We start from the raw sequence: 72,089 nt of genomic DNA, 5'->3' as shown, positions 1-72,089 counted from the left end.
ACAGTTGCCCATTTTCATTATTGTCATAGAGTCGGCCGCCACCAGAGCACCCTCTTGTGGCCTGAGGTTTCTCTGCAGGCCCACTGCTGTCAATCTTCCTTCTTTTCAGGGCTCCCCAACTAAATTCAACACAGATCAGTTTCTCGGGGCCTTCATCTCTGCCCTCCGGATAGGGTGACCAGATGTCCCGATTTTATAGGGACAGTCCCGATTTTTGGGTCTTTTTCTTATACAGGCTCCTATTACCCTCCCACCCCCGTCCTGATTTTTCACATTTGCTGTCTGGTCACCCTACCTCAGGAGTGTCTCCTCCAAACTACTGCCAGGCTTCCTGTCTCTGGCAATCCCTCCCTTTCTCTGCAGTTCCTCCCAATCTCTGAGCTCCACTCATCACTTCCACTTCCTGCTACTATTTACAGGGAGACTTGGGTGTGCCTCTTTGGTAACCAGGGTTGGCTGGGTCAAGGGCTTTGGCCATAAAAGGTACAATTACAGGTACTGTTACAATTATCATCACTGAAAACATACTTAAAAAACAGAAAACGTTTTAAATTGTACAGTGCTAGGTACGGCTTTCCCCTGAGTAGTGACACACACAGGGCATATCTGCTGATATCTGTCCTCAGCAAAGTTACAATGGCATGGTCACACATACTATATATTCTTATTTGTTGTAAAGATGTGGATGGCTAGAAACTTATCTCTGGCTCTACTATCCTATGTAAAACAACTTTGCCTAATACACTATGAGGAGAGAACAAGACAGCCATCTAGAGGGCAAGCAAAGGAAATTATCATCCTCCCTAAATCACAAGTGATCCCACTAGGACAGTGGCCCTCAAGTTACATCTCACTTAAAACCTACTTGCTTACAAAATCTGACATAAAAATACAAAAATGTCACAGCACACTATTACTGAAAACTTGTTTACTTTTTCATTTTTACCATCTAATTATAAAATAAATCAATTGGAATATAAAATATTGTACTTACATTTCAGTCTATAGTATATAGAACAGCATAAAGTTATTGTCTGCATGAAATTTTAGTTTCATACTGACTTCGCTAGTGCTTTTTAGGTAGCCTGTTGTAAAACTAGGCAAATATCTAGATGAGTTGATGTACCCCCGGAAGACCTCTCAGTACCCCCAAGGGTATGTGTACCCTGATTGAGAACCACAGCAATAGGAGCCCAATTCACAACTGAAAAAGATTAACAAGACTAAGCAGAAACAGCATTCATGTGCTAATCCCATTTGAAAGATTTTAAGAGGAATCCTACAAGTCTTTTTTTTCCCTTTTTAATAGAAGTTAAGGTAAACAACTTTCAAGCTGCCAGTATCTTTCTATTTCATTTTACAAACCTTATCTGCTATGTTTAAATAAATTGTTTGATACCTCTCAGTATACGTATTAAAAGTCGAACTACAAAGTAATTGCAGAAAACCTAGTTTGAAATATTTAGACCTATAATTGTACACATTATAAAATACCATGGAAGAAAAAATAAAGATCCAACAAAAAGAAATATGAGGGAATTCACTCAGCTTTGGTGTCCATTTTTAAAAGTATGTAAGAGAATAGAAAATTTAAAGAATATCATCATCATTAGCTATACAAATAATTGAAGTAATTTCTAAATGATCTTGACAGATTCCCTAAATAAACATTTAACATTAAGACTTTTGCACATTATTAAACACTTTTTAAAACAACTCAAACATTTTAAACAAGCTTAAATAGTATACAAAAGTGAGTAGATGCTCCACAATCAATGGCTCTAGGAATTATCATAAAAATACTGAACATTTTTAATTAGATGCTTTACTATCTTTTTTTGGATTCCCCTCAGCACTTCTGCACCAACCCCAGTAAGAGGACTACTTAGTAGTACATGACTCTTCTAAAATAATCTGCAGCAAAACCTTGCCATTAATCCATCCCAGTGATACATCTCAAAATATTGGGGCCCACATGTCTAAGGGTTCACGCCTTGGAAGACAGTGTCAGTAACCAAATAATAATTTCATTAGGTCATAGCGAGGTGTGTAAAACAGTTCTTTGTAGCATTCAACCATCAAGAAAATATTAAATCAGATTTACACAAAAGCTTGCAAACCTATGCATAGTTTAAAAACAAGCAGATTACTGGGAAGGAGGATTGTACATTAACATTTTAAAGATTTATTTGCATTTAGTTAGTAATGTATAAGGATAGTAAGAAAAAACAGATTATATATAATGAACATAAGGAAGAATTTTTCAGCTTTCACTCACAGGTCGTTTATTGTAAAAAGAAGCAACTGGATCCCTGGATGATCACCTCAGCAGAGAGGTTACAGGCTTAATAGGCTAAGTGCTGAAACCCCAGGTCACTGCAGAGCTGAAATGAAGCACAGCGCTGGTGGCAGTGGCAGGTGTATGGGAATCTTCACAGCTGCTTTCTATGTTTACCTATCCAGTCTACCAGACTGTTAATTTGGCACCCTTCAAACAGGATTAAATCAACTGAATTTCTTTTATTTAAATGAGAAGATTCTTCTCTCATTTACTGGTAAATTGTAGAAAACAGATTGTTCAGGAAATGGTTTCTTTGGGTAATATTTAAATACAAGATAAACTGTCATCAAAAAGGAAAAAAACCTAAAAAATACCTACTTAACCCTATATAATTACCTGCTCAAGTGCCAAAAACCTTAAATTTCTAGAACAGTGTTATGCTCACATGGACAATTATAATGGGTTTAACACTGTTTGAGCCAAAGTGCTGTGGCTCTCTCTGAGAGAGAGAATGTTTTAACAGATAGTCTCCAAAGGAGGCAGCCAAACTGAATACAGTAAAAAACAGCTTCATAAAGGCTCCAACAGACACACATCCATGTAATGGACGACACTTTCCAAACAAAAAACAAATTATAAAAAAGAAACTGTGATTCAGTGGTGTAAAGTGAAATGATAGGCATCTGACAGAAAAGGATATTAGAGTAATACTTTACACACACAATAAAAAACCTCACTTATGTGCGCATTATGTATGTGTATGTAAGATTTTAACCTGTTAGTCATTAAACAGAGCAAACTGCGTTATGCTTCTCAGTTAATTAATGCTCCTTTAGATCTTATTTTAATAAATACCTGTAATGCCTTTTTAAAAATACGGAACATAAAAGGTACCTTTCAAGTTACTTTCCAAGGTAACCTTTTGCTTGTCCAGAGTTTGTGACCTATGGTTCCCCTTCGCCTAGCACATTTGGGGCTCATTTTAAGTTCATTTCATGTACACTAATCACATTTGTTACACTTGACAGTAGTTTACTAAAAAATGTATAGTCCCATGGATTAAAATTATATTTATAATTCTTAGTTTTTAATACACACTATACAAATATTTAGTTTACATTTGAAATAAATTATTGATAGAATGATCTAATTTCCCTATCAAAACTGAAAAAAGCAAACTACAGAACAGCTGGTGAACTCTGATATGGCATTTCTTTGAATGGGACACCTCAAAAACAAATCATATATATAGAGAGAGACCTGTGCAACCATAATGCCAATCTTTCTTTGCAAATACAATTTTTAAAAGACAATAAAAATCTTAAAAACCCATTGTATTAATCACTGCTTTATATAGTAAGTTATGTTTGTCAAATGCATAACTTGCATTTAGTTTCTCACTGATGTTATTGCATGAGAATCTAAACTTTCATTCAATAATAAGTGGGGGTGGAGTGGGGTGCGCGATTTCTAGCCCTCATGGTAGTAGAGAAAATCTTGAAAACACGGTGTGGGTGTATTCTAAAGGCTATGAAACTAAAAGACAAATTAAAAGAGCACCTCATTTATATATTTATTTTAATATGATTTTTAGGACCTAACTCACGACCTTTGAACAGTTGGTTTTGGCAGTGCTGACATTACTGCTGCTGAAGTGTCACCCATGCTTTGTTAACATATGGTACATATATGTCCTCATAATTTTTAGAGAGTACATTTTACCTTAAAAACAGTTAATGAACAATGCACTAATTCCAGACATTCAGACAGGAGATTAAATTTTATAAAACAACGATGCACTTAAATCATCACCCAAAATGCTAATCAAACCCAACCCTTTTATGAAATTCACAGTAGTATGGCTAACTCTTACCTGTTAACGTCATGCACTTTCACCTCCTGGGCAAACCAGGAAATGCAAACATATAAGCTGATCTACTGTGAGAGTGGCTCTTTTGAAGAATTTCTGGTACATTCAGAACAAGAAAGTTCACGTGAATCAAAGGGATGCAGGGAAGCACCATCTAATTTCTTGTGCATTTATATAAGCCAAAATGTTCTAAACTATTTAAGTTCACCCATCCCCAGTATTAATCTACCAATCGGTATTGAAAAGAAAATACTTAGATCAAAAGAAAATTTTAACATACAATCAGTAAATTACAATCCAACACAATTTTCACATGAAGTTTTCCCTGCTCATAGAAAACAGTTGAATTTAATCAAAAGTATATCAAAATCCTATACTGTATTGCATAATCCAATCCATAAACACATGGTCATTAACAGAAGATTAAATAAGTCATAACAAAACACACCTTTGCAGAGATATGAAATTAAAAAAGAACACCAATTTTGTTTGTCTCCCCCTATAAAAACACTTTCACTCATTGTTCTGGATCTATGTGATCTATGTGAATTTTTTTAGTTCTCTTATTTTTATTTTTTTTAAAACCTTACCCTTTCCAAAAAGAAGTACATCACTGTATTCAGGAAATTAAGAGCTACAATTAAGAGCTATAACTTGCAAGACAGCATCAGCTATTTTTCAGATTCTACATTTGGACTGAAATGAACATGTTGCATGTTCATTCAAAATCACATTTTAGTTTATTTTTATTAAGTTAGTTACATGTTTCTAGGAAAACTTCATGCCTATATATTAAAGTTCAATTTTAATATTATACACTTTGACAAGGGGTCTTATACATTCTAGAAGCTACCTGACTCAAGGGAAAGGTGAGAAAAAGGCATACAAAATAAGGGACTCAATTCTATTCTCAATTTCTCCAAAAGCCAATTAAAACAAGAAACTTAAGAGGAATATATAATAAGGTCATTGTTCTATTATTTGTTTATTAACTCACAGCTGGAAGTGGTAGTTTTATGTTGGTAAAACTAATACTTTTAAAAACTAATTCAAAATGTGTCACATTTAGATAAGGGGAATGTTCCAACCTACTATACTGACAAATGAAGATTTTAAAGGACAAAACCCTTCAGGCCTTACTCAGTCTGAACTCTCAGACATGTCAGCAGGAGCCTTGACTCGGTAAGAACTGAAGGTTCAGACCCATAATTAGGAACAAAGCAGTCTGTGGTATCAGTAACACAAATATGTTGGTCATCCGTTCCCAGTTCTCTAGTACTGGCACTGGTGCACAACAAAATACAGCACAAGAAGAGACATAACTACAAGGAGAGTGAGCTTCCCAGTCACAGTAGTCTAAAAGACCAACTGTGGCTTTAGTTCCTCTAGACAGCTCATTAGTAATATGATGCATAAACCATAAAGTAGCTCATAGGGGTAGGAGCTATGACTTGTGCAATTTATGCATGCAAGTGACCACTGTCACATTTCTTGCTGCTGAGGTCCAGAATTACAGTCCTAGTAATGAGTAGCTATTTCTAGACACATCAGAGAACTGGACAGTTTTAGGGGATAGTGGCCTTTGGGACGGGAACACTGTGTAAAATTTTCTGCTCATGCCCCCAGATCAATTGCTGGCATTATGGAAGCTTAGTGTAAGGTTATTGAAATTGCTGCTTTCAAGCAGATGTTACAGACCAATAAATAAAATGAGGAGATGGAAGAAAAAAAAATTATTAGTCCCACAGAGTATGGAGAGAACTTCTCTAGAGTCTGATATCAGATTTAGAACTTGCTTGACCTGCCAAGACCAGAAACATTCACAAGTTTTTTCTTGTTCCCAGCAAGTTTCCCGTTTTTTGCTCTCACTTTCTCTTCACCTACTATCTTTTCAGACAGCTAAAAGTTCTAAAAATAGTGAGAACATTGTGACTACTGCAAACTCTGTGTTTTGAGCTTACTGCAAGTACCCAGCCCATTTCTTATTTTTAAAGGTGTAAGGTCAAATATATATGCAAACTCTCTTACTTCTCATGCTATTTCCATAACACTGACAAAAGAATTTATAAAAACAAATTTCTATTATATAGTCCAGAATAAAAGAATAATGTACAGAAGATTGTATTCATTCTGAAGTAAGTATTTCCCTTAATTTCTGGATTCCTGTATGAAGCTAAAGCATGCTTCCTGCCTTGCCTTTGTTTCATTTCAGAGAGCTGAAACATATAGGATCTGCTTACTGATACTAGTAAGATATGATTGTTGCACTAAGCCCAGAAATGCTTTTTAAAAGCTTCTTTTCACTGATCTTCTAATGATGACCTCTTCCTTAAATTTGTGATGGTTTCAACTGGCTTTTCGATCTTCTCTGTAGCTATAAAAGGCAAAACACCTCCTCCTAACCCCATTAGGATGAAAGCTGAGGATTTTATTATTCATTTTTAATAGGAAGAAGCTAAAACTCCCTTAAGAAGTGTAAAAGGTAGGTTCTTGATATATCAGATACTGAGAGGTTGCTACAAAGTCACGCCTTTCATAGGCAGTCTGATAAAGAGCATACTTTGTAAGAGAAAGAGAGAGGTTGTCTTTTTTTCCCTCGTTTTTAAACAAAAAATAATTAAATTTCAATTTGATAGGCCTAGTTTTATTCACTCTTATTAGTCTGCTGGACAGTATTTAAACAGAGGATGTACCATCAACCTAAAACACAGCAAAGTGTTCAGGCCAAGACATTGTCTCATGATAACTATCTATTAAACAGTAACATCACACTACATAAAGGTAACTAACTATAACATATCCCTCCAGCATTCTGTAGTTCATAATTGCAAGAAAACCTCTGCTGCAGAGAGTGTCATTGTCCAAAAGACATTAAAATCAATATTAGTATCAAACACCATCTGGCAAAGGAGACTGCAAACTGGAGCAAAAACTAACTGAAAACCTGGTCTGCATAGTGGCTGACTGGCAATAAAAGGAGATTTCAAGAAATGCTGCCCTGTAGCTGTTATGGAAGAGGGCGATGGTCTGAAATGCTGAAGCACAGCATTGTCTGAATCCTTTTTTTCCTCAGCCAGGGGTTGCATCCCTCAGGGGAGTCATGAAAGGCATAAGGCACTGAAACTTAAAAATTTATTACAATCTGAAGCAGAAAAAAAAACTCAGTCCCCCACACACCCTTACCCTTCAAGTATTTTCTGTTATCTTCTTGAAATGCACACAAACAAATTATATAAAAGTATCATTATCATTTGATTCACTTTTTAGTAAGGGTGAGTGAACATTTTTGACTTTGAATAATGGATCACCAACCTGAAAATGTTGAGAAATACTGGCCTAGAGTCAAAGTCACAAGCAGATATGGACAAAGCATTAGAGTAGCTTAATCTCTTCATGTGCGAAAGAAAAAAACAACAGACAAGAAAAAATCCAAGTCTAACTCTACTGACTATTGTTAAATGGCAATTCCATTAACTTAAGTATACATAGGCCAATTACAATTTTATCAAAGAAAACATATAGATTAACAACACCATTGCTATATAGTTACAAAAATGTGTGCCTACATTTAGCTCCATACATTCATACTAGGCACATAACTAAGCGGCCTAGTTTTCATAAGCCCCGAGTACCCAGTAGCTCCCATTAACTGCAGTGATCAGTCAGGGGAGGTGCTTGAGCCAGAGACCTTCGCTGTAAGGAAGAGGTTTTTGGAAGGCCATTCTCCAAGAAGGCTCTATGAGTCTGAAACCCACTTCTCCCCTTGGTTCACCGTAGCCTATAATCCAGTCACGTTATCTGGTTATGTCCCAGGCATTTGAGAAGGGGATGATCTGTAGGAGCCATGGGGCAGAGAGGAAACAAGCAGTCATTGTTATATGGGATAGAGTTGGGAAACTGCCAATGTCAATTGTTGTTTGCAGTGTTGTTATAGCCATGCTGGTCCCAGGTTATTAGAGAGACAAGGTGGGTGAGGTAATATCTTTTATTGGATCAACTTCTGTAGGTGAAAGAGACAAGCTTTCAAGCTCCTTCTCCAGATGAGCTTCAAAAGAGCTCTGTGTAACTTGAAAGCTTGTCTCTGTCATCAGCAGAAGTTGATTCACCCAACACAGTCAACCTGTGGAACTCCTTGCCAGAGGATGTTGTGAAGGCCAAGACTATAACAAGGTTCAAAAAAGAACTAGATAAGTTCATGGAGGATACATCCATCAATGGCTATTAGCTGGGATGGGCAGGGATGGTGTCCCTAGCCTCTGTTTGCCAGAAGCTGGGAATGGGCAACAAAGGATGGATCAATTGATGATTACCTGTTCTGTTCATTCCCTCTGGGACACCTGGCATTGGCCACTGTCGGAAGGCAGGATACTGGGCTAGATTGACCTTTGGTCTGTTCTTATGATTCAACTTCACTCACTTTGTCTCTCTAATGTCAATTGTTGTAACACTGCCCAGCATGCAGGATAGGCCCGTTAATGGAATTACAGTAGAACCTCAGAGTTACGAACTGACCAGTCAACCACACACCTCATTTGGAACCAGAAGTACACAATCAGGCAGCAGCAGAGACAACAAAAAAATAAAAAAGTACAAATACAGTACACTGCTGTGTTAAACGTAAACTACTACAAAAATAAAGGGAAAGCTGCATTTTTCTTCTGCATAATAAGTTTCAAAAGTGTATTAAGTCAATTTTCAGTTGTAAAATTTTGAAAGAACAACCATAACGTTTTGTTCAGAGATACAAACAACCTCCATTCCCAAGGTGTTTGAGGTTCTACTGTATATTGTTTATAAATCTGAAAGAACATATTTAAAAAAGTATCAGTGGCTAGAAGATGGTCAGCAACATCACGAGATTAGGTGGCCTGATACCACGGTGATGGGTACCAAGGAAGAAGAGAGATCAGACAGAGTATAGCTGAGATTTTCTCTTTTCACTTAGAATTTTTCCATTACGTGGAACTCTCACAACAGTAAGTTGTCAGGCTCCACAGCAGCTTTCACCAAGCATCACAAACAAGTGAAAAAGAATTTCAAAATGACTGAGTCATACTGTACTCCAAATTCAGCCACTAAGTGCTGGAAATTCCAAGTGTCAAAAGAGCAGTTTCCCTGTATTCACCCACCCTCCATCATGGCATGTGCTCACGAATATCCAGCAGATAAATATTTTCTGACTGCTACTCAGAAATATTTAGCTCAGTGAACACAGACAATCTTCATGCTATCTGGGATGCATCCAGAATTAGAAAATAGCCTTTTCTTCCGCATATTTGTACACTACATTGTAGGAAGTATTTCGTAATTTGTTGTGTCACTAAACATCGGGCTATATTTCATTTGTTCTACTTATTTAATACAGCTGACATTTTCATTCTGAGATCAATATGGTCATAACTATGTTGAAAATTATGGTGTAAATTATAAACTATAGTAACTTTATTTACTTTTTTTTTTAAAAGTACCATAAAAATTATTCTCAGGCAGGACCTAATCAATGTTATAGACTAAAAATATGCCACTCTGCATGAAGCTATAAAAAGATTAATGTACTTTTTTTTGGCAAGAAATTAGTAGCTTAATGAAGTGGATAAAAATGCTGTCACAATTTTTATTGGCTCTAAATTGCGTAGTAGTGGAGGTACAGTAAGTGCCTAACACATAATGGCATAATGAGTCATGACTGGAGCTGGAAGGCTAATTTGCCCTTAACTGACACAAAACCAGGGAATTAACATCACAGTAGTTTCAAGCCAATATAAGATGCATTATTTAATTTCACAGCAGGTTTTAAACAGAACTGTTAAATGTAGGAATATTGATCTATTCTTCTGTGAAATTATGGAATTGGGATTTTTTTAATGTACATCTTAAATTCTTGCTGGTGCAATGACATTTCTTTTCACAGCATCATGTGTTACAAGTGTATTCAACACGCCAAGTTTGGATATGAACAGTCCCTGTGCATCAGTCATTATTCAGACATAAGAGGGTTTGCTCAAAAACAAAAAACAAACTAATGCTAAATTTATGAAGTGAATACTATCAAATATCCGTGAGTCTGTTATAAACAACTTCACGCCAAAGACTATCATTTGAAAGATACCATATGTGAACAAAAGCACACTTATGAGCAAAAAAGTGATAACTTTCAAAATAAGAAACATCTTGTCGAACAATTGATGAGAGAAGGAAAAACGGACAACAAAGGAGCTGAACTTCCAAGTAATAAAGCAGCAAATGACATTTGGTTATATAAACTCTGTCTCAGGCCTCACTAATGTTTCTTATTTAAAACTTCCTTATTCACAAAATCTACTTCCTAACTGAATCTGGGTCTATGAATATTAAAGCAAGGGTATCTGGATTCTGGATTCATATGTCTATCACAGAGCTCTCTTCTGTTTTACAATGGCTGCATCATTATAAAATTGCTATTTATAAAGGTGTACAACTGGAGAGAGAGATACAATAGCTGACACCATATATACATGGATAGTACGGGTTTCATTCAGGACTTATCTGCTACACCAAGTTAAGAACCATTATTTGAGTTTAAATCTGGCTTAAGTCACAAGTAAAATTAGCAGTTTTTTTCATCCTAGCACATAGTGGACATTTGTCCACACATAAAATAACCAAATAGTGCAGCATGAGTGGCAATGAAACTCAGGAGTAGTCAAAAACTGGAATGAAAAAGAGTTAAACAAGTCCAGACTGAGGTGTGTTAAACATAACTGTGGTTGTGGGGGGAAAGAGCTTGACAGATTTACCTTATTCTAGGCAGTATTACAACTTCTATACTTTAAAGAGCATAAAATTCACTCATTTAAAATACTACATATGCATTTTGTACCCTTAGAGAGCCTGATCCTGTAAACACTTGTGCACAGAAGTAACTTTATTCTTGCAAGTAGTCCATGCACTTACTTGTGTCTTTGTTTATGGCCCAGTTATCTCACACTCCTTTGCAGTAAGATGTTCGTTGAATCACTTACAAGGATTCTGACCAAAAAAAAAAAAAAAAAAACCACCACCCACAAAAACACACAAAAACCAGTAACAGAAGCCTAAATAAAATGGTCCAGAATAACTTACAGAATTATAGATATAACATTGTTAATGGGGAAAAACCTTTCCGAATACAAATTGTATAGCATAGATCAACTGTCCGTTTCTAATGTGCCCATCATCAAGCTGTCTGGGTTCTCTGCCCCCACTGACATTCTCTCTCATTCACAGTTTGTATTCAGTTCAAATCGCAATAGTGCACCTGCTGTTTATAGAATTTTTTCTTCACTGGTAGCCTTAGAAAAATTTGTTCCCGTTTAAAAGTTATGCGGATACTTGTAGTTGCAGAACAAGGGTGATGAGACATGTTCAGCACAAGGAACTGTATTGGGATCTCTAGGCCATCTAAATGCTTTGTGTCTCCTTTTATAATGCAGAGTAGAAAAGCCTAACACGATGGATACTAAGAAGGAAACTTTCCTTAGGCAGAACTCTATATTAGGGCTGCCAAGCGATTAAAAGGGTCAATCACACAATTAATCGTTCTGTTAAACAATAGAATATCATTTATTTAATTTTTTTGGATGTTTTCTACATTTTCAAATATATTGATTTCAGTTACAACACAGAATACAAAGTGTACAGTGCTCACTTTATGTTTTTTATTACAAATATTTGCACTGTAAAAATAAATAGTATTTTTCAATTCACTTTGCACTACAGTACTTGTATTATCTCTTTATCATGAAAGTTGAACTTACAAATGTAGACTTATGTACAAAAAAATAACTGCACTCAAAAATAAAACATCGTAAAACCTTAGAGGCTACAAGTCCACTCAGTCCTATTTCTTATTCAGTCAATTGCTCAGACAAAACAAGTTTATTTACATTTAATGGAGATAATGCTGCCTGCTTCTTGTTTACAATGTCACCTGAAAATGAGAACAGGGGTTCACATGGCACTGTTGTAGCCAGCGTCACAAGATATTTACGTGCCAGATGCGATAAAGATTCATATGTCCCTTCATGCTTTGCCCACCATGGTGTCCCTAGCCTCTGTTTGTCAGAGGGTGGAGATGGATGGCAGGAGAGAGATCACTTGAAAAATCATGGAGCAGGTCCTCAAGGAATAAATTCTGAAGCACTTAGAGGAGAGGAAAGTGATCAGGAACAGTCAGCATGGATTCACCAAGGGGAAGTCGTGCCTGACTAACCTAATTGCCTTCTATGATGAGATAACTGGCTCTGTGGATGAAGGGAAAGCAGTGGATGTGTTATTCCTTGACTTTAGCAAAGCTTTTGATACCGTCTCCCACAGTATTCTTGCCGCCAAGTTAAAGAAGTATGGGCTGGATGAATGGACTGTAAGGTGGAGAGAAAGCTGGCTAGATCGTCGGGCTCAACGGGTAGTGATCAATGGCTCCATGTCTAGTTGGCAGCCGGTTTCAAGCGGAGTGCCCCAAGGGTCAGTCTTGGGCCGGTTTTGTTTAATATCTTCCTTAAATGATCTGGAGGATGGTGTGGACTGCACTCTCAGCAAGTTTGCAGATGACACTAAACTGCGAGGCGTGGTAGATACACTGGAGGGTAGGGATCAGATACAAAGGGACCTAGACAAATTAGAGGATTGGGCCAAAAAAAACCTGATGAGGTTCAACAAGGACAAGTGCAGAGTCCTGCACTTAGGACGGAAGAATCCTATGCACTGCTACAAACTAGGGACCAAATGGGTAGGTAGCAATTCTGCAGAAAAGGACCTAGGGGTCACAGTGGACGAGAAGCTGGATATGAGTCAACAGTGTGCCCTTGTTGCCAAGAAGGCTAACGGCATTTTGGGCTGTATAAGTAGGGGCATTGCCAGCAGATCGAGGAACGTGATCATTCCCCTTTATTCGACATTGGTGAGGCCTCATCTGGAGTACTGTTCCAGTTTTGAGCCCCACACTACAAGAAGGATGTGAAAAAATTGGAAAGAGTCCAGCAGAGGGCAACAAAAATGATTAGGGGTCTGGAGCACATGACTTATGAGGAGAGGGTGAGGGAACTATGATTGTTTAGTTTCCGGAAGAGACGAATGAGGGGGGATTTGATAGCTGCTTTCAACTACCTGAAGGGGGATTCCAAAGAGGATGGAGCTCGGCTGTTCTCAGTGGTGGCAGATGACAGAACAAGGAGCAATGGTCTCAAGTTGCAGTGGGGGAGGTCTAGGTTGGATATTAGGAAACACTATTTCACTAGCAGGGTGGTGAAGCACTGAAATGCGTTACCTAGGGAGGTGGTGGAATCTCCTTCCTTGAAGGCCCGGCTTGACAAAGCCCTGGCTGGGATGATTTAGTTGGGAATTGGTCCTGCGTTGAGCAGGGGGTTGGACTAGACGACCTCCTGAGGTCCCTTCCAACCCTGATATTCTATGATTCTATGATTACTTGTTAGGTTCACTCCCTCTGGGGCACCTGGCATTGGCCACTGTCGGTAGAGAGGATACTGGGCTGGATGGACCTTTGGTCTGACCCAGTCTGGCTGTTCTTTTGTTCTTATTCCAGAAGGCATGTTTCCGTGCTGATGACGGGTTCTGCTCAATAACATCCAAAGTAGTGCGCACTGATGCATGTTCATTTTCATCATCTGAGTCAGGTGACACCAACAAAAGGTTGATTTTCTTTTTTGGTGGTTCGGGTTCTGTAGTTTCCGCATCGGACTGGTGCTCTCTTAAGACTTCTGAAAACATGCTCCGCACCTCATCCCGCTCAGATTTTGGAAGGCACTTCAGATTCTTAAACCTTGGGTCGAGTGCTGTAGCTATCTTTAGAAATCTCATTCATACCTTCTTTGCATTTTGTCAAATCCGTAGTGAAAGTGGTGTTAAATCGAACAACATGTGCTGGGTCGTCATCCAAAACTGCCATAACAAGAAATATATGGCAGAATGCGCATAAAACAGAGTGGGAGACATACAATTTTCCCCCAAGGAGTTCAACCACAAATTTAATTAATGCATTATTTTTTAATGAGTGTCATCGGCATGGAAGCACGTCCTCTGGAATGGTGGCCAAAGCATATGAATGTTTAAAATACCTGGCATGTAAATACCTAGCAATGCCAGCTACAACAGTGCCATGCAAACATCTATTCTCATTTTCAGGTGACATTGTCAATAAGAAGCGGGCAGCATTAGCTCTCGTAAATGTAAACAAACTTGTTGATCTTAGTCATTGTCTGAACAAGAAGTAGGACTGAGTGGACTTGTAGGCTCTAAAGTTTTACATTGTTTTGTTTTTGAGTACGTAATGAAAAAATCTACATTTGTAAATTGCACTTTTAGGATAGAGATTGCACTACAGTACTTGTATGAGGTGAATTGAAAAATACTATTTCTTTTGTTTATCATTTTTACAGTGCAAATATTTGTAATAAAAAATAATATAATGTGAGCACTATACACTTTGTATTCTGTGTTGTAAATTGAAATAAAATATTTGAAAATGCAGAAAAACATCCCAAATATTTAATAAATTTAAATTGGTATTCTATTGTTTAACAGTGCGATTAAAACTGCGATTAATCGTGATTAATTTTTTTGTTAATCACAAGTTATCTGTGATTAATCAACAGATCTACTTTATATACACGTGCTTGCGATCGTCTCTGACAAAGTCGTCATCTGTAGCAATGTAAGTTGCTATAAGTGATCAAGTGCCATTTCCTCCTTGCCAAATCATGTGAAAGCAAATAATAAAAAGTACCTACTAATTTCCCAATACTATACATCAAAAATTCTTAACCCTTAGAGTGATTTTTCTCCTACCTGAGAGATGACCAACTCTGAAGAGTTTTATGGAAGCCAGTAAGTGGTATGGGCTGAAGATCATGGAAGACTTCTGGCAAAATGGGAGTCAGGCTGGGTAAAGATGCACTCCAATGCCTTCTCAGCTTCCATAAAACCCACCTCTTTCTCTAATCTCCCAAAATGACCCCACACTCCCACCGCCTTTTCTTGCTACCAGATTAGAATCCTCAGGGTGAAAACTTGCCAGAAGGGGGGAAGGGGGGAGGAGAAGTGAGGTGTGCTGGGATTCAGGCCAGTGAACGAGGAGGTACTGGAATGGAAAATAACATCAAGGTGGCAGGGCTAGTGGAGAGCAGCAATAAGCAATTGGGCCAGGGTAGGGAATGAGCAGTAACCAATAACGGTAGAGAAAGGTCCTGGAAATAATTTTATTCAGCTGCACTGTTCTAAGTATCAACATATGCACCGAGAAAAACTTACAGACACTGCTGAGCTGATCTTTTGGTACATCGGCTTAGTGTGCAGATGGCACTGAGAAAATCAACTTGATGCAGAAAGCGGAGGAGGACAACTTGAAAAAAAAAATTACTGGAAAACTCAGACATACTACAATTGTGCCATCTAGTGAGAGAACAAGGAACAGCAAGAATAACTCCTCAAATCAAAGCAAGTAATAGTGTACAACATCAACTGGAAGCAGTTAGAAAACTTAAGACAAATATTTCCCATCATGGACAAAGACTGGGATTATAAAAGGTTGTATCTGTGATTTTTAAGAATTTGATGGACGGTCTGGATTATGGAGGGAATGGAAAGTTATATAATCAGTATATAAATATCTATATCTACATCTATATATCAATATATAAATCAAAATAAGAACAAGGTCCCTTTGACTTATTATAGAACCAAAGCACAAATTATTTGAAGAGTAGTCATCTATGCCTTTCTGCAGACACACTTAAAGAGATGGGTGGACGGTGAAACAGTGCATTTTTAAAAAATAAGATGAGACAAGAACATGCATTCCAATAAGAGGACTTTGACAGATGTTTAGACTATGAAATACTCAGACTGACAGGACCTTTTCAACAGACAACTTTGTAAAGCCAATGAGGTCTTAAGCTCAGAACAGGAGGCTAGAACTCCTGAGTTTTAATCCCAGCTCTCACACTGACTAGATGTATGCTTTTAGCAAATCAACTTCTCTGATTCAGTTTCCTTACAAGGGTGAGGGTCCAAACAAGGGTTGGGGTGAAGGCACGGATAGTGAGATACCACATATCTGTCAGGGTGTTGAGAGGATTAAATATTTGTATAGTGCTTTGAGCTTGCCAAGTGTGATGTAAGTGATTAGAAATTAGTAAAATAAACACATATGTGATGGCTGCTACTGTCAAAACTTATGTGTAAATAGTGCATTTTAGAATTAAGTACTGCAGAAATGGATTAGGATGAATGGCAGCAGTTCTGGCCACCAGATGGCCAAAGCATTTGCTAGAATGCTTTTTTATTTTTATTTTTTATTTTTTTTCAATTCTGTATATTAGATTAAAAAAAAATCACAAAATCAGTGCTACAGTAGTAATGACCAATAAATATGTGGGCAACCAACAAGCATCAGTCAGAATATACAGGCAGTAAACATATCAGCTATTTTATTTCAGCAGCAATAATCATTTAATGCAAGTGCACACAGTATTTAGCGCCGAGACACAAATACATGACAGATAAGTATATTTGCTCTTTAGACTCCACATAAGGAAAAAGCAAACTGCTGTTTTTTCTAGTTCTTAGTGTTCTTGTTGCAGGTTCCTTTCAGCTTCCTTAGTGAATGCAGGCCCCAAGCACACTCATTTAATTCTCTCTATTAAGTCCTCTCAGTTATGTTTGCTTATAATTTACTGCCAAGAAACATCAATAATTCAGAGTTATGGTTACCTAACACTGTCTTGTGCCATTCCATAATATGGAGGGTGGCTGACTTTAACTCTCTGAACATCAGGAAATATAATTGTAATTTTGTGTCTCCCACACCCCTTACAACCTCAACTCAACCTCAGCCTTTGAGCAATGCCCAAACCCATGCCTGTCAGATATCACAAGACCATAACTTTCCTAGACTCTTTGTAATATTGGCTGCACTTGAGGTAAAACTTCCTAAAGAAGCCCCTACAGAAAGCAGGGTGACTGAAGTAATATGCACACCAAATATTCTCAGAAATCTGCCAATGGCAGGACTTTAACTCATACTGTTTGGTGGTGCTCAGGTTTGCAGTTTATTGCTTGGTTCTCTAAACCACAGAGTGACTCTGGTAGGGTCTGAATTTCTCTACACCATAAGGTGCTACAACATACCAGACCTGAGAGAGCATATGCACAAAGTGCACATGCACAAATCACTCTGACATGCATCCTAGATGAGTGCCAATTTACAGAGCTGGACAGACCCTCTAATAGCTTCTCTGATGTGAAACTGGATGCTGGGCACTAGCAGAGATCAACGCTAATCAAGTAATCTCAGTTTAGTGTAGATCAGTGCCATAATTTGAGCCACAAGTCTGTGCAACCCCCCACCCCAAAATAAAAATAAAAAAATGATACATTTTACTGACAGGTCCTTCTGTGTCCGGAACCCCTTGACTAAATGCTAACCCCGCCTGGGATCCTGAGGAGGCACACCAATTTACAAGGCATGTGAATTTAAATTAAAGCACTATGAAAAATGTTCTGCTCGGTGTTAATTAGAGTTGCTAGCCCTCCTCCATACTTCTGCGACTTCTCTGATATTCCTATACAAGCAGGGCTGCTCCTACAATTTCTGATGGAGTGTAAGAATTTACAGGTATCTTGGAGGAGCCCCACCTCTATAGACTCTACCACTTTTGTCCAAGAACACCTCAGACCTTCCACCTACATTAAAAAGCCTCCACCCCATGAACTTTTCTTAAGACCGGCATCTCTCTCATTCTTGTGTATTGCTACCAACCTCACAGCTGCATTCACTTCAGCCTAAGAAGTATCCAGACTGAAATATGGAGCCATGTTGGTGTTCCCTCCCTTTTTCCCAGCCTTTCAATATATTTTTTTCACCCCTGCTCACACACCTCAAGCGTACTTTCTTTTACTCCATCCAGCCCCTTTTTGTACTATACACCCTGGTCATCCTGGCTTCAAGCCCAGCTGCTCCTGAAGCCTCACCCTCTCCTCTGCCCTAGTAAATGCAAAGCAACAGTGACAACTCACCTTAGAAGCCTGTTTTCATCTTCCGGTCTGGGCAGGCCAGCAAATCTCTTACTGTCTCTTTCCCACCACTTCCAGCAGGGATGCCTCCTGCCTTCAATCAGTGGGAATCCCCAGGTTAGTGACCTGTCAAGATTAGGGCTGCTCCGTCCAGGCATGAAGCTGCCTAGGCCCTGAACAGAGGGACCCTGGGCCTATTCCCCACACCCAAGGAGGAGAGGCTGGAAGGCCCTTCCCCCGCCCACAGGGAGCCCCCTCTCGGGAGGCCTCAGGACAGGCGGAGGAGGGAGTCTGGGTCTCCTGGCTACGTGACAGACAGACGCGGGTGCCGGGGTGGCTTGGCAAGCAGCTCCCCTCACCTGGTCTGCCTGGGAGCCAGCCCAGGAAACAGAGCAGGGAGGGGGAAGGTCAAGCCAAGGGACACTTGGTCAATGGCAGAGCAGACTCCCTTCCCCTCTGGCGGTGGGGAGGAGGTACTACAAGCTTCCTAGTCCTGATGCCAAAAGCATGGGGATCACACCAGTGTCTGATGCTTGGCATCTCTCCAAGAAGAGCACAAAACGGAGGCACCTTTACATGGCTCAGGGTTATCCAGAGTGCTAAAACACTCAGTGAATTAAAACCCTCTGGCCTTGTCTGTGTTGCAGCTTCCCTCACTGGTTACACCACTGCAGAGGCTCACAATTCGCCTGGTGCACAAACCCCTTAGGGCTGCTTTGCTTGCAAAACATAGCTCACAGTGTTACTTCCCATGGTGGGTCAAGGGAATGAAGCAGCAGCTCCCTTGGTCTCCTTCCTCACTAACAATTCAGGGTGTCAGACTTCTTGTGGGTTAGAATGGCAGTTCCTAAGCACAGCAGGCTGTTTGTTATCTTGCAGAAAGAGATATGGGAGCTGGAATACAGAAAGCCAATGAACAGGGCTGTTGGAGCGAGGGAGGCCCAAAAACCTGCAAACCAAGATGTGAAATAAGTTGGCTTAATTTACACTTTGATTGGAGAAGTCCACTGCCTGTTTGTAATGTTACAGAAATTGTTGAAGTTTGTATTGCACATTAGTAAAGTGGATAGAAACCATGGAGGAAGGGAAGGATGTGGTACTCTCATAACCAGCCTCTTGCACTAATAGTTCAGGTATGCAGAGTTGGGAGACTAGGTTGATCAGCAAGGAGAGCCTAGAATGACCTCAAACAGCTGACAGGACCCACTGTATTAAACAAATTCGCTCAAGTCAATTTAGAAATGTTATCTGGTTTAACACTGTTAGAAAGAAAATAAACACACTAATGTGAACACTGTAATGGAGGTCTCATGGAAATTAGAGCTGGAGTGTAATCTTATGGATAAGGCACTGGAGTGGGACTCAGGAGATATAGATTAAATTCCCACCTGTCAGAGACTGCCTGTTGACCTTAAGCACGTCACTTCACCTCTGTACACCCCAGTTCCCCATTTACAAAATGGAGAAAAGTATTTTTCTTTCTACCACCCTTTTTCTCTTTTATCTATTAATCCTGTACAGTCTTTGTGGCAGGCACTGTCTCTTACTATTTCTATATGGCACATATCACATTAGGGACTTTAGACACTAAAGAAAGTTATTAATTCTCAACAGTGGCCTGAATTTTTTTTTTTTTTTTTGTATTTATTTTTGACAGCTCCTCCACCTCTCTCTCCACCCAAGCATTAGATTGAGTCTCAGAGGTTTTTAAAGGTGTCTTACACTGGCATCTCCTCCTTCTGTCTACCTGCCTTTTCCTCCCTCATACTCCTCCAGCTGTCCTATCTTCTCCATTTTCCTATTTCCTCTGCTACCCTGTGACTCAATTTAATCCACCTTGCAACAAATTATACACTAGCTCCTCCTAGTTAGTCATTAGAAACCACATGATCTCAAAACCTCTAAAAGCAGGGCTTGAAAGTCAGGAGAAAGGTACCTACCATTAAATACAAAGCAATTAATCACAACAGCAGCATCATTCCACAAACCCAAGGCATCTGTCCCCAGGTAGTCTGACTGCTCCATTTTCTCTCTCCCGCCACCCCCTGTTGAACTTTAGTAATTCTTCCCCCTGCAAGAATCTACAAATCCTGTTACCCTGCAGGTTTCAGAGTAGCAGCCGCGTTAGTCTGTATCCGCAAAAAGAACAGGAGTACTTGTGGCACCTTAGAGACTAACAAATTTATTAGAGCATAAGCTTTTGTGGGCTGCTTATGCTCTAATAAATTTGTTAGTCTCTAAGGTGCCACAAGTATTCTTGTTCTTTTTGCCCTGCAATTTCCCTATATGGCATCTGTCAAGGAACTACGATTAAAAAGACAAAACAAAACATGAAATACAATCCTGGCTTCAGTTTTCTTCCTGTCTCTCCCCCTTCATGGCTGTTTAGGTATTTCAGTCCACCTTTTTTGTATTCTTTCTCACTTTTTTTTTGATTGGAGCAACATCCCAATCCCCTTGTTTTCTGTCATTGTTCCTCCTCAGTGCTGTTGCTTCCCCACCCTTTGTTCTGCAAGATTTCTCACTGCAGCAAGCCAGTGACGGGGAAAGATGTTGGTTCCCAGAATGGGGGAAATGGAAACCTTTTATTCCTTCACATTGGGGAAGATACTGTCCATGCAGGCAGAACAGCAGACTACTGCTAAAGAAACTGCAGTTCCAGAAGAAAGCAGGGTAGCCACTTGCTCAGAAGCAATTTTATTAAACCTGTAGAGTTGCTGGACTTGTAGAGTGAGGCTGGGCCTAAGGAAAATACATTCATGGAGTATCTGACAGCAGCAAGAGAACTTTTGGAGCAGCTGAGATTGGCACAGGCATAAGCTTTTTGTATATTTTAGCAGGAGAGGGGTAATTTTATTTTCTTTGATACATTTATTATGCCAAACTACATTTCACCATCTTGGCTAATTAAATACCTGAGTAAATTCAAGAGCTCAATTACAATTCTTACAGCCTAAGGAAAGGGGGACAGGACGAGAGAATTCTGTGGCTCTATGTGCAATTTGAGATGTTTTAGTCTTATTAACTCTTTGAGTAAGAGTAAACAAACTGATTTAAGCAACACCTATGTACTGATAAACATGTTTTAGAAAGGTTTTGTCAATTCTTTTCTTCATTAGTTAATATTAACTCAGAAGTTCAGCACACACAACAGCTCACTCTACTTTATATTCCATCCCTAATTAAGATACAAGTAATTAAGAACATCCTCTTGCACATAATTCTGTAGGAAACAGTCCTTAACGGTGGAAGCTGCATTTTAGAAATAAAGTATTTCACACTGTTTACTGGGAAAAGCACTAAAGCACCCTTTCTTCTTTATTAGGTCCAGTTCCTTCTGACAGTTAACTTTTTTAGTGGAAGCAGTGTTTACCCTCTGACAAAGGAGAGTGCTAGTGATAAAGTGAGAGATAACGAACTTATTTGTGCAGCAAGGTGGAGAGATCAAAGGAGAGAGGTGAAAAACATCTCTCTGATTGCACTGTTGAGAGACCAGCAAACACCCTGGAATGATGTCAGGTACCATGCTCCGTTGTTGGTTAAGTGGGCTGCTAAGTCTGACCGTATGTACACACCACAGTAATACAGATGAAGGATTATGTTGTAGTGCTCTGCTGCCCGTCAAACCACTTACACATTATTCTTCGGAGTCAACTGCACCCCCACCCAGGCAACTGCAATTCTTTTGTCAACATGCACCCAATATGAGTTTGGCTGTTTAGAAGCTTACTAATGAGCCTGACCTAAAGCCCAGTGACTCCCTCCGTCCCTGATTCGAATGGGCTTTGAAACAGATCCCTTTATAAAAAGGCATGCTGGGTGCAACATCCCTGAAGTCATGAGACAAGGTAAACTTCATATGCCAGATAAACACTCACTGGAGTAAATGCATTTACTTATACACATTTTAAACAGTTCAGGGAAAAGGGGTTCTCTCCTCTTGATAATTTGCAGAAATCATTCAAGTATATAGAACTTCATATATACACATTTTACAGTGGGCAGTTGTATGTTCAAAAGTCACTGGACCAGTTGAGTACACAAGCATTGGGGGAAAGAATTGAAGGGAACAGGGAGAGGGCTTACCACTCATTACATGACAGATAAAGTTACACACTATGGAAGTCTGAAGTTATCAATAAATTAAATTAACAATTCACATATGCTGGTTTTCATACTGTGGAAACTGTTGTAAAGATCAAGGAGACACTCAGTATTTAAGTAGGTCTGAGGCAAAAACAGTATCATAAGCTGTTTATTCTGGAGGGGGTGTCAATACAGGAAATGCTCAAACTGGCACTCTCGTGGTCATTTGTGTCAATGTCACTGGAAATCAATTTTCCATTCCTACATAGATTGTGCTTATCGCCCCATCCTCTAATTTAGAAACGGGATGAACTGTAGAAAATCTACAGACTCCTGACATCAAAAGGTAAAAGATTTAGGTCTCGCCCCCCTGGAAAGTAGCTTTGACCAGTATAAAAATGTTACCCTAAGTGTTAGATATTATGCTAGACATTTATAAATGTATAGTTATTTATTTAATTGCTCTCATCACTGGGACTGAGTAATCAATTCAAGGTTGAGTATGTTTTAGTTTAAGTCTCTTTGGATAAAAGTACAGTGATGGTTCTTGCTTTTCTTTTCAAATATGGTGAAAAAATGATGCTATCTGAAAGCTAGGAAGGTAACTTGTCTAGGACAAAGCTACAGCTCAGTCTTAACTGGACCGGAACACATGAGAGCAGACAAACCTTGGCCTTACCTCCATTTACCAAGATAAGGAATTTTCTGGGATCTTCTGAAGAGCAATGCAAGTATATCAAAGGAATTTTATGGAATGTTTAGGTTTTACTGAAGTTATAGGCCACAGATCTTTACAAAAGCAAAAAGCATGAATTTAAGATGTTTCTACATAGTGTCCACACCACCAACTTCTTTGAAAGGCAAAAGGTTCAACTTAAAGAAAACTGGATATTTTACAGAAAACTAAAAATGAAGATGAGCAACTCACTGCAGTATTCCACATTACACTCAAGCATTTGTAAGCTCCACCAAAGGGGACATTTCTCCCATTTATATTATATCCAGGCTCTTAAAATAGGACTTTGAACAGGAAAAGCCACCATGGTCAGCTGGTTTTCAGTTGACAATTCTAACTCCACTGAACTTCAAAATGTTTTACAGTAGTTTCAGTAGTCCAACATCAGTTAACAGGCTGCTCTTCCAAAGTTAGTGTTGCTCTTCTCTTGTGGAAGACACACACCCACACCCACACCCACACACACCCCAGACTAAGACAGTATTCTTATCCTGTTCTACAAAGTTAAACTTTGGAGTGAAGAGCTGGTAAAAGTTGGTCCAACCAGTTTTTAATCTTCATCTAGACTGCATTTCTAGGTGTGCCATTGTGAGTCACTGCTTTCACGTTTGGGGTGGTTGCTTGATTGCAAGTTCTATGGGAGACAACACCTACTTCAAAGACTTCATGAATAGCTTTGCGAAAACAATGGAAGTTGTAGTCTATCAAACCTGTGGGGGGCAAGGGGGGAAAAAAAAAAAAAGGTTCTTCAGTTCAGTATCTCAAATACCCAATGAAACTTAAATTAGCATAAAGTAATTGTTTAATTTATTAAGAGATTTCTGAGCAGTGAAAGACTTTGTAGAAATCAAAGGAGTCAAAGGTAAGTTATTGTGCAGAATATTTAAATAGTGCCAATATTTATTTACACTGTTTCACTTTTTAGTATGTGAAGGCATCTGTTAGGAAAGTATAATAAAATATGCCAAAACAGTAGATCATGATTGAGTCAAGAATCGACCTAAGAATCCTTCAAAGACCTGTTTAAAGCCACTGTCACTTGTAAAGCAGTCTTCCTCACCTATGTTACATCTGTTTGGTCACTACTTCAGCATTACTATGGGGGGGGGGGGGGAGGGAAGTGTTAGCAGTGATTTTTTTATCGACTGCTAATAAAAAGATCTTATATGCCACAATTTACAGGCAGCCGCAGAGGTGGGATAAAATGAAGATGAACAGTGTAGGAAAAGGAATCATGTAAAATTAAATATGGCCAAAAACAATAGTAAAAGTAGAACCTCAGTTACAAAACAGACCAGTCAACCACACACTTCATTTGGAGCTGGAACTATGCAGTCAGGCATCAGCAGAGACCAAAAAAAATAAAGTGAGTTTAAAAAAAAAAAAAAAAAGGATTTGACAAGTAAGGAAACTGTTTCTGTGCTTGTTTCGTTTAAATTAGGAAGTTAAAAAGCAACATTTTTCTTCTGCATAGTAAAGTTTAAAAGCTGTATTAAGTCAATGTTCAGTTGTAAATGTCTGAAAGAACCACCATGTTTTGTTCAGAATACCAAACATTTCAGAGTTACGAACATCCATTCCTGAGGTGTTCGTAACTGAGGTTCTATGGTACACTACAATTCCATCCCTAATACTGCTTTTGAACTCCAATTCAGTAAATGATGTTGTGAAAACTGTTTAAATCTAAGTGCAGATCAAAAGGCCCAAATTGGAGTAAGAACAAAGAACCTCTAAACTTTGTAATTATTTTCTAGCATAAATACCCTTACACTTTGAGTGAACAGTAGCTCCTCCTATTGCTGTTTTTCCTCTGATGTAGTTGTTACAGAGGCAAATTACTCAGCCAAAGTTAGGCTATTCAGCCCTTGTATTAGTGGGAGGAGAGATCAGAATTAAAACTGTTTAATTTATTTCCACATACTGCAGAGAGAATGAGCTGTCTTTACACTCATCTCTTTTGGAAGAAAAAAAAAAGTTAACTCAAAGATTGCAAGGCACAAAGACATCCAAGGTTTATCTTATCTGAAGGAAGGTAATGGTCAAGTTGAAAATCATTTTTAATTAGACCTTCAGTTGCTTCATAAATCAACATAAGATCTTTTAAGTGACAAAATGCTTTTTCCTATATTAAAAAAAGAAAAAGAAAAGCTTTTTTCAGTCAAAGTGCTTACCTTTGCGCTCAAAGCTTTCTTCTCTAAGAATGCAAACAAGTGCCAGAAACTTTGTCACTTCCTTTAAATATAGGACAGTTGTATTATTGAGTTTGATAATCGCCATAGACTCTTTATCATAAGCACTTCCACTGCCATCTTCCTTTAAACTACAATAATGAAACAAACAACAAACCATTCAATATACACTGACAATTTAGATAGCTTTTCAGAAAAAGAACACTTTGTGAATGCTCTACCCCACATGGCTTTATATGAGAATGAGACATGAAAGGGGGAGAAACTCAGCAGCAAATACATTTAGCAAACCCTGATATTCTTATCTCAAACCAGACATGGGCACAAAGTTTCCTTAAGGTCAAATCAGCAACATTGAATCATACCTCCAATCAACATCCAGTTAAGAGCAGGTTTGAAGCTAAGCATTTCATTTTACCTTTGTATTAGGGACATAGGGTGGTCATGTCTCCATAGTTAAGGTTGCCATTCAGATCCATCAGCTACCTGTAACTTTGGCTAGAACTAGTTTGGTATCAAAATTGCTAGTTTCACTTAGTCAAAGAAAATTGGTCAGAATGCAAGTTCAAACATTAAAATATTGAATTTTGTCTCATTGGCTCTTCTCAATCAAAGGCTGCTTGTTACTACCCTTTAAACATACTCATTAGTTAAATCTTATACACAGGCTACATTTGAAGAAGTTGTGTTGTAATTAAATAATAATTGACATATATAAGTGTGTGGTGACTACAGAAGAAAAGTACAGAGAGGAGAGGTTAAGTTTTAAGACCCTGTGTGGACATGCAGCATTATTTCACTGTCTCACCCTGATAATTAAACCAGATGGGACTCAGAATCAACACAAGAGAAAGGGCTAAAACATCCCTGCTTCTAGCTTTCTTGTCTCAGAGCCAAGAAGTCTCAGAGAAAAGTCCTATGAAGAAACTGAGAGGAAATTTAGGCAAGGATATATGGAGAACTTTTCACAAGTACAGCCCTGCCTCACGACTGCTTCTTACATTTAACCCATAAAATAAATGCATCTCATGAAGGTGTGAATAAAGGAGCTTGGCCAAGACTACTTGAAGTGTGGTATTGGAGACAGTACAGGACCCCACCTGGTCTGTTAGAATTCCCCTCCCACCCCCAGCTTATGACATAGGGTCCTTCTACAGTCAAAAGAGCTTCCTTTAGCTCAAGTAGTAGAGGCCTGTGCTTTGAACTGAAATGCCAGGGTTTTAACCCTGTATTTACAGAGGATTAAGGTTTGTTAATTTGTAGGAATGAATTCACTGCAGAACAGCACTCAAATGTGTTCCCCCCCCCCCCCCCCAATACAAGAAAAGACTGTGGGGTTACAGATAATTAAAGGTTACACTCATGGAACTACTCATTAGCAGCCATCACTACAGAGTTGCAACTACAATTCTGTGATAAAGTTCTAATTTAACATCTACTAATTTATCCCTGGAAAAAAGTATTTTCAGCCATAAAATTGCATATTTGTAACACACTGTATACAGTTAGATCTTCTAAAAAATCAAGAGTATAGGCCAACTTAAACTATTAGTGGCTTTGCCATCACAACCTACTTATTTGGTATAGCAAAGCACACTTTAAAGAGTCTTCTGAATATCAGGCCATGTAGCACTGAGCACATCAACTTCACTAGAAACTGCTGGGTGTTGGAAACTCAGAACTCCTGAAAACCAGACCACTTATTTGGGAGTCTATATCTAGACTTACAAAATTAATGTTAGATCCTTGTTTCTGGAACTCTTGTGCCTATATTATGGAAAGAGACAGTTAAGGAAGGAAGATCAAGATATTCAAGTATTTAGCTACCTTAAAATGGCAATTTAATTAGTTAAAGGAGCTGAAATGGAGAAGGTGTAACGTGTTGATACATTAGAATTATAATGAACCGTGGATGTCAATTTAAAGGCACGTGATTAAGAAAGCTGCAGTTAAGTAAGTTTTAGTTGTGTGTACTTTTACCCCTTAGTGTTTAGCAACAGCATGTATGTACTCCAAAATATACTTCATTTGCTCTTTTCTCTGTTGAAAGTATTTAGAGCAGCGGTGTCCTCCACCTAGCCCACTCGCTGCATCTATATGTGGCCTTGCATGACAAATTCGGGTTCTACAATATCTCACTTTTAATTTAAAAGCAGGGAAGTCTCTTGTCAAAGAAACACCTGTGTCAAATTTAGGATGTTAACTCATGCAACACTGTCCTCCTGGTTGTGTAATAACTAAGAAAGTGAACACCCCTGTCCAACAGTTAGTCTTGTGTATTAACTTTTAAGTCTATTGAAAACATAAAAAGCCAAGAACGAACTATTTAACTGCTTCACTGTTCAGTGGATGGAACAGGTAGGGAGTAGGAATCTGGAGTTGTGGCATAGAAGGAAATCCAAAGGGTGGGGAGAAGAGAGCGAGGAACAGGAGAGAGGATGTAGAAGAAAGAAAAGAGGGGCAGAAACAGTGGTCCTATTTGTGAGCCCATTTCCCCATAATGGATGCTGAATGTAATAAGGTACTGAAAGAAATACTATATTCTACTCGATCTACATAAAACTTCACATTGATATCGGAGGAAGATCCATCAAGGATTGACAATGTTATTTATACCTCACCCCTTGGGTCATAATTAAGAATGGAATTCAGCCTTCTCCATGAGTTTGACTCTCCTTTGAGTGAGAGGGTATTTCCAAGCAGATATCAATACAGACTAAAAAGACATCCTTTCCGTAATTGCATTAGGGCCATATTCTGGTTGTGAGTCAAGAGAAGCTGAAGCACACACTGCAGCAGTATATGTTCCACCTCTGGAGGAAAGAATGAACCTTCTTATTGCTCTAGCAACCACTCTGAGGCAGTGCGACAGCCATTAGATACCACTTAGATGGGGAGCTTAGACTAGGCTGCAGAGGAAACAGTGTTCAGTCTGCCTCCATCGGAAAGGTGTTAACCAAGGCGGAGCCTGGCCTGCTCAAAAAGTAACTTCCCCCAGGCAGTCAGAACATTTTGAATCAGTGTAGTTTCATTGCATTGAAAATTAATGCTCATTAGGAAAGTGCATAAGAACAGGGGTGGATGGTATTGAATTTGTAGGCCTTTGTACAGCACTCACAAACATTAATGGATTTACACTCAACACCACTGAGGCAAAAATGTATTATTCACATTTTAAGGCAGAAGCTGGGGCTTAGAGAAGTTAAGGTCAGAGAGGTCTGTTGCAGACCGAAAAATCTCATCTGCACAACCCAGTCCTGTTGCTGAACCAGAATACCATCTTTCCTCTTTAAATGGACCAGAGAAGCAGCTCTATAGTCCACCTCAGCCTCTAGCTAAGGGGGCGGACATGTTTACATGAAGCTTGCAGCTCTCATCTGCCATTTTATAGAGCTTATCTTAAGCCAACTCTCTAAAAGGATTTGTCACTTACCCATATATACAAGACACATCAATCACTACATCGATCATGTCACAGCACAGCTCATATGACTGCATGTCCACAGGGGAACTGTCTGTCGCAATGTAGATTTTGCTGACTACATCAAAGAGAAAGGCTTTTTCAATGCCTGAATTCTTCAAAAAGAAAGAATTGGAGATGCATGCTGAGTCATCAGAACATCTAAATTTTAAGAAGTCTTATGTAGAATTCATATTTTCACATTAAGAGCATAAAAACAAACAGAATTTCAATTACTCAAAAGGACCAAAATGGGATTAAGGTTTGAACAGTTTCCATAGTCTCCAGAGATTCTGTACAGGACGCTGCATCAGCCTGGAAACCTGTTAGCAAAATGCAGCTAGATAACTGAATTATCAATGTTGCAGTTTAGCTAATAATTCATTCATCATTAAATTTTCTATTTGCCATAAAAGGCCATTATATAAGCTACCGAAAAAATTTAGAAGCCAACATTTTAAAACCCCCACGACCGATCAGTTCATGAGTTTTTACGGTTAATGAAGACTAAATTTCACTACAATTTCCCCAAGGAAATAATTGGCAATTACTTCTCTACCTTCTATAGAATTTTTCCTCTTAGCTGCACATGTGCATTTGACAATAAACTAGCCCTAGCCACTAAATTAATTCAGTAATGAAAGGTGAAGGACACGTATTACTATGAACAAATTATATGCAGCGGAGTTGTGGCGTGTCAGTCCCAGGGTATGAGAGAGACAAGGTGAGAGGTAATCTTATTGGACCAACTTCTGTTGGTGAAAGACAAGCTTTTCTCTGTAGGTAGCAATCACACCATAAGTAGCCCAAATGATGTAGGGAATGGACATTCTGATGGGAAAGAGGGCAATTAAAATCAGCTACCATATTTGTGATTGCATGAAGAGTATCAGATATTATAGAAGCTAACAACATCAGAGGACGCTGAAGCGATCACATGTCCTTAACAGTCACTTCTTTGAGAATATTCTGACTGGATGACCTAGGGTGCATGTACGCATACTGAAAGTCCACCAAATGCCTACCACTGACAGTAAACAGGTTCAAATGAGTGCAATATAGATTTCAGTCAGAATCTCTATTTATGAACCAAAATAAGTGTTTATTGTAGCCTTTCCCCAGGTGGTTTGTATACTTCGTCTTCCCAATTTGGGCCCGTATCCAGGACCTCTCTGAAAATTATTCACTGGCCACTTCCTTATTAAGTTTATACTCCATGTTCTATTCTTCAATGTGTTACACAGCTCCGTTCCAACCTACACTTCCATTTTTATCCCTTTATCTGACTAGGTTCCTACAGAGTCATATCAACAGGATATCCAAGCACTTCCTTGTCTCCTGCTATACAGGATGAATAAGTGAGCACACACCCTTCACTCATTTCCTTATCAGAAGGGCTTTTTTCAAGTTGCACCTATGATAACAACGATCTCTTAATGTTTGCCATACACAGTCCTCCTCATCCAAACCCTTCTGTCATCTTTCAACTGTACTATAATGCTTCCTCTCACCAGAGGATATTTTCAGGAAATTAAAAATCAATTTCAGTGTAAACAGAAAACAGCAACACTACCTCTAGCAAGTAAAAATAACAGGAGTACTTGTGGCACCTTAGAGACTAACAAATTTATTAGAGCATAAGCTTTCGTGGACTACAGCCCACTTCTTCGGATGCATCCACGAAAGCTTATGCTCTAATAAATTTGTGAGTCTCTAAGGTACCACAAGTACTCCTGTTCTTTTTACGGATACAGACTAACACGGCTGGTACTCTGAAACTCTAGCAAGTAATGCTCTCAATGAGCAGTTTTCCCTTCCTGACACTGTGCAATTATCTGTAATTGACTAAAACCAGGTCTATACTGTAAACTTTCACCAGCATAGTTATGTCAGTGAGGAGTATAATGAGATGCGATTTATGACTAACATAGCTGTGCCAGTAAAAACCCATAGTGTAGATGCAGTTATACCATCACTGTGCTTTTGCTGGTACAGCTTATTTCACTGGCAAGGGTGCAAGAGGAGCCTGGAATATTCTAAATCCGCAAAAAGCACAGTTTTGCCAGTATAAATTATTTTTAAATATATGCTGTAATGTATTTTTAAATTAAGTTTAGTAACTAAAAAGTAATATTGCACTTACTGATATAAAGATATTTAGTAGGTTTTCCAAGGTTGGCAGTTGTGGAATGAGTTTTTGTACAACCTTACTGAAGGCTTCAAATATTGAATGGTCATAGATACTGGTCAAATAAAAGCTGTGGGTTTAAAAACAAAAAAATCCAATCAGAAAAGTTAAGTGTAAATCGGTGCTGCAATAAATTGTCAAAGTTAAAAATCCTAACATTTGAACTCTATTGTTTTATTCAAGTTCTACTGGTACAACACCACTCTGCTGCTACAGAAATCAGAAGGCATTTACAGAGTTGTTGGAGTAAGCATAGGATAATCTCCCATGAAAGCGAGAGAGAGAGAGAGACAGACAAAGAAGTTTGGGCATGGTTTTCACAGTACCTTTTGCTAGCAGTACCACAACCTCTGGCAGAGAGCTATTAAAAATGTATTAAAAGGCCCAGGCCATTCCCTTTCAGAGATTTAAATTTTATAAAACTTCCTGTTTTCTGCCGCTTCCACTTCAGTCATGTCTACACTGAGTGGTGTTAGAACCAGTGGCAATTTTTTTAAGATTTCCCCAGAGTAGAGATGGGGAAAGAAATAGACATTGACCCCAATGTACTCTCAGGCAGAACAATTTAAACAATTAAATATCAATAAGCAAATGACAGCCCATCAACCATGGCTAGTTAGCGCTGACCATGAGTAAAGAAGAAAGAAAAAGTGAGTTACACAGACACTAAAAAATGCTTTAATACTTGATGGAGCCAAACTTGCAATGTGCAATACAATATCAATTTAAATTAGCATGGAATTGCAAACAAAATAAAGCCAGGATCATGTATCACAAGTTATATTTTCTTTTTTGACAACTCATTTAATTTTAATTAATGCTTAGTTCTATACTAGTGAATGTTCTATGGTATATTTTGATAAGACTGAAGAAGTTTTTGTAATCTTAGTATCAAAGTGTGGACGAGACCTCATTAAAGTCCCTCGTATTAAATCTGACGAGAAATTAAAGAAAAAAAGTCACCAGTTTCATGTATACAGTTGTGAGGTTGCTAGAAATTTTGACATGTAACACTCACCTAAGATGAAGTTTTTCAAGCCCAGCATCTGCAAGATCATCATTGGCTCTCTGATGAATATCCCTTTGAGTTTCTATTTTATGGTCATCTGACAGACCATCAACTTTATGAATAAAAACCTCAAAGTTCATTTCTGGATTGACTTTGTAGGCTTTAGAAACTGTAATGTGGAGTCTTGTTAAAGCTTCCATGTAGTCATCCTGTATATCAGTGTAGACAGGGGTTAATGTCACACCTGTCAGCCAATTAACTGATCTTTCTTCGCTATCCCCCTTCTATTCCACTCTTTGCACACGTATAAACAATAGTGAAATGAAAACAAATTTTATTTCCACCTTTGAATAGAAGTGTGGTAGAAACAAGGAGGTTTGGAAAAACAGAAATCCAGGTAGTAAGTTCTAAATCCTGTCCTGCCACCTTTAAAGAGGATTAGATCTCATTCACAACATAAATGCACTCACTTAAAAACCAACATACCAACCAACCAGGGATATAAACCCTACTCCTGGGGTAATTCTGCGCCACTGTGCATGAGCACAATTTTATGTCCCCTGCAGATTTCTTTGCTTCCCCATAGAAAAGTGACTTTCTGATGGGGAAGCAAAGGGAAGCCACAAGAGCGGTTATGCAACCCTCCACATTAGTATGTTTCGGGGGTCCAGGGCAGCCAGCAGAGAGGTAAATCACTGTGAGGCAGATGGCGGGAAGACCTGGCTGGTGGCTCCTACCCTGTGCCGGGCTCAGCTGCTAGTCCCAGCTGGATTGGGGAGGATGGGACTTCCTCTTCCCCTGCACAGCATCTGGGGCCATGTCAGACCCACCCCCAGATTTCTCCCTCAGCTGCAAGAATCTCTGCAAACCTCTTCCCCTCTGCTCCCACCCCCATGAGCCCTACTCTCCCTGCACCTGGACCAACCCAACAAGCCACCTGCAGCTCGATCTCCACCCCATTGAACCCTATTTCCCCAGCATCTGGACCCCCCCACACCTGAGTCCCCCATACCCAGACACCCCGCCCCTGCTGAGCCCCAGCCACCTTCACCCAGACCCCCCTGCAGTCTCATTACTGTTGCACCCAGAACCCTCCAACAAACCCCTGTGCAGCCAGATCCCACCCCTGCACTTGGGGATCCCCCACTGAGCCACCCACACCCAGATTGCCCCACACAGAACCCTCTCAACCCACACCTGTATCCCCCCTTCGCTAGGATTCTGCCTTGCTAAGCCTGCCTGCCTACACCTGGCAAGGAAGAGCAGGGTTCTGGGGTGTTTCTGGGGCAGGCCCAGACCTTGTGCTTTGCCAGGGTTGGGTGCAGCCTCTCTGCTGAGTCCATGTCCCAGGGGGCAGCTGCACTGTGATCTCCCATCTGTGAAGCTAGTGGCCTGTGCTCCCCAATGCCATGCTGGAGTCTCCACATTTATTTGACTAATAAAATTTGCAGAACTTTACAGAATTTTAAAATATTGTGCACAGAATTTTTAATTTTTTAAACACAGAATGCCCCCAGAAGTAAAACGCTCAAAGGTGTCAGCCAAACACTAAGAACTAAGACAGAGGATACTGGACTATATGGACTCTCTGGTTTGATCTAGTACAACAATTCCTATATCCATTAAAACGGCTAAGCTATGATACTGGCCCCTTACGTTTCAAAGTAAGCTCAGGTTAAAAAAAAAGTGATTGGTTCTAGCCAGTGTTAGATTTTAATTTATAAGAAAGGTTTTTAAACAGTCACCAGTCGCCTCCACCTCAAATAGCAAGAAAACGCTCCACCGTTATTAGCTATTTATATCTACCTGTGCATCAATTACATATATCAGTGCCCCTGTGCCTCTGAAAATCATCTCATAATCAAATGTTGGGTCAAAAAAGTCCATTTGTCCAGGAAAGTCCCATATCTGGAAATTCACGAAGGAACTGTTGGATATGTCATCTTTGTAAATCTTGTTGGTACTCTCCAAAAACAGGGTCTCATTGGGAGACATTTTATGAAACACCACCTGTTAAAGGGAAAGTGAAGACTAATTGGCTTTTGAAGATTTGACAAAAATCATCAAGTTAAGAATACTGCCTTTTTCCTCTCAGAATGAACAGAAAAAGTACTAATGACCAGAGGATAAAGTCAAGCAGTCAGTATGCTACTTGCCAGTGAAATACAAATCTCGGAATGGAAGGAAAGCTTTAAAAAACACACATAGCCAGCTTTTATTTTATCTGATGAAGGAAACCAACCTAAAGTTAAGTAGCACTAAATAGTTTTTCAATTATGTGGATTTTACAAGTCTGAATTATCCCATCCCCCACTCAGCAAAAGACAAGTTGCTTCTTTTCCCATTGTATTAGTGTAATACAGTGCCCAGAGGTCATCTGTGTACTACCACAATAACTGGGAAGCTATAACCAGTCTTGTGGTTGTAGCCATGTAGTAATACAAGTGTTTGGTTCCCTAAGTGTTCACACTTTTCATTTCAGTGGGATAATTAAAACTTGGGCACCTTAACTAAGGTGTTACTACCACTCCAGGATGAACTTTACTAAGTCAGAAACAACCTGTTCTAAAGCTGCGATAAAAGTTAAGAACATTTTAACAGATTTCCCAGTTTGAGAGATCTCCCCCACCCACCCCCAAAAAAATCACAAGAACTGTAGTTAGTCTAACTGAAATAGGGTTAGGACAATAACACTACAACAAATCATTTGCTTTTCTTACTGACAAATTTGAGAACTGCTGGCCCCATTCCCTTCAAGAATAAGTCTAGAATAAACATCTGAAAGAGAAGGGGGCAATTTTCAAGTTGCAGTTAGTGAAAAAATAATATTTTTATTATTATTAAAGAACAGTGACAGCACTAGTAGTAATTATTTAAGCTATGGTAATCCCCAAAGACCCCCCCCAACTGGGATTGGAGTCCCAAATATAGTTAGTGCTGTATGAACTGAAAAGAAACATTCCCTGCCCCAAGATAGCATACAGTTAAAGATACCAGCTATAGTAGCACAAATTATATGCCACAACTACATGTTCAACCCCACAAGTCATTTATAACTGAACAATTAAGTGCCTTAATAGTTAAGTATAGGAAAAAGAATATAGATTTATATAGCACCTTTCGCAAGAGTCAAGATTTTTTGAACGAGCTTCACCCACCTCCAAAAATGAGCCATCTCTGGGGCAGAATACAGCAACCACTGTTACAGAACCAATACCACAACACAATAGCTTCAGGACAAGTTAAGAACAGCATGTTTAATTGCTACACAGCGAAATTTAGGTGGGTACAAGTAATTACTCAAGTTAAGATTTTAGATCATTGGGATTAAAGCCTGCTCTTTCAAAAAGACCCAGGAGAATCTTAAATTCCAAGAGCAGACAGGGCCAACCTTCAGCCTTGAAAGGTAGGCCTTTTATCAGCATGATGCCCCATGCAGGCAATGTAAGGGTGTTGGTTCAGTGCTGACCCAGAGACCTGCTTCTGGAATGGAACAGACATCTAAAAAAGAAAAGCTGGTACCACAGAAGTACTATCACATACTAGAATAGGGAACTTTCAGTCAGAAGACCTGAATTTTATTCCTACTACTGACTTGACATGTGACACTAGACAAGCCACCTAAACTCCAGCTCATTTTACCCAATACCGGTATAACAGTAGTTATCCAAATATTCAAAGTGTGGCAAGAATTTTGAAAAAATGTACATAGTCACAAAGAGTGGAAAGTTACATAAATCTATCACAAGATTTCTGCAATCTTGGGCCAATCTCTCTCAAAACAGATATTTTTGTGAGATTTCAAGACAGAATATGAAAACAGGCCCCTTTCAGTTTAAAATAGAGTCCAGAACTAGAAAATTTAAAGTTACAATTCCAAGATAGGAACTCAGGGACGTGGCAAAATTTGCAGAAAGCAAGGCCTGGTCTACATTACAGAATTAGGTCAATGTAAGGCAGTTTACATCAACCTAACTCTAAGCGTCTACACTACAACATTACTCCTGCCAACAGAAGTTGCCTATGACACCAACTTAAAAACTGCATCTTCATGACAGGATTAGTGCTTAGGTTGAGGTAGTTAAGGCAAACGAGTGTTTGTGTAGACACTGCATTACTTACATTGCCTGTTGGCTGTCAGCTCATGGCTGGAGGAGCCTCCCTGCCCTGAACTGTCAGCCCCCCACATTACCCCACTTAAATCAGTGCAAACACTGCTTGTAAGGATGCACACCACTGGCAGAAGCAGGGTAGTATGGCCATAAAAAACCCACAGGTTTCAGAGTAGCAGCCGCGCTAGTCTTTATCCGCAAAAAGAACAGGAGTACTTGTGGCACCCTTAGAGGCTGAAATTTATTTGAGCATAAGCTTTCTTGGGCTACAGCCCACTTCATCCGATGCATAGAATGGAACATACAGTAAGGAGATCTATATACACACACACACACACACACACACACACACACAAAAAGGTGCGAGTTGCCCAAGAGGCTAATTAAGAGATAAAAAAACTTTTGTAGTGATAATCACAATAGCCCATTTCAGACAGTTTGACAAGAAGGTGTGAGGACACTTAACATGGGGAAATAGAGTCAATGTGTGTAATGGCTCAGCCATTCCCAGTTTCTACTCAAGCCTAAATTAATGGTATCTAGCTTGCATATTAATTCAAGTTAAGCAGTTTCTTGGAGTCTGTTTCTGAAGCTTATCTGTTGCGAAATTGCCACCTTTAAGTCTGTTACTGAGTGACCAGAGAGGTTGAAGTGTTCTCCTACTGGTTTTTGAACATTACAATTCCTGATGTCAGGCTTGTGTCCATTTATTCTTTTGCGTAGAGACTGTCCAGTTTGGCCAATGTACATGGCAGAGGGGCACTGCTGGCACATGATGGCATATATCACATTGGTAGATGTGCAGGTGAACGAGCCTCTGATGGTATGGCTGATGTGATTAGGTCCTATGATGGTGTCACTTGAACAGATATGTGGACAGCGTTGGCATCAGGCTTTGTTGCAAGGACAGGTTCCTGGGTTAGTGTTTTCGTTGTGTGGTGTGTGGTTGCTGGTGAGTATTTGCTTCAGGTTGGGGGGCTGTCTGTAAGCAAGGACAGGTCTGTCTCCCAAGATCTGTGAGAGTGAGGGATCATCTTTCAGGATAGGTTGTAGATCTTTGATGATGCGCTGGAGAGGTTTTAGTTGGGGGCTGAAGGTGACAGCTAGTGGCGTTCTGTTATTTTCTTTGTTGGGCCGGTCCTGTAGTAGGTGACTTCTGGGTACTCTTCTAGCTCTGTCAATCTGTTTTTTCACTTCAGCAGGTGGGTACTGTAGTTTTAAAAACGCTTGATAGAGATCTTGTAGGTGCTGGTCTCTGTCTGAGGGATTGGAGCAAATGCGGTTGTATCTTAGAGCTTGGCTGTAGACAATGGATCGTGTGGTGTGTCCTGGATGGAAGCTGGAGGCATGTAGGTAAGTATAGCGGTCAGTAGGTTTCTGGTATAGGGTGGTATTTATGTGACCATCGCTTATTAGCACAGTGGTGTCCAGGAAATGGACCGCTTGTGTGGATTGGTCTAGACTGAGGTTGATGGTGGGATGGAAATTGTTGAAATCATGGTGGAATTCCTCAAGGGCTTCTTTTCCATGGGTCCAGATGATGATGTCATCAATGTAGCGCAAGTAGAGTAGGGGCGTTAGAACAACGCTTTCTTAGCTCTCGTCCCCTAAGTCAGCCATAAAAATGTTGGCATTCTGTGGGCCCATGCAGGTACCCATAGCAGTGCCGCTGACTTGAAGGTATATATTGTCCCTAAATGTGAAATAGTTGTGGGTGAGGACAAAGTCAAAGTTCAGCCACCAGGTTTGCCGTGACATTATCGGGGATACTGTTCCTGATAGTTTGTAGTCCATCTGTGTGTGGAATATTGGTGTAGAGGGCGTCTACATCCATAGTGGCCATGATGGTGTTTTCTGGAAGATCACCAATAGATTGTAGTTTCCTCAGGAAGTCAGTGGGGTCTCTAAGATAGCTGGGAGTGCTGGTAGCGTAGGGCCTGAGGAGACTGTTCACATAGCCAGACAATCCTGCTGCTAGGGTGCCAATGCCTGAGATGATTGGGCGTCCAGGATTTCCAGGTTTATGGATCTCGGGTAGCAAATAGAATACCCCTGGTCGGGGTTCTAGGCATGTGTCTGTACAGATCTGTTCCTGTGCTTTTTCCGAGAGTTTCTTGAGCAGATGGTGTAGTTTCTTTTGTTAACCATCAGTGGGATCAGAGGATAATGGCCTGTATAATGTGGAGTTAGAGAGCTGCCTAGCAGCCTCTTGTTTATATTCCAACTTATTCATGATGACGACAGCACCTCCTTTGTCAGCCTTTTTGATTATGATGTCAGAGTTGTTCCTGAGGCTGTTGATAGCGTTGGGTTCACCACGGCTAAGGTTATGGGGCAAGTGATATTGCTTTTCCACAATTTTAGCCTGTGCACATTGACGGAAGCAATCTATGTAGAAGTCCAGTCTGTTGTTTCAACTTTCAGGAGGAGTCCACGCAGAATCCTTTTTTTCTTAATGCTGGTACAGAGGATTCTGTGGGTTAGTATGTTGTTCAGAGGTGGGTTGGAAATATTCTTTGAGTCAGATGTCGAAAGTAGGATTCTAGGTCACCGCAGAACTGTATCATGTTCGTGGGTCTGGAGGGACAAAAGGAGAGGCCCCAAGATAGAACAGACTCTTCTGCCGGGTTAAAAGTATAGCTGGAAAGATTAACACAGTGATTACTGCAGTGGCTATATATCGACCTAACTAAGGTCGACTTAATTTTGTAGTCGAGACAAGCCCCAAGATTACTCAGGTTAATGGAGTCTGGAGAAAACTGACAAGCTTCAGAGGGACCTGACAACAGTGACCTAACAGGAAAGAAGTTTAAATTCATTGTTAACAAATGCAAAGCCATGGACATTGGAAGGAATCATTTGAATGATTTACACACCTTACTGAGCTACAGGTTAACAACAACTTAGGAAAAAAGAGACTTGGGTATCACTGTGGGAAGTTCAATGAAGATTTGATAGATATGCATCACCAGTCAAAATGCAGCAAACAGATGGGCAACAAGAATGACTCAGACAACTAAAACTTAGGAAAAAACTTTCACAGGAAGAGATGGGGACTGTTTAGCATTAAGATGAATCAGAGGACACAACAATGGTAAACAAGGTAAATAATGTCAGAGAAAGCAAGCTGAACAGCAGTGTCTGATAGTTTACATAAAAAAAAGGGGGATAATTAAATTGATCAAAACAAATAATTTCACACAGTTCACAATTTACCTACGTCACTCACAACCACAAGATACTGATAGGTCCAAGTACTTAGTAGGGTTCACACACAGACTGAATGGTTATACAGATAACAATATCATCCAGTTATAGTAGCAAGAAATTAAAGAGTTTTGAAAAGAATCTATCTAAACCCTTCAGGGCATCTTCTAAGTATTGGAGGTTAGGACAAAGCTTTTCCTGTGGATTGGTTATTCCATAACTGCGTAATGGAGGGTTTCTTGCATCTTCCTCAAAAGCATTACATATCAGTCACTGCTAGATACAGGGACTAGACTGTGCTGACAACACAGGTATGGCAACTCCTATCAAGAAAACTATCATTGGGCCACAGCCAACAGAAGGAGCAGCACTAGCTATATATTAGGACTAGATATCCAATTCATCAGGGAATACCACTAGCTATAAGCAATGCTCCAAAGAATATGGCTGTCCACAATTTCATGGAGTCCAAAGCTGGACTTTGTCTATTGATTCTTATTGTGCTTCTCAGCAGCCATCCACAACCTTTTCTTCTAGTTTCTTGGGCCCCCCGTACCACAACAGAGAGTTTGAAAAATCCTCTTGCCCACATCAAGCAGGAATCTTTTCCAAGCAACAGTCATCAGCTTGTCTACAATTTGTGGAGGGCCCCTGCTGGCAATGCTACCCCACACCAGCAGAGGGCTCTGCATATGTGTGAGCCCCTGCGAATTCTACCCCAACACTCCATAAGGGAGTAGTTTAAAAAAAAAAAAAAAATTTCTGGGGACCCAGTTGAAGAAAATTGTTGATGCCTGCGACCCAACGGAGCTGGGGATGAGGGGTTTGGGTGTGGGAGGGGGCTCTGGGCTAAGGCAGGGAGTTGGGGTGCAGGAGGGGATCAGGGCTCTGGGGTGGGGCCAGGGCTGAGGGGCTTGGGGTGCAGGAAGGGGTTTCAGGAGCTCAGGGCTGAGGCTGGGGATTGGGGCGCAAACTTACCTTCAGTGGCTCCTGGTCAGTGGTGCAGCCAGGGTGAAGAGGCAGGCTTCCCACCTGTCCTGGCACTGCAGCCCATGCTGCACCCTGGAAGCGGCCAGCAGCAGGTCCAATTCCTTGGCAGAGGTGCGCAAGTGGCTCTGCACAGCTCTCGCCCGCAGGCATCCCAGTCAGAGGTGCTGACAAGAGTGACCCAGTGCCTTATATGCTGCGACCCAGTACTGGATCGCAACCTGAACTTTGAAAAACACCACCAGAAGGCTTATTAGATCCTTCCATATACAGCACTCGGCTGGATGACGTGGTACTGGGGGATTCCCAGTACAAGAGTCCTCTGCTAGGATGGCAGGTAGAGAACTTCTCTGGTCTTCAAGCAGTTCAGCTCCATGTTTCCTGTTTATTGAGCAGGCTAGGAGCCACAAGCAGAGGGCTGTATGGGGGACAAATGACCTCCTCCCCCTCCAGCAGAGAGCAGCACTGTGTGAGGCCCAGTATGAATACTATTGCCAGACAAGCATTCAGAAGTCATGAGTCAAGACCCCCCCAAAATCATGAGATTAGTTTAATCATGAGATTTAAAATAATACATTGAGGATTTTTTTAATCTGCCTTCTGGACTTATCTTTAGGTTTCACTTTTTCCAGTATTTCTCCACAACCATGAGTCAGAAACTTTTGTTAAAAACTCCCAATGACCTCCAAGTCCAGGGCTTTAAACAAGAAAGACTCATGACAATAAAATTGTCAACGTTTACATATCTGGAGACAGCGCATTATTTTGAAGCTCCGAGCTGAGTCTGTGTCTGTCTGAGGTCATCATCATCATCGGCAATCCCTCAATTCAGGGATGATCTGTACCACGGATTTACAAAAGGGTCCTGAGATGACTCAGGAGTCCCATCATGGATCCACAGATCCACCCGCAGTAGGTACAGACATTTCTTGGTGGGTTAGCTGCCTGCTGGGAGAAAGTTTTTTCTTTTTCCTTCCTGCTCTCTTTCAGCTTTGAGGGGAAGGCGCTTCTCCCCAAAGCAGGCAACTGCCTGATGAAGAATGTGGCGCCATTGAGATCTGTTGGTGGCTTGCTCTTCCCAGCTTCTGATGTCCACATCAGTTTTCTTGAGATGCATGGTCAGTGTGTCTTTGGTCAGAGGAAATGCTACACCATGGGGTCTCTGACTATGGGGCAAGCTGAAAGTAGAGGACCTGTTTTGGGAAGTGAGAGCCTGGCATCCACACACAATGTCAAGCCTAGCTGAGTTGGTGCATGAGGTTATACGGTCACCCCAGCACTTGAGATGGAGGAGAAAGGAAATAAGACCAGGGGAGTAGGCAGAAAGAAGGGTGGCCCAGCAGACCACTGAATTTCATGCTGTTAGGAAGGCTTGTCCCTTTGGCTAACAGACATTGAGAACTGTTATCAAGGCTTGACCAGAAAAATCAGGTTATTGCTCAGATTGCTACTGCCGTGGCAATGCTCTACACTGCGATACTCTGACACCACTTTACAGGGGGGGAGGTCACAGAAAAGGGCTTAGCAAGGAAACCTGTGTGTAGACTCTGAAGACCTGCAGGCAAGAATTGAGGATTACTATTACACCACTGCATTTTTCTAAAATTAGATTTCTATTTTGAAGCTCATCACAATGACCTTGATGGGCAGAATGCCCTAGCAGCCCTATGAAGCCTAACAGCAAGTCTAACACCTTGTTGTCATTTGTTGATGTATTCACCATCCAAAAGTGTCCATCTTTCTCTTTGCCTCAAAGACGCAAATCATCTAGAAGATCTAATTATGCTTTTGCCCCCATAGATAATGAAATCTGAGAAGCTCCCAAAAATGTTAAAAAGAACTAAAGGCTTGTCTGAATTGGCAATTTTAGTCACAACAATGCAGATTTGTCACACTAGTGTGGCTTACCCTATTTTTAAATCAACATGTAGATAAAAATCTCAGAAACGTCTGTTTCGCTTCCTGAGACACACCTTGGTTTTGGGGAGAAGACACCTGTGCATCAGGAATAAAAAAAGGCTGTAGCCCAAACTCAAAGTGAAGTATATATCTCTGCAGACAGAAAATGCATTTTTGGGAAATAAGAACCTTCTTGTTCAACTTCTCTATATGCTGCTGCTTTAAAAAGAAGAAGTTGCCTACTAACCCGTACAAAGCAGAGAAAGAAGTTTTGTTAGAAACAAGCCACACAGAGGATTCAAGACCGTGCAGGTGGCACTTACCCCTCAGCCAGAGAGACAAGCAGCAGCCTCACCCTCCCGCCCGCCGGCGTGCTAAATACCCCTGCCCTAGGCCGCTTACCACACAACTTACTGCGAAGATAAGGAAACCGGAGGACCAAGCAAGCTCAGGGCCCATTTCAATGCACAAGGGCAACTACACTAGAAGTGCCTAGATAACCAGTATCAAGGCCTTAACTGCTGCTCAGAGAAGGGTTCTTCTCAAGATTCGGGTGCCTCATTTATGGTGCGGGAGATAAAGGGAAAAGGCGAGAGTCGAAGTGAAGGTACAAATACAGCAGCTACAGCTTAGCCCCCGCACCCCTTGGCCACCCCCTGGAGCCCTCTAGCCACGAACAGCCCCTGTACACTCCCGCTCCCCCCGGCCTCACCTTCTGGATAGACGATTTCCCACTACGCCGCAATCCCATGAGTAGAATGCGGGGCTTGGAATCCGCACCGCCCGGGCCGCCCCCAGCCACGCCCGGGACGCCACCGCTTCCTCCAGGGCCGGAGCCCCCGTCCAGTTCCGCCTCCTCCTCTTCTCCGTAGCCGAAGTCCTTGGGGAACGAATCCGACGCGCCAAAACTGCCCCCGATTAAAGCCGGCTCCTCCGTCCCCCCCACCGAGCCCGGCCCCCCAAACTGCAGCGCCATCCCCACAAGCCGCCCGCCCCAGCACTACCGACCCCGCAACCCCACTCCGCCTAGGGCGGGCTGCGAGGAACCCCCGAGTCCGGCCGCGTTAATGCAACCTAACCTGCCTCCGCGCCGATTGGCCTAACCTGACAATCGTGAGTTTTGATTGGCTGGGGCCAGCAGGTTAGGCTGACTGGGATCAGGTGATGAGTCACCTGATTATACCGCTTCACGTGACGGAGGGAGGTCGGGAGGAACCAAGTAGCTGGGATTCCATTCCTCAGGGGGACACGCCCCACGGAGATGGAGCACTCCCTGCAAGGGAGGAGGCGGGGCCTGGATCGGGGTCAGACGCGGGTTGCCCTCACGACTGCGATGGGCGCAGAAAAAACCCGGAGCCTGGCCGAGCGGACCCGTGGGGCAGGGGAACCTGAAAGCGGAGCCCGAGACTCGCTTTCCGCTGCTAGGTAAGGATGGGAGGGTTGTGACAGCTGCCAGCTTGGGGGCTAGAGTAGTACAAGGCACAACACTCCCCCCGACAATCCAGTCTAGGGAGACCTGCTACCTGAACACCTCTGCTCCCTCCCCGACCTTATGAACAGTGAATGAAATCACCCTATTAATGTAGAAGTAGCTTAGGGTTGCCAGCCCTCTAAGATTGTCCTGGAGTCTCCATGACTTAAAGATTAATGTTTAATTAAAGATTGTCATGTGATTAAATCTCCAGGAATTTATCCAAAGTTGGCAACCTTACAGTGAATACCAGCAATAGCTCAGTTCTGATTTACCTAATGAACTGCCACCCTAAATCATTTGTCAGCCAGATAAACGTGATAGCACGTGTGGTAAAGGGATGACAATCCCACCCTATAATATGGTGTAGCCATGGAGACTGCCAGCATCCCTTCCTCACATCTTGTCCTTTAGCGTATAGTTCATTAAACATATATTTATAGATCTTCAATGGTGGGTTTTTGCTGTGCAATGTAATCAGTCCTCACATTTGTAAATAGCAAGGAATAGGACTCACCTTTCATATTAATACAATTTAACTCATTTTTAATACTGCTACTGAAATTATCCACTGTACTTCAGGCACTTTGTGCTAGATGAGTCTTAATGTTAGCCTGTTCTGAAAGGTATAACATTCACATCAGATGAGTTAACTCCTTCAAAAAAGCTTATAAAAAGTTAGGTTTAGAACTCTACAGAAGAATGTTTGCAGATTACCTTAAGAATCATAAGGCCTGTTTCCATAGAATTGTAGAACTGGAAGGGACCTTGAGAGGTCATTGAGTCCAGTCCCCCACACTCATGGCAAGACTAAGTATTATCTAGACCAGTGGTCGTAGAAGATCTACCAATCGATCGCCATCTCGGGGGGCTGACTCCCTACCCCGGCGCACTGCTCCCGCCTGCAAGCACCACCCCCACAGCTCGCATTGGCCAGGAGAGCTGCAGGCAAAGTGCTTGCAGAGGGGCAGTGCACAGAGCCACATTCCCCCACCCCCAGGGGCACATTGGCCCCTTCTGGGAGCAGTGTGGAGCCAGGGAGCCTGCCTTAGCCTCACTGTGCCCGCCACCAATCAGAAGCCACTGCAGGTAAGTGCTGCCCAGTGGGAGGTTGCACCTCAACCCCCAGCCCTGACCCCCCCTCCCAGAGCCAGCACCCCATATCCCCTCCTGCACCCCAGCGCTGACCCTCCCAGAGCCAGCACTATGTACCCCCTCCAGTACCCCAACGTTTTGCCCCAGCCTGGAGCCCCCTCCTGCACCCAAACTTCCTCCCAGAGCCTGCACCCCAACACTCTGCCCCATGCTCAGCACAGAGCCCCCTCCCACTCTGCAAACTCCTCAGCCCCAGCCCAGAACCCACACCCCCTCCTGAACTCCAACCCCCTACCCCAGCCCGGTGAAAGTGAGTGAGGGTGGGGATGGAATGAATGGGGCGGCTTTGGGGAAGGGACAGGGCCTCAGGGAATGGTCGGGGTAGATCCTGGGTTGCCCTTAGATTCAAAAAGTGATCTTGGGTGTAAAAAAGTTGGAGACCACTGATCTAGGCCATCCTTGACAGGTGTTTGTCTAACCTGCTCTTAAAAATCTCCAAGGATGGAGATTCCACAACTTCCCTAGGCAATTCATGTAGTTGTAAGATGATTACCAACATATTGCATAAAATGTTTCAAGATATTTATATCCAAAAAAAGTCAAGACAGTAAACTTCTGATGAAGCCCTTTATTCAGTTAAGTAACCAAAAGGTGAAAGCATTCCTATTCACCACGCTTCTCTTCTGGAGGTGGTTCATACTGAGACAGCTGTAGAATTAAAAAAGGAGTGATTTTGTTAGCTATAGAATGTTAAAAAAAACAAAAAACAAACCAACAAAAAACCCTGAAGGCATATTTTACCCCAACAGGAGAGAGGAGTAATTGTTTTATAGCAAGCTTTATTCTACAAATAGGTCCACTTATTTTCAAAGACAACAAACATGCCCGGTAAACCTTTTTTTTGGGGGGGGGGGGTGAAAGGGAAGGGAGAATGCAATGTATTGTGCAAAAATGCAGCTATAAGAGAGAGGCTTTTAAAGGTGCAGGGCAGGATTTTCAAAAGTTCTTAAGTGACTTATAAAGTCAGGAGATTTCAGCACACAAGATCCATTAAATGCTTTTGACAGTTTTTCCCACTGACAAATATTTAATTTCTTACTTTAAAGAAGAGAGGGTTTTACATTGTGATTGCCCAATACTGGCTACTCTTGAGTTAGTATTGGGAAGAATGAGTGTCCTACATTCTTGTATGCTGTACTGAAATATGCTGGAGTAAAATGGTCTGACTGCCACCACTAGAATGGGTATTAGCTATTCATGAGACTATTCCAAGGAGTAAAGTTTAAAATAGAGGACAAACTTACCATCAGAACCTTAGATCAAAAATTCACACTGATTTAGTGATAATTTGGCCACTTAAAATACACCCTGAATTCTCCAATTATAGATACATATGTATAAAAATTAAGTAGCTGAAGACCAAGCAGATTTCACCAGAGCCTTTGAACAGAATCCCAGACATAGGGAAGGTTAATAAAGTAAATATTAGAATATCTAGAATCTGCCACTCACTTTTAATTTTGCATTTAAAATGTTTCTCATTTATGGGTTAGAAATTCCTAGCCTGATCGAAATATTCATCTGGCATTTACAATAATGTTGGATTAAATTTATCACAGTGTGCTACCAGCAACAGCTGCTGAAAAGCTGCTCCATGGCTTTTGCACACCAAGCTAGCCACAAAATAAAATGTCTGGACTGTATGAGTGGATCTTAGTCAAGTTTTGCTTTTCAATTAATTACATGTACTGTTCTTCTGCCCATAACAAGAGAATCAGATTAGCAGGTTTTCCCCTGTGCAGAGAGGTCTTTGCACAGGCACCCAGCTGAAAAGGGAAACTTGCTAGTTACTTAAACTTGCTACAGTACTTAATGGAAAGGGAAAATAAAGGTTTCCTCTTTAATGTTCTGCATGCTAAAAGAGTAATGAAGGAAGTTGATTAGAACACAATTTTGCTCACAATCCTCTCATGTAAAAGTTGTCCTGGTGCCTTTCAGAAACCCAACAAAACTCAAAGACCCAGGGGAATGGGTGACTGTGCAGGACAAAAAAAAGACAGATGGAACAAAAAAAGTAAAGTGCATAAACAGTAGATAAGAGTGGAGAAGAGAAAGTACTAATCAATAAGGAGAAAAATTTCAGAGATACAGAGGGAGGAGAGATACAAGGAAATGAGAGCAGAAAAATTGGTGATCCTAATGACACTCTGAATCATTCCTGATTTCCCCAACAAACTTGGTTACTGCCTGAGGGCAGACTCTTGCACCTTTTCACAGAGTTGTGGCATATGGCCCAAAACTCTATAACTCTGGCCCACACACTAAGGTATAATTCAGCCCTCATTACCGAATGAGTTTATCAGATCTCTTAGACCACTTTCATAGGAAAGTCCCCCTTCTTCTAAAGTCAGATTACTCTCATTTTAAGCCAGCCGTGACAAAAAAAATGCCTGCAAGATGCAATAACTGCATCCATGCTCCCAACACAACTCATCTAATTTTTCCCCCCTCAAGGAAGCATTCCCATTTTAACCCAAGCCAGGACCATTTAGATAAGCATGACAGCTTGACTCAGCAGAATGTTCAAGTCAAATACTTATAGTCTTTTTACTGTAAAAAAAATGTGGACTAGAGTTATTAAGTGGATATAGTGTACTTGAACTTTCAGAAAGCCTCTGACCTGGTCCCTTATCAAAGGCTCTTAAGCAAACTAAGCAGTCATGGGATAAGAGGAAAGGTCCTCTCATGGATCAGCAACTGGTTAAAAGGCAGATAAAGGATAGGAATAAATGGCCAGTTTTCAGAATGGAGAGAGGTAAATAGTGGCATCCTCCTCCCACTCCCCCTCCCCCTCCCCCAGTGACCTTTACTGGGACCAGTGCTGTTCAACATATTCATCAATGATTTGGAAAAAGGAGTAAACAATGAGGCAGCAACATTTGCACGATACAAAATTACTCACAATAAGTCCAAAGCCGACTGTGAAGAGTTACAAAGGCCTCTCACAAAACTGGGTGAGTGGGCAACAAAATGACACATGACATTCAGAGCACATGAATACAAAGTAATGCATATTGGAAAACAATCCCAACTATACATACAAATCCATGGAGTCCAAATTAGCTGCTGCCACTCAAGAAAGTCATTGTGGATAGGTCTCTGAAAATATCACTCCCTGTGCAGCAGCAGCAGAAAACAAACAAACAAACAAAAAAAACAAAAACAAAAACTAACAATACTAGGAACCGTTAGGAAAGGGAAAAATAAGACAAAATATAACACCACTATAAAAATCCATTGTACACCCAGACCTTGAATACTGTTGCAGTTCTGGTTGCCCCATCTCAAAGAAGATATAGAAGAAATAGAAAAAGCAACAAAAATGATTAAGGGTATGGGACAGCTTTCATATGAAGAGAGATTAAGAAGACTGGGATTGTTCAGCTTGGAAAAGACAACTAAGGGGGGATATGATAGAGGTCTATAAAATCATGAATAGTGTGAAGAAAGTGAATTGGGAAGTGTTATTTACCCCTTCACATAACACAAGAACCAGGGGTCACCTGAAGAATTTGTAGGCAGCAGGTTTAAAACAAACCAAAGGAAGTACTTCTTCATACACTACAGAGTCAACCTCTGGAACTTGTTGCCACAGGATGTTGTGAAGGCCAAAAGTATAACTAAGTTAAAAAAATAATTCAATAAGTTGATGGAGAATAGGTCCATCAATGGCTATTAGCCAATGGTCGGGGATGCAACCCCATGCTCTGGATGTCCCTAAGCCCCTGACTGCCAGATGTTGGGACTGGACAACAGGGTATAGGTCATTTGATAATTGCTCTGTTCATTTCCTTAGAGGCATCTGGCATTGGCCACTGTCAGAAGATATTGGTCTAGATGGATCACTAGTCTGACCCAGTGTGGCCATTCTTATGCATATATGTCTTGACAGGGCCGGTGCAAGGAAGTTTCGCGCCCTAGGCGAAACTTCCATCTTACGCCCCCTACCCAGCCGTGCGGCAGCTCCCAGCCTCCCCTCCGCCCTGAGGCACCCCCCCCCCCCCCCCCCCGCAGCAGCTCCCCACCCCAGCTCACCTCTGCTCTGCCTCCTCCCCAAGCACACCGCCCCCGCTCTAATTCTCCTCCCCCTCAGGCTTGCGGCGCCAAACAGCTGATTGGCACCGCAAGCCTGGGAGGCGGGAGAATTAGAGCAGGGGCAGCGTGCTCGGGGAGGGGGCATAGCAGAGGTGAGCTAGGGTGGGGAGCTGCCGCACGGCTCCCCGGGCCGGGGTGGGGGGTGGGGAGCTGCCGTGGGGGGGTGCCTCAGGGCGGGGGGAGGAGCTGCTGTAGGGCTCCCCACCCCAGCTCACCTCTGCTATGCCCCCTCCCTGAGCACGCCGCCCCCGCCGGCAATGAGAATAATTGCATGGAGTGGCCGCTGCGCTGGGAGAGGGAGTCTGAGCCGCATGTGTCAGCGCGCCGCCGGCAGTCCAGCCCAGGAACGCTTTTAAAAAAAAAAAAAATTGGGGGCACTGCCTTTTGGTGCCCCCAAATCTTGGCACCCTAGGCAACCGCCTAGTTTGCCTTAATGGTAGCACCGGCCCTGTGTCTTGACAGCAAATTTAATCGAGAGATCATTAATCTGACCAATGAGTTTATTGTTAAGTAGGTGTTTTCTGGACCAATTAATGGACAAATAGTGCCTTTGTTCTATTATGGAACTACCACTGATAATATATGGTGTGTACTGAGATAGCAGTTTGCAGGATTCAGGCCTCTTTGTGGGCAGTCCCATAATCCATGTAGAAAAGCTTGCATGATCAAAAGTTGTAGAAGGTAAAACATAGTATGTAGTAACTAGTCATTTGGCAAGTAAAGTTACTGTAGCAAACAGCATCACTGCGTGGGAAAAAGTATGTCACACACTTTCAGAACCAGCACTGTTCTACCCCTCGTTTATGTGGCTATTTGCATGTGCAGTTATGGATCAGTATAACTATGGTAACTGTACAATGAGTTATTTGAAAATCTGTCTCAAATATAATTTGGTTTAAGAACAGATGCCCTCTTGAGATAGCTGAGAGGTGCAGGCAGTCTGTATACCCAAAACAATGACTCTGCCTTATTTACACTCAGGTTCCATTCAGAAGGTTTTCACAGTCAGAGAACTAGAGGTATTTTAAACTAGAGTTAAATGTTGTATTTTGCATACAGAGAAAGGCCTCCAGTGGGTCAGATCCTATGAGGTGTTGATCCCATTGACCCAATAGGTCTCTTCCACCTTGAATTTATATTCTATAAGAAGCCTTTGCAGTTAGCGTCTTTAAAATGTTGTAATCTGTTTGGGAATTATCATCTAGATTGATTTTTAACCCATTTTTTAAGAAGTTAAATAAAATTGAGTGGAAATGATAGAATTAAGTTTGGTACTTGTACTGGTTTTCCATGGCTTTTAAAGAACGTTAAGAAAAAGCAACTGAGTGGTTAGTCATATTAGAACATGAAAAGTGTTCTTTTCAATTGAGTGACCCCTCACCAAGAGCCTATCAGGCTTCTCCTTGTTCTGAGACTTGCACAAAGTGACACTGCATTATCACTGATGAATATTGACTATTGATACAGTAACTAATACCAGTGTATTTGTCTTTTATTTACATTTTAAGAATATACAGCAATGGCGACGCTTAAATATTTACCTTTGCTTTTAGTTTTTTGTTTTCTTCCAACACAGCTTCATATTTTTCTTTCATCTCTGCCACTTCCAGGCGAAGGGCCTCTACTTCTGGATTTTCTGGAGCTGCGGCTCCTATATGATGCTTCAGAAAGCTAATAAAAGTTAAGTGTTTCTTCACTTAAAAATGATAGCCTGAATTTGAATAAACTATAACACTGGTAGAGCAAGACATAATGGCAGACTGACAAGATACGCCAGATGTGTCAGTTAAGAAAAAAGCCAAACAGAATTTTTTTTAAACAGAAGGTGGCAACATGGCTGTCTGCAGGCCCTTTAAAAACACAAGGAAGAAGAACAGCAAGGTTTACTTAGCTTGTAAAGACAACTGAGAAGGGCACTGTTACAAAATAATATAAAGTAAAAGCTGAAAGATGCTCCTTTTACCCTCTCCCACAACACAAGAACAAGAGAATACCAAACTGTAAGGCAGAAAATTTTAGACAGTAAATACTTGTGTAGTAAGCCCTCATAATCCACTGAGGCAGGAGGTCAAACAAAAACAACAACAAAAAAACCCTGGGTTAGATAAGCCAAAAGCCTCAAGCTGTTGGTAGAAAGGACTTTATCATCAAGAGTTAAATTTCCAGTTCGCTATTGTACTTGGTTGACTGAGTGCCATATTTCCCTAAAATTGCTGCTGCTATTATTTAATCTGGAAATAAAATATTTTGTTTACACTATATAATATGGAGACAAACGAGTATCTGCCTTGGACTATGGTTCCATTTTTTGCCTCACATCTGTCTGAAATCAATTCACAGAAGGAAGAAAAAGGATACTCCAGTGCACTATTTGGTTTCTCTGGCTCTTCATATAGGGCTACCAACACTGTAAATAAAAAGCATGCAACAGTTGAAGCAGAGAACACCCCAAATTGTTCAATTTCTTAAATGTGCACCAGTAGTCAAATCTAGTACATGAGAGACATAAAAAGGATTACTTCCAGATTAGTATTTTAAAGGTGATGTTTCACTAATTTAAACATTCACACACAAAGATAATTTTTGACTATAATAAAAGCTAGGACAATGAACAGGTATTAGTGATTATACAGAGTATTACTGAGAGACTCATGTGCATCCAACATAAACTTTGACAGTTATATAGCTGGAATTATTTTGAATAAGCTTTTTTTCAACAATTCTTTAATGAGCTGTAAAGCTAAATATTTGCACTAAATTCTGCATTTACATAAACACAAACATTGCAAGTGACTTTCAAGCAGTTATATTTTTCCATAAACTAATCAAATTAATAGCTATTTAATAATAGTTCCAGGATATATACATTCTCTACCAGTAAAGTAGTTGCCTATCATATTTGTTACTTATCTTGTAACAAAGGTAATCTGAAGTAATCTACGCTACAGCTTAAAATCAACATAAATTATGTTGCTCAGGGGAGTGAATTAGCCACCCCCCTGAGCAACATAACTTATGCCCATTTAAGCGCTGGTGTGGACAGCACTATGTCAGCCAGAGAGCTTCTCCTACTGATATAGCTACCACCACTTGCGAGGGATGGAGTAATTAAGCCAATGGGAGACCTCTCTCCCGTCATCTTAGAGCAGCTACACTAGAGATTTTACAGTGGTGCAGCTGCGCCACTGCAAGCTCTCTAGTGTAGCCAAAGACAGAATCTCCTTTACTAAGTTTGGAAAACTCAATATTCTCCTCTATCACCAGGCCTCCTTTACTGGGGGGCCAGGGGAAATAAACAAATCGCACCCACCTGCTGCTTTGCTTCTAGAGTGGAAGCAAAAATCCTAAAAAGATGTCTCAAGAATGCAGTTGCACTCTTACAGTCCCACACTTGGCTCCTCCATCATCCATCTATTGTTGTGCTCATCTCCAGGGGCACTCAGAGTGTTACACTGAGTATAGTACACCTCTACCTCGATATAACGCTGTCCTCAGGAGCCAAAAAAAAAAAAAAATCTTACTGTGTTATAGGTGAAACCGTGTTATATCAAAAAAATATGTGGAGAAATTGGAAAAGGTCCAAAGAAGAGCAACAAGAATGATTAAAGGTCTTGAGAACATGACCTATGAAGGAAGGCTGAAAGAACTGGGTTTGTTTAGTTTGGAAAAGAGAAGACTGAGAGGGGACATGATAGCAGTTTTCAGGTATCTAAAAGGGTGTCATAAGGAGGAGGGAGAGAATTTGTTCACCTTAGCCTCTAAGGATAGAACCAGAAACAATGGGTTTAAACTGCAGCAAGGAAGGTCTAGGTTGGACATTAGGAAAAAGTTCCTAACTGTCAGGGCGGTTAAACACTGGAACAAATTGCCTAGGGAGGTTGTGGAATCTCCGTCTCTGGAGATATTTAAGAGTAGGTTAGATAAATGTCTATCAGGGATGGTCTAGACAGTATTTGGTCCTGCCATGCGGGCAGGGGACTGGACTCGATGACCTCTCGAGGTCCCTTCCAGTCCTATAATCTATGAATCTATGAACTTGCTTTGATCTGCCGGAGTGCGCAGCCCCGCCCCCCGGGGAGCACTGCTTTACCGCGTTATATCGTGTCGCGTTATATCGGGGTAGAGGTGTACTCTCAGTAACTAATATTTTGAGTTAACACAGATGTGCACCAAAGACAGCCACATAGCACGAACTTCTGAAGTATTCATTGTTCAACACTTTGTTGACTGAATCCTTAAAAGAGCCTGAGCCACCAGTTCTCCTGTTGACTAATACTTAGATTTCTGGACTTGGAATGAAGCCAAAATGAATACGATTTATCACTGTCAGTATGTCCGCACTTGGAGATTTTTTGTTTTTAAACTGATCTGTGACTGGGAATAGAACACCATTGTTGTAGGTACCAAGTTAATGTATTGTCAAGTTAGCCAACACATCTTAACTTGCTAGCCTGGACACTCCCAACACTTGTTCATGTAATTTTGGACTCCGAAACTTCCCTTCCAGGACAACTGTGTTAGCTACTAGAGTTCACTGTCAGTTAACTGAAGAGTAGCTACATCCTTTTAGACTAGTTTGTTAGTGAGCAACAACAGCTTTAGAGCCACCAAATTGAGCACACTGATTTATCTGAAAGTGGCAAAAAGACTGACTTCAGCTAAACTTACCCACATTAAAAAAACTGCATGTGAAGTGTCCTTCACACTCTAAATATGTATTCACCATGGAGTGGTGAAAGTGAGTAAGCTGATCTGCACTCATAACACGTTTCTTAAATGAAAAGACGGAATGTATGTGCAACTTAACTCCATTCTAAAACATTCACTATCATCTGAAACTTGGTACAGTGGTAGACTATCCCTACCAACTGTGAGACAAACCAAAGTGTGATACCTGTATTGAGTCTCCAGATACTCCATTTTACGGAATAGTTTTGACCTAAAAGCTATGGCAGCACTTCATAAAGCAATTAAACAGAGATTACTTGCTTTCATTTTCATCCAAGGAGAAAATATAAGCTAGCTAGAAATATATAAAACAAATGTTTAATATATTAGAAACAAAAAATAAAGAATGGAAAGCTATGAGAACACTTTCTATAATACCCTTTGAATTAGTGTATATATCCCATCCAAAAAGAACAACAAGAAGGTTAAGGTTGCACAGTTTAACTTGCAACCTTGACTGTCTGCTTGTGAAAATGTATTATGACGCAGCCTTTAATTACTTAACAGACTATTCCTGAAACTCAAGATACCATGTTTTCTACAAGCTTAAGTATGCACATGCAGCATTTTGTGATACATTTTCATTAGCATAATGCCTATTTTCTCTGACAGACTTTTGTTATGCCCCACTATATTTGCATAGTCTTTTCACTAGGTACTTATGACAAAAATAAGAGGAGAGGGGAGAAGCATTAGGACTAATTTTGCCATTACAGACATAAAAAACCCCAAAACAAACAAACAAAAAACCATGCATGATTTATAGGCTAAGGAACAGCTGAGGAAGTGGATATTTATGCAATTACAAAACTAAAAAGTATATAGAAATATTTAATTGTCTCTCTCTTGAGTTCTTTGTATATTGTTTGACTTTCTTAGATTGTGAGCTATACAGGTAGGGACCTTTGATGAGGGCAGGATAAAAACCAACACAGAATTTCTACTGAAGTTGTCAGATTTTCTGTTTGTTCATTCAGTATTTAACCCAGTGGTATCCCAATCCAGATATGGGGATTTGGGTACTTCCAAAACACAGATTATAGCCAGCTCTGGTAATTAGACCTATGGGTAAGGTTGCTTAATATTTTCCATTGAGAGAGGCTGTTTGGTCAAAAACTATTAAGTTAAAAGTAACTACATTTGGACTGAAGTTTTACATACATGCCACGTGCATGCCTCATTCTGAAATTTTCGGAAAGTTGTACCCAAAAGTTCAGCTGTTTCCAAGAATGAAATTAATGCAAAAAAGTTGTTTTGCCCATGTTAAAAATTCTTACAGCCATTTGACTAAGAATCTCTGGTGCTTCTATGTTTCACACACGGATGGCCTTTGTTTCAGGAGTATGCCTTTTGCCATCCCCATTACAAGTCGGCCCAAATTACAGAGATCTAAGAAATTGCTCAGCAGAGGTATGTTACACTTGTTAGCTAAATTTCTCCCAAATTCAGTCTGCTCTGAGCCTGCTCAGGACTTTTCTTGAAATTGCTCCTCCTAGTTGCTGGGGGCCCACATGTAGTGCTGGGCACAAGAACTGAGAGCAGGGAGACACACTCCCGTGCTCTCTATTCTGCACCTGCTACACCCAGGCAACATGAATATATGAAATAATGAAGCCATCAATTTGCAAACATCTAGAAGATAATAAGGTCATAAGTGACAGTCAACATGGATTTGTCAAAAATAAATCATGTCAAACCAACCTGATAACTTTCTTTGACAGGGTAACAAGCCTTGTGGCTGGGGGGGCAGAGGGGAGCAGTATATTTTGACTTTAGTAAAGCTTTTGATACGGTCTTGCATGACCTTCTCATAAAGAAACTAAGGGCTGGTTTACACTGGGGGGGGGGGGGGGGGGAAATCGATCCAAGATACGCAAGTCGAAGTATCTTGGATCAAATTACCTGGGGTCCACACAGCACGGGATCAACAGCCGCGGCTCCCCCGTCGACTGCGCTACCGCCGCTCACTCTGGTGGAGTTCCAGAGTCGACGGTGAGCGCAATTGGGGATCAATGTATCCCATCTTAACGAGACGCGATATATCGATCCTGGATAAATCGATTGCTACCCGCTGATATGGCGGGTAGTGAAGACGTAACCTAGGGAAATGCAACCTAGATGGAGCTACTATAAGGTGGGAGCAAAATTGGTTGGAAAACCATTCCCAGAGTATTTATCAGCGGTTCACAGTCATGCTGGAAGGGCATAACGAGTGGGGCCCCGCAGGGATTGGTTCTGGGTCCGGTTCTGTTCAATATCTTCATCAATGATTTAGATCAGTGGTCTCCAACCTTTTTAGGCATAAGATCACTTTTTGAATTTAAGATCAACCCAGGATCTACCCTGCCCCTTCCCCAAGGCCCCGTCCCTTCCCCGAAGCCCCACCCTGTTCACGCCATTCCCCCCTCCCTCTATCACTTACTCTCCCCACCCTCACTCACTTTCACCAGGCTAGAGCAAGGGGTTGGGGTGCAGGCTCTGGGCTGGGGGGTTCGGAGGCAGGCATGGCCCGGCCCCTGATCCGCCTCCCCCCCACGGTTCTTGCCCCTGATGGCCCCCTGGGACTCCTGCCCCATCCAACGCCCCTGCTCCCTGTCCCCTGACCGCCCCCCGGACCTCCTGCCCCTAACTGCCCCCGCCGCCACATCCAACCCCCCTCTCCTTCCTGACTGCCCTCCTCCAGGACCCCTGCCCATCCAACCACCCCTTCTCCCTAACCACCCCTGGAACTCCTACCTCCATTCAACCCACCTGTTCCCCACCCTCTGACCACCCCAACCCCTATCCACACCCCTGGCCCCCGACCACCCCCCGAACTCCCCTGCCCTCTATCCAACCCCCTTCTCCCACTCCTTGCCCCTTTACCGCGCTGCCTGGAGCACCGGTGGCTGGCGGCACGGCTGCACCATGACAGGCAGCCACACTGCCTGGCTGGAGGCAGCTACGCACCACAGAGCACGGGTCAGGCCGGGCTCTGCAGCTGCGCTGCCCTGCCACCCAGAGCATTGCGCCAGTGGCACAGTGAGCTGAGGCTGCAGGGGAGAGGGAACAGCAGGGGGGGGGGCCAGGGGCCAGCCTCCCGGGCCAGGAGCTCAGGGGCCGGGGAGAACAGTCCCACCGGCTGTAGTTTGCCCACCTCTGACCTAGAGGTCACAAACCTGCTAACAATCCATATGATGTTCAAAATGATTCCACAAGATGAAATTTGGTCAGTTTTTGTTTCTAAATGTGAAATTAAATAAAAAATGTGAAAGGAATATTCTGATTGCAGAGAAGTGTCAGGATTAAGGCTGCTTGTGCCCCCTTTTTGCATGTGCATGACACTCTTTAGTTACATGATCACCTACTTTTTTTCACCCTACAGGACTTCTGACTCATTCAGTGCACCAGGAATCAAACAGAACTGTGTAGTGAATGTGGTTTTGTCTACAAGAACCCTGCCTCCTTTGTTGTAGAGACTGGATGTTGTGTAGCAAATAAAGCAAAGAATGATAGGGAGAAAAGGGATAGTCTCATTGTTACAGACCTTGAATGCCACCCTGAAGAACTGAATGTTATACCTGCATCTTGCAATGCTGAACAAGTCACTTAGATCAAACTCACAGGTGCCCACAGTGTGGAGTGAGTACCAGGGATCAGGGGCCAACGGGTCAGAGTTGCAGAAGTGGGGTGTGCTCAACACTACAACTGAAATCAAGTGGAACTCTGCTTTGAACATATAAAGTGCTACAGAATAGTAAGTTCTCTGAAAAAATAAGACCTCAAGTATCTTAAGTCCTGACCCACAGGATTCTCAACAAGGGCTACTGGTCACCTGCCACCTGCCCATACTGGGAGGCGAGGGTGCGTGGAGAGCAGCTGCTAGAGACAGGGCCCTGCCACCACCTGATCCCCGCGCGGGGGCGGGGGCTCGGAGCTAGTTACCTTTGGTGAGCGTGTCCAGCACCCCGGATTTCTCCAGGTAGCGGCGGAACTGCTCTCGCTTAGAGTCCGCGGCCTGAGGGAAGGATGGGAACAACGTTAGCGCGGGGCGGGGCGGTCCGGGGTCGGCGAGCCGGCTTCGCCCGGGCCTGTCCGAGAAGGGCGCAGAGGCCGCGCGAAGGCAGCCGGCGGGATACCGGGACTCCCCGGTGGAGGGGAGGGAACCAAGCGAGGGCGGTGGGTTCCGGGAAGAAGTTTCAGCCCCGCACCTTGTAATGCGCCATCCCAACGCTCTGCGCACCGGGCCGCGCTCTCCGCTCTGACGACTGCGCCGCGCTTGCGCCCTGGCTCTTTTACCGGAGGGCGGGGAAGACACGCAGCGTTCCATCAGTTACCATGGAGACGGGAACGCTAGTACACGGCCCCGCCCCTCCCCCAACTTCTTTTTGGCGCCCTGCCTTGGGCCTTTCTGCGAACTGTATCTCTTCCGCCCCCCTTCTCCCGCCTTCCCACCGCCGGCCCGGCCCCGCCCCCTTCTCCCGCCTTCCCACCGCCGGCCCGGCCCCGCCCCTTTCTTCCGCCTTCCCACCGCCGGCCCTGGCCTGCCCCGCCCCCTTCTCCAGCCTTCCCACCGCCGGCCCGGCCCGGCCCTGTCCCCTTCTCCCGCCTTCCCACCGCCGGCCCTGGCCTGCCCCGCCCCCTTCTCCCGCCTTCCCACCGCCGGCCCGGCCCGGCCCGGCCCTGTCCCCTTCTCCCGCCTTCCCACCGCCGGCCCCGCCCCCTTCTCCAGCCTTCCCACCGCCGGCCCGGCCCCGCCCCCTTCTCCCGCCTTCCCGGCCGGGCCCGGCCCTGCCCCGCCCCCTTCTCCCGCCTTCCCACCGCCGGCCCGGCCCGGCCCGGCCCTGTCCCCTTCTCCCGCCTTCCCACCGCCGGCCCCGCCCCCTTCTCCAGCCTTCCCACCGCCGGCCCGGCCCCGCCCCCTTCTCCCGCCTTCCCGGCCGGGCCCGGCCCTGCCCCGCCCCCTTCTCCCGCCTTCCCACCGCCGGCCCGGCCCTGCCTGGCCACTCAGCCGCCTTCCCTCAGGCCCTGCCCAGCCACTCAGTTCCCTTCTCCCACCTTCCTACCTCAGGCCCTGTCCTGCCCAGCCACCGTCTCCCGCCCACTCAGTTCCCTTCTCCCACCTTCCTACCTCAGGCCCTGTCCTGCCCAGCCACCGTCTCCCGCCCACTCAGCTCCCTTCTCCCGCCTTCCCTGAGGGCCTGCCCAGCCCCCTTCTCCCCGCCGCCCGCCTGGCCGCTCCGCTGCCTCCCGCCGCAGCCGTTCCCACCCAGCCACCCGCGTTAGCCACTCCCGTGTGGGGCGCTGTGCTCACGGTGCCCCGTGGTTACGCTCGGAGCAGGAAGGCGAGGTGCCGCCCAGTGTAAAAGTAAGTGCTGCGATACAGCGTCATACAGGTTGCTTGCTGCACAGCCTCCTGGCCCTGCTGCTACGTGGTGTGTAAGTCACTGCAGTGGTCAGAGTCTGATAAATGCTCGGTGCTACGCGGCATCTCTGCCAATGTCAGGGAGCCGCTGGCCGCCACTTTGTATCACTGCCAGGGCAGGGGCGCAGGGGTGCAGAAGTTCCTAGCCTTGCCGCCTTTCATGCTTCTTCATGATGGGGAGGACTGCTACAGTACAGGAGGCCCCTGATGCTAAGTTATATGCTTTAGCCCCAGGCAGTGGATCTCAGGCTTCAGACTCCTGAAAGGGACACAGTGGTCAGGAAAGATTGAGATTAGAACCAATGAGCTACAGTGTGAATTTAAAATGCAGTAGCTATTCCATACTAATGCCCTGTGTGGACATTTATTCTTAGGGCCCTATCAAAATTACATCCATGAAAAATGCATCACGGAAGAATTACTTCTTGTGTTTTGCTTACAGTACTCCTGCTAATACATCCCAGAATGATGTTTGCTTTTTTTGCAACAGCATTACACTGTTGACTCATATTTAGCTTATAATCCACTATGATTCCCAGATTCCTTTCCGCAGTACTCCTTCCTAGGCAGTCATTTCCCATTTTGTATGTGTGCAACTGATTGTTCCTTCCTAAATGGAGTACTTTGCATTTGTCTTTATTGAATTTCATCCTGTTTACTTCAGATAATTTCTCCAGTTTGTCCAGATCATTTTGAATTTTAATCCTATCTTTCAAAGCACTTGCAACCCCTCCCAGGTTGGTATCGTCCACAAACTTTACTCTCTATGCCATTATCTAAATCATTGATGAAGATATTGAACAGAACCGGACCCAGAACCAATCCCTGCGGGACCCCACTCATTATGCCCTTCCAGCATGACTGTGAACCACTGATTTGGTAGTGATGGGGGACTTCAACTATCCAAATATATGTTGGGAAAATAACACAGCGGGGCACAGACTATCCAACAAATTCTTGGACTGCATTGCAGACAACTTTTTATTTCAGAAGGTTGAAAAAGCTACTGGGGGGAATTTGTTCTAGACTTGATTTTAACAAATAGGGAGGAACTCGTTGAGAATTTGAAAGTAGAAGACAGCTTGGGTGAAAGTGATCATGAAATCATAAAGTTTGAAATTCTAAGGAATGGTAGAAGGGAGTACAGCAAAATAGAGACAATGGATTTCAGGAAGGCGGATTTTGGTAAGCTCAGAGAGCTGATAGGTAAGGTCCCGTGGGAATCAAGACTGAGGGGAAAAACGACTGAGGAGAGTTGGCAGTTTTTCAAATGGACACTATTAAGGGCCCAAAAGCAAGCTATTCCGCTGGTTAGAAAAGATAGAAAATGTGGCAAAAGACCACCTTGGCTTAACCACGAGATCTTGCATGATCTAAAAAATAAAAAGGAGTCCTATAAAAAATGGAAACTAGGACAGATTACAAAGGATGGATATAGGCAAACAACACAGGAATGCAGGGGCAAGATTAGAAAGGCAAAGGCACAAAATGAGCTCAAATTAGCTACAGGAATAAAGGGAAACAAGAAGACTTTTAATCAATACATTAGTAGCAAGAGGAAGACCAAAGAGAGGGTAGGCCCATTGCTCAGTGAAGAGGGAGAAACAGTAACAGGAAACTTGGAAATGGCAGAGATGCTTAATGACTTCTTTGTTTCGGTCTTCACCGAAAAGTCTGAAGGAATGCCTAACCTAGTGAATGCTAATGGCAAGGGGGTAGGTTTAGCAGATAAAATAAAAAAAGAACAAGTTAAAAATCACTTAGAAAAGTTAGATGCCTGCAAGTCACCAGGGCCTGATGAAATGCATCCTAGAATACTCAAGGAGCTAATAGAGTAGGTATCTGAGCCTCTAGCTGTTATCTTTGGAAAATCATGGGAGACGGGAGAGATTCCAGAAGACTGGAAAAGGGCAAATATAGTGCCCATCTATAAAAAGGGAAATAAAAACAACCCAGAAAACTACAGACCAGTTAGTTTAACTTCTGTGCCAGGGAAGATAATGGAACAACTAATTAAGGAAATCATCTGCAAACACTTGGAAGGTGGTAAGGTGATAGGGAACAGCCAGCATGGATTTGTGAAGAACAAATCATGTCAAACCAATCTGATAGCTTTCTTTGATAGGATAACGAGTCTTGTGAATAAGGGAGAAGCTGTGGATGTGGTATACCTAGACTTTAGTAAGGCATTTGATACGGTCTCGCATGATATTCTTATCGATAAACTAGGCAAATACAATTTAGATGGGGCTACTATAAGGTGGGTGCATAACTGGCTGGCTAACCGTACTCAGAGAGTTGTTATTAATGGTTCCCAATCCTGCTGGAAAGGCATAACGAGTGGGGTACCGCAGGGGTCTGTTTTGGGACCGGCTCTGTTCAATATCTTCATTAACGACTTAGATATTGGCATAGAAAGTACGCTTATTAAATTTGCGGATGATACCAAACTGGGAGGGATTGCAACTGCTTTGGAGGACAGGGTCATAATTCAAAATGATCTGGACAAATTGGAGAAATGGTCTGAGGTAAACAGGATGAAGTGTAACAAAGACAAATGCAAAGTGCTCCACTTAGGAAGGAACAATCAGTTTCACACATACAGAATAGGAAGAGACTGTCTAGGAAGGAGTATGGCAGAAAGGGATCTAGGGGTTATAGCTGACCACAAGCTAAATATGAGTCAACAGTGTGATGCTGTTGCAAAAAAAGCAAACGTGATTCTGGGATGTATTAACAGGTGTGTTGTGAGCAAGACACGGGAAGTCATTCTTCCGCTCTACTCTGCTCTGGTTAGGCCTCAACTGGAGTATTGTGTTCAGTTCTGGGCGCCGCATTTCAAGAAAGATGTGGAGAAACTGGAGAGGGTCCAGAGAAGAGCAACAAGAATGATTGAAGGTCTAGAGAACATGACCTATGAAGGAAGGCTGAAAGAATTGGGTTTGTTTAGTTTGGAAAAGAGAAGACTGAGAGGGGACATGATAGCAGTTTTCAGGTATCTAAAAGGGTGTCATAAGGAGGAGGGAGAAAACTTGTTCACCTTAGCCTCTAAGGATAGAACAAGAAGCAATGGGCTTAAACTGCAGCAAGGGAGGTTTCGGTTGGACATTAGGAAAAAGTTCCTAACTGTCAGGGTGGTTAAACACTGGAATAAACTGCCTAGGGAGGTTGTGGAATCTCCATCTCTGGAGATATTTAAGAGTAGGTTAGATAAATGTCTATCAGGGATGGTCTAGACGGTATTTGGTCCTGCCATGAGGGCAGGGGACTGGACTCGATGACCTCTCGATGTCCCTTCCAGTCCTAGAATCTACGAATCTATGAAAACTACTCTCTGGGAATGATTTTCCAACCAGTTATGCACCCACCTCATAGTAGCTCCCTCTAGATTGTATTTCCCTAGTTTGTTTATGAGAAGGTCTTGCGAGACAGTTTCAGAAGCCTTACTAAAGTCAAGATATACCACATCTATCGCTTTCCCCCATCCACAAAGCTTGTTACCTTTTCAAAGAAAGCTATCAGGTTGGTTTGACACGATTTGTTCTTGACAAATCCATGCTGACTGTTATTTATCACCTTGTCTTCTAGGTGTTTGCAAATTGAGTGCGTAATTATTTGCTCCATTATCTTTCCAAGTACAGAAAGTAAGCTGACTGGTCTGTAATTCCCTTGGTTGTCCTTATTTCCCTTTTTATAGATGGGCACTATATTTGCCCTTTTTCCAGGCATGTCCTATTTTTTAATCGTCCCTCCATTAAACTTCACTCTGAACCGTTTAGTTACGTTGTTGCATTTAAGACTTTAATATTTTACTAACATTGATTTTTAGGCTTTTGTAGGACATCTTTGGATTAAACTGTGGTTCCTATTTTCTGTAGTCATTTATAAATCAGCAATGAACTGAAATGTAAAGAAAACATCAGTAAAAGTAATATTAATGTAAATCATTTTTAACGGTACAATTAAGGATGCAAAAGTTTGAGTAATAATTCCATTTTCACTTACTCATAGTTTTCTCCAGCAGGGCTTAAATTCTCGTAGGATATGTCTACACTGCAGCTGGGAGGTGAGAGTCCCAGCCTGGGTACACAGACTTGAACTAGCTCAGCTCAGCTCAAGATAACATACTAAAAATGGTAGTGTGGACATAGTGGGATGTATTCATATATAAGATAAATTATGATTTAATTGGCATCACAGAGGCTTGTGGGATAAGTCTCATGACTGGAATAATGGTATAGAAGGGGACAGCTCATTCAGGGAGGATGTGCTGGGGGAAAAAAGGAGGTGGTGTTGCATTATACATCAAGAAGGCAGATCAGCTGAAATTGTTTGGGTAAAAATAAAAGGTGGAGGGGAATAGGGATTACATCATGGTAGAGGCCTGCTATAGACCACCAAATCAGGAAGAGGAGGTGGATGAGGCATTTCTAGAACAAATAACAAATATCCAAAACACAAGAGCTGGTAGTAATGGGGACTTTACCCAGACATCTGCTGAAAAAGTAACACAACAAAACACAGCACTTCCAATAAATTCTTGGAATATATTGAGTCAGCTTCTTGTTTCAGAAAGTGGAAGAAGTAACCTGTGGGACAGCCATTTTAGACTTGACTCTGATCAAGGAGGAATTGGTAGTGAATCTGAAGGTGGAGAGCAATTTGGGTGAAAGTGATCATGAAATGATCGATTTAATGATTCTAAGGAAAGGAAGGAGTGAGATCAGGAGAATAAGGACAACAGACTTCAAAAAAGCAGACTTTAACAAACTTAGAACATTGGTAGGTAAGGTCTCATGGGAATAAAATTTAAGGGATAAAGGAGTTCATGAGAGCTGTCTGTTTCTCAAGAAGACAGTTTGCATTTGTGCCTTTAATACTATCTCAGTGTGAAGGAAAGATAGAAAGAATAGTAAGAGGCCAATATGATTCCATCAGGAGCTCTGAAAATCAAAAAGGAATCCTACAAAAAGTGGAAACATGGACAAATTGCTAAGGAGGATTACAAAAGCGTAGCACAAGCATGTAGGGAACAAAATCAAAAAGGCTAAAGCACAAAATGAGTTACATCTAGCAATGAACATACAGTAAAAGGCAATTTGAAGAGGTTCGTTAAATACATCAGGAGTAAAAGAAAGATGGAGGAAAGTGTAGGTCTTCTATTTAGTGGGGAAGGAGATCTAATAACTGATGATATCAAGCAGGCTGAAGTGTTTAATGTCTATTTTACTTCAGTCTTCAATGAAAAAGTTAGTGGTGACTAGATACTCAACACAATATTAACAACAAGGAGGAAGGATTGCAAGCCAAAATAGGGAAATAACAGGTTCAAGGAAATGTAGATAAATTAGATGTATTCTACCAGGCAGTGCCTGATGAAATTCATCCTAGAGTACTTCAGGAACTAGCTGAATCCATTTCAGTCCCATTAGCCGTTATCTCAGAGAACGCATGGAAGATGGGTGAGGTTCCAAAGGACTGGAGAAGGGCAAGCATAGTACCTATCTTTAAAAAGCAGAACAAAGAGGACCTGGAAAATTATAGACCAGTCAGCCTACCTTCAATACCTGGAAAGATACTTGCACAAATTATTAAATAATCAATTTATAAGCACCTAGAAGATAATGTGGTTAGAAGGAATAGCCAGCATAAATTTCTCTAGAACAAATCATGCCAAACCAACCTAATTTCCTTCTTTGACAAGGTTACTGGCCTAGTGGATGGGGGAAACAGTAGACCAGATAGATACTGGTTTTAGTAAGGGCTTTTGACACAGTCCCACATGACATTCTCCTAAGCAAACTAAGGAAATGTGGTCTAGATGAAATAACTACAAGTTGTGTGCACAACTGGTTGAAAAAAAATCATACTCAAAAAGTATTTATCAATATATTGATGTTTGCTGTCAAACTGGGAAGGCATATCTAGTGGGGTCCCGCAGGGGTCGGTCCTGAGTCCAGTACTATTCCATATTTTCATTAATGACTGGGATAATGAAGTGGAGAGTAGGCTTATAAAATTTGTGGATGACACCAAGCTGGGAAGGGTTGCAAGCACTTTGGAGGACAGGATTAGAATTCAAAATCATCCTGAAAAATTGGGGAATTGCTCTGAATTCAACAAGATAACATTCAATAAAGACAAGTGCAAATTTCTTCACTTAGGAAGGCAAAATCACATGCAAAACCAGAAAATAGGCAATAACTGGGTAGGTAGTAATACTGCTGAAAAGGATCTGGGGGTTATAGTGGATCACAAATTGAATATAAGTCAACAATGTAATGTTGTTACAAAAAGGCTACTATTCTGGGGTGTATTAACAGATGTTGTATGTAAAACACAGAAGGTAATTGTCCCACTCTACTTGGCAGTGGGGAGGCCTCATCTGGAGTACTATACCCAATTCTGGACATAACACACTACAAAATATGTGGACAAATTGGAGAGAGACCAGAGAAGAGCAACAAAAATGATAAAAGCTTTACAAAATCAAAAGAAAACTCAGGGGGAGCTTGATAAGTCTTCAACTATGTTAAGGGCTGTTATAAAGAGGACTACGATCAATTGTTTTCCATGTCCACTGAAGGTAGGACAAGAAGTAATTGGCTTAATCTGCAGCAAAAAAGATTTGTTAGATATCAAGAAAAATCTTTTTAAATATAAGGACAGTTAAACTCTGCAATAGGCTTCCAAGGGATACTCTGGCATCGCCATCAGTGGAGGCTTTTAAGAACAGGTTGGACAAACACCTGTTAGGCACAGTCTAGGTTTACTTGGTCCTGCCTCAGCGCTGAGGGCTGGACTAGGTAACCTCTCCAAGGTCCCTTCCAGACAGGGACGGTGTAACCACTAGGTGAATTAGGCTGCCGCCTAGGGCGCCAAGATTTGGGGGCCCCAAAAAGTGGTGCCCCCAATTTTTTTTGTTGTTGTTGTTTTTTGTTACACTATTGCTCCCGGCAGGGGGATGGGCCGCTTGCAGCCGCGTTAGCACCTACCTCTGCGGGCGTCCTCTGCAACCGTGGGCCCCGCCGCCTCCCTCTGCCACGCCCCACATCACTGCCCACCCGCTCCCCTCCCGCCAGCCTGGATCCGCCTCCTCCCCGAGCTGCCGCATTGCTCCCTAGCCTGCTCCCTCTGGCTCTGGCAGTCCCAGACCCCCTGCCGCAGCAGCGGCTGCTGCCCAAGGGTTGCCGGCTGCAGATTGGAGCGAGTGACAGCCTGCCTGCAGCTGGCCCTATTGACAGCAATGCAGCGGCGGGAGTGGGGGCAAGGAAGAGGAGACCGTGGCCAGCGGTCCATCTGTGGGGGTGGATCATGGGCCTGTCAGAGGATACAGGGTTAAAGAGCTGCAAAAGTGTAACCGTCCTCAGCACGTGCCACCTTCCAAGGCTTCATCCCCATCGATCCCTGCAGCCCTGTGGAGCAGGTAAAAAGAGCCCCATGTTTGGGGAAACTGAGGCAGAGAACAGGGATGTGACTTGCCCAAGGTCAACTGGGGAGTCATTGTCGGAGTCCTGCTTTGAACACAGGAGATCGAGGCTCCTAGTTCTGTGCTGGCTCTGACCATTAGACCAGAGGCCTTCAAGCCCTGAGCCCTGCACCTGCCCACACAAGGTATTAATCTGGGATTCAGGTGCCGCACACTGCAACTTTTCAGTGAAGAAACACGGCTGTCTCGAGCCCTTATGGCTACAAGGAATATCTACCAAAGGTGATGGGTGTCTAGCCGACATAGTTCTGTCTGCCTGAGTCTGCAGCCAGCCTGGGACAACAGCTCTAGGAAATGCGGCAGTAACTGTTAAATCTAATTCTGACACACTCAGAGCCAGATTTTCATGCAACATAGATGACCAGTTGCGTGGTGCACAGCCACTGCAACTGTGTGAGCAACTCAGGTTAAGTGCAGCTCAACCCTGGGCAGACTGCAACACCCAAGAGATTTTTGTTCTCCCACTGAATGACAGCAGATGCACCAGTAACTTTACTAGGTAGAAGTTTAGTGACCACATTAGGGCCATAGTCTCCCCACTCCCAGCACTGGGCCACCTGCCCCTCATCATTCTCCTGATTGCTTGTATTGTTATTGATGGGAGATCTGCTGTGGATTGAGGTGTGTATATGGACCTGCCTTTGCAGGCTCAGTCCTGGCCAAGAATTCGAAATAAATTGCCCTGAGTTTCAGAAGTACTGAGAACCTTGGAGGTCCCACAGACATCGGGGGAACTGCAGGTGCTCAGCATCTCTGAAAATCAGGCCCAGAATGACACTGATGCCTCTGCCCTGGGCCAGAGCTCTCTGAGTAAGGGGCTTCAGCAGCGATTGGCATGGGGCACAGTAAAGCAACCAGGCCAGTCTTGACGGAGGCTGGAACTCTGTCCTCGCCTCACACCTGTGGGGAAGACAGGCCTTCAGACACCCCCTCCCACCTGCATTGCACTTTCCAGCCCAGAAGCAAGGAACCATTTCACACCTTAGCGCTGTGGGGAGCTGAAGCCCAGAATGGGGAAGTAACTTGCCTGAAGTCATCCAGTGAGTTGGTGCCAGGATGGAGAATAGAAGCCAGATCCTGACTCCCAGCTCTGTGCTCTGATCCCCAAAACAGCCCTTTCCAGATCCATGGGGGGATGGGGGCAGGAGGGACTCTAGCCACGAGAAGGAGACCCAAGGCCATTTATTTTCATTAAATATGTAGACTAAATAATTAAATTAATACATTTTCAAGCTGAATGTGTATTCATTCTAATGAACAATGCCACATTATGCCGTATTCATTTTTGAAAGTTTATAATAAGCGATGCCCCAGGGCGAGAGGTGGGGAGGGCAATGTGGAAGTTTTGCCTAGGGCGCAAAATATCCTTGCACCGGCCCTGCTTTCAGACATATGTTTCTATAATCTTAAAGGCCTGATCGAAAGCCCAATGAGGTCAATTGAAAAGTTCTAATTGATTTCAATATTCTTTGGATCAGATCTCAAACGTGATTTCACAAGACTTAAATGGAATGCTTTCCTCCACTATAAAAAAAAAAAAATCATTCCCACATGAACACACAAATAGATGAACTTTGACACTTGGGATGTAAATGGTGTTCACTTCAATATGATCATGAGCAGGTTTGAATAATAATTTGCGTTAATATTAATAAAGTTATACATGACTGAAATATCTCCACCACTGTGGGGAATAGGTTTCAGCTGGAGAGCTCCATGCGGGGGGAACTAAAGAATTATGCACACTCAAATACCTTGCAAAAAATCAGTGCTTTGCCCTCAGTTTCTCCATCTGTAAAATGGGGATAATAATATTTATCTCGTTTGTAAAGTGCTTTGTGGTATACTGATGAAAAGCATTATATAAGATCTAGAAATCATTATTAATCATCATTAGCAGGACTAGGACAAAATCCTGGATGTGAAAATAACACCCACTTTATTTTTGGGTCTTTCAACAATTTCTGTTGCATTCTGCCATATTCTGCAAATTCTTAAGTTTTAATGTTAGCTAAATTTCATGTTTGTTTTTCCATTGAAAAGATACTGTATGCAGCCATTACTATCTCCAAACAGAAGCAGCAGGATATAAACTCTTTGACGGACTTCTGCACAATTCAGTGAACTGAGATATGAACTTCAAAGCCCAATCGGAACCATTTAAAAAGTAACATTATTTAAACAGTGCAAAAGGAGTGCATTAAGCAGAGGCATTTTTTCTTTTAAAAATCAGGAAATTAAATGCAAAACACATACATTATTGCAAATAAGTATTCCCAATTAAAATTTTAAAAGTCAGAAAATGCAAAAGTTAAGATTACTACATGATTGTTAATGGAACATATTGCACATCCTGTATATGGTAAGGTAATCATTTAGCAGTATCAATAGAATAACTGACAACTATGTGTTTACCTCAGATGCTAAAGTGATAGACACCAAAGAAAAACCTAAGGTAGATAGATTTAACAAGATACACAAGAATAGTACATACTTCAGCATGTGCAACATGCCTAATGCTAAAAGAAAAATTACTTTTCAATTTCCTAGCTTTTTGTTGTTGTTGTTCTTGTTTTAACCTTGATGTTGCACTATCAGTTATGGAAATATTGCTCAAAACTGTGAATTTAACTCAGGGAGGCACAGAGGAGAGCATGTATGTCCTGTTCTAGGGGTGGGTGAGCAGATCAATTGCCCTGGGCACCAATTTTCCAGGGGGCTGTGTCAACAGTTGGCTTTTCTAGTTTTGGGGAGGGACAGGGTGTTTGGCTTTGTTTTTGTTTTTTTGATGCTCCATTGCTTAGGCAGAGAGGGTGCTGAAAACATTTTCCACCCTGGCCAGCAAAACAACTGGGGCTGCTCCCTGGGAGCATGCAGTCTACGTGGAATAGTGCTCACTTCTCCGCATCCTCACATAAACCCTTTTATATTTCACAGATGCTTTGTGGAATGTGGGTTCCACACATCTAGAGAGGGGACAGTAGAGGTCCATTCTTTTCAGTATTTCCCCACTAAAACAAAAGAAACAAAAAATACATGTTCCCCATCTTTGATGTGGAACCCCCACTAAGGTGCTTTTCAGAGGCAACTGCAGCAAGTGAATCCCTGTCAGCACAGTCCCCCTGGCATGGAGCTATGTGGGAGTGAGGGTGAAAAGAGGCAATGAAGAGGCACAAGGCTGCCACACAAAGATGGCTCCTCTCTCCATCACTTTTCTTCCACCCCCCACCCCCAAATTTTTTTTGCAGTGATCCATAGATTTTTGAGGCTGAACTTGGATGGACTTGATACAGGAATTACTGGGTTAAATTAAAAGTTACTTTGACATCTGTTTGCTTTAGGAACAGGAAAGATAATGGGGATATCTGCTGTATTAGACTTTAAGTCATCTTAATAATTATCTGCTCTATTAGATTTAATAAAAAGATTACTTAAAATCTAATAGAGCAGATAATTTTTTTATTATCAATTTCTCATTTCAAGAGTTCTTATCAACTACTGCACAAGGGTGTACAGTTCTTTGCATTACCTCCGTGAAAGAGCTGGTGGAAGTTGATTAACTTAGCTACAATTACAAATAGGTATAATTCATGTGACAGTGTCCAATAATGCCACTATTTCCCTCAGTGCTCATGCATGTAACATATAGGTAAGGTAACAAACACTTAGATCTGAAGATCGGTGGGAGCACGCCTGCTGCTGGCATTACTTGCCAATGACATTCGCCGAGAGGGAGAAAAAGCCTGAGGACTTTCACAATTTCTGCTCTGTTTGGATTCTGAGCTCATTTCACTTAGAGAATCAGGAGTGTCTGGTCTGCCAATTTTTCTTAGGTCAGTCTTGGAAAGGCCTTGGGCTCTGCTTCCACTGAAGTTGTCTTGTCCTCGGTTGCTGCTCATGGAAGGAGAATCTGTTGGAGACCCTTCACTCTCAACTACTGTAGAACAGTTCCATGGGGAACTGACGCCACGAAGCTTTCGAGCACAGTTAATTGAAATAGGGGAAGTCATATCAGGTTGCAATGAACTTCCAGGTGGCAGTTCAGCCAGGCTTCCCAAGCACAGACCTGAAGCTGCAACTAGATTAGAATGCATGCCACTGAGGCAATGTTTTTTTTCATCTTGTTGCTGACTACCATTAATTTCTGTCCCAAATACCTTGCTTAAGCCTTCATTATTATTTGAGCTGGTATTTCGAGGATGACGGTCCAAAGTATTAGAAGTTTGCATCTCATCTGGCAATTTACTTTCCCTTTCATCATGAATGTGATTGTTGCTATTTTCAGTATGGTTGTTTTTAACAGATTGGAATGCAGAAGATGAATTTAGAACATCATGGCCTGCTGTGTAAGTTTGTTTTTCTATTAACAGGGTATAACTACTAGGGGCAGAAGGGAGAGTTTTTTGTGGAGTTGCGGATGTTCCCATACAAGGGTGGGGTATTACAGAGTTTTTCTTGGATTTACTTACATAGAAATCATCAAAGTCATCCCTGTTTTTATCAGGCCCACAAAGTCCCTTTTTAATTTTTTTGACCCCTAGATGGACAATTTCTAAGATGTTTAAAAACAATGATACAATTGCTATTGATTGCATAAATAATAGGAACACTGTCTTTTCTGTTGGTCTTGATATAAAACAGTCAACTATGTTTGGACATGGCTCTCTCTGACATTTATAAAGAGGATTGAGCTGAAAACCATAAAGAAGATATTGGCCAATCATAAACGCAACTTCAACTGCAGATCTAGTAAAAATATGTATCACGTAAGTGCAGAGCAAGGAGCCTCTCAGGGGTGCTTTGTTGAGCTTTCTTTGCTCCAGTTGCCGGAGTTCTCGCTCCAGTCTTTTCCGATCTTCAGTCATTTCTAGTTCAACTCCTTCAAGTTCCATTCTTACTTGTGCCTTCTTCTTTTGTCTCTCTTTTTCTAAGGCTCTTAGTCTGTATAAAGCATGGCCCATATAGACCAAGGAAGGTGAAGATACAAATATAACTTGCAAGACCCAATATCTTATGAGAGAGATAGGAAAGGCCTGGTCATAGCAAACATTTCTGCAGCCAGGTTGCTCTGTATTGCATATGAATTCTGACTGCTCATCATTCCAGACATCTTCAGCTGCCACACCTAGGACAAGCATTCGAAATATGAATAGGATAGTTAACCAAACCTTTCCAATAATAGTGGAATGAATGTGGACCTCCTCCAAGATGCCTCCAAGAAAATTCCAGTCTCCCATGGTTACTCTGCCATCTTAGCACTAAAAGCTATGAAAGATAAACATAAGATATTGTCACAGTTGCAGCCCTTCTATATTACACAAAAGCTGACACTGATTCTCTCACATTCAAAACATAGTAACCAAGCTCATAAAGAGCATCACTCTTTCATTAACAGCTGAGATTTTAATATCTCAGGTACAACATTAATACAGTGATGTTTTCTAGCTTTTTTTTCTTCAAATTAAAAATAAAAATTACCTTAGTAGGGACCAAATCTTACGCGGTACTAAGCATGCTCAATTTCCATTGAAGTCAATGGAAGTTTAGGTGTTTGGCCCTTTGCAGAATTGGGTCCTTACTGAGGTTTTTAAAGTCCAGTAAATATGCCTTTAATAATTATTTGATAACTAAAGTAAGTATAGAAAAAAATTTCAAATCTACATAAATTGTATACTGG

At 42.1% G+C, this 72,089-nt stretch overlaps 3 protein-coding genes across 4 annotated transcripts in view; all 3 read right to left on the bottom strand.

Moving 5' to 3' along the window:
- Positions 1-22,057: 22,057 nt before the first annotated feature.
- Positions 22,058-43,102, bottom strand: RRAGC (Ras related GTP binding C). Its single transcript, XM_034753796.1, has 7 exons — positions 42,783-43,102; positions 33,672-33,875; positions 31,875-32,074; positions 30,812-30,926; positions 28,642-28,784; positions 25,191-25,339; positions 22,058-23,729 (listed from the first exon to the last, which is right to left on the bottom strand). Exons 1-7 carry the CDS (start codon positions 43,044-43,046, stop codon positions 23,581-23,583), a joined length of 1,224 nt encoding a protein of 407 aa, XP_034609687.1. The 5' UTR covers positions 43,047-43,102; the 3' UTR covers positions 22,058-23,580.
- A 2,147-nt stretch (positions 43,103-45,249) lies between these two features.
- Positions 45,250-57,899, bottom strand: MYCBP (MYC binding protein). 2 transcript variants are annotated; one of them, XM_034753797.1, is made up of 5 exons: positions 57,710-57,894; positions 57,444-57,516; positions 51,150-51,198; positions 50,333-50,462; positions 45,250-45,344 (listed from the first exon to the last, which is right to left on the bottom strand). In XM_034753797.1, exons 1-5 carry the CDS (start codon positions 57,722-57,724, stop codon positions 45,300-45,302), a joined length of 312 nt encoding a protein of 103 aa, XP_034609688.1. In that variant the 5' UTR covers positions 57,725-57,894; the 3' UTR covers positions 45,250-45,299. The 2 variants fall into 2 exon arrangements, with proteins under 2 accessions (XP_034609688.1, XP_034609689.1); XM_034753798.1 differs by lacking the exon at positions 45,250-45,344 and adding an exon at positions 47,615-47,811 and having other exon boundaries at positions 57,710-57,899.
- A 10,570-nt stretch (positions 57,900-68,469) lies between these two features.
- Positions 68,470-72,089, bottom strand: part of GJA9 (gap junction protein alpha 9) — a 25,810-nt gene continuing 22,190 nt past the window's right edge. Inside the window, exon 2 of the mRNA XM_034754077.1 lies at positions 68,470-71,677. Coding sequence (XP_034609968.1) covers positions 70,078-71,649 — 1,572 coding nt within the window. The 5' untranslated portion in view covers positions 71,650-71,677 and the 3' untranslated portion in view covers positions 68,470-70,077. The remainder of the gene's footprint in view (positions 71,678-72,089) is intronic.

The sequence above is a fragment of the Trachemys scripta genome, chromosome 20 (assembly GCF_013100865.1).
Source record: "Trachemys scripta elegans isolate TJP31775 chromosome 20, CAS_Tse_1.0, whole genome shotgun sequence".
Lineage (NCBI taxonomy): Eukaryota > Metazoa > Chordata > Testudines > Emydidae > Trachemys > Trachemys scripta.
Note: the sequence above shows the minus strand (reverse complement) of the source record. Positions and strands in the feature narration are given on the sequence as shown.

Excerpts from the sequence above, each read along its gene's own strand:
- MYCBP (XM_034753797.1), bottom strand. Across the intron at positions 50,463-51,149 it reads AAACCAAATAGTGCACTGGA|CTTTCTGAAGCATCATATAG; the intron begins GTATCCTTTTTC and ends AACTTTTATTAG. Across the intron at positions 45,345-50,332 it reads ACAAAAAACTAAAAGCAAAG|CTGTCTCAGTATGAACCACC; the intron begins GTAAATATTTAA and ends TTAATTCTACAG.
- RRAGC (XM_034753796.1), bottom strand. The coding sequence starts at position 43,046 with ATGGCGCTGCAGTTTGGGGGGCCGGGCTCGGTGGGGGGGACGGAGGAG. Across the intron at positions 33,876-42,782 it reads GGAAATCGTCTATCCAGAAG|GTGGTGTTTCATAAAATGTC; the intron begins GTGAGGCCGGGG and ends TCCCTTTAACAG. Across the intron at positions 30,927-31,874 it reads CTTGAAAAACTTCATCTTAG|CTTTTATTTGACCAGTATCT; the intron begins GTGAGTGTTACA and ends TTAAACCCACAG.